The following is a 72,089-nucleotide window of genomic DNA, read 5'->3' as shown; positions in this document are numbered from 1 at the left end:
AGTCTGGGTCACAGGGTGCATGATCTTATACTCACGAACCATGCTACACTTGTGGTGGCATGGGTCATATAGCTAGGGAGTGTCCGCAGGGACAGGCATCCAGTGATCAGAGCAGGTCTTTTTCAGAGCTGACAGTTGGTGACATGGGTAGATCCCATAGAGTTTTTGCAGCGGTTGACAACCGCCAGGCTGAGCATCAAGCCACAGTTATTGAGGCTACAAGTATTATACAGGGCCATATGGTTGCAGTTTTATTTGATTTCGGGGCTACTGACTCTTTTATATCTCCATTTGTGGTAGAGCGTTGCGGGCTAGTGGCAGTTAGACAAGATGTTAGTTGGGAGGTAGAGTTAGCCTCAGGAGCCAGAGTGTCAGTTAGTTCCATGGTGCAAAGTTGTCAGATGTAGATTGGAGACATGTCCACTAGGACTGATCTATGCATTACCCCTCTAGGTTCTTATGATATTGTTCTTGGCATGGATTGGCTTTATGCCCACAACGCCAAGATGGATTGTCAACAGAAGAGGGTGGAATGTGTGGATGATGATGGTATCTCTAGGGAGATCTTCGGAGTGAAGAGGCCAGTGTCTCTTCGTATGATTTCTGCTATGCAGCTTAGATGGTGCATACGAAAGGGTTGTTAGTTGTTTGCTATCACTATTAGTGACAGAGAGGAAGATTTAGAAAGGGAACCATCCCTTGATGATTTTCCAATCCTTCAGGAGTTTGCAGATGTGTTTCCTTCAGAGCTTCCTGGTATGCCACCACCTCGAGCAGTGGATTTTCATATAGACCTAGTGCCAGGAGCTGAGCCAGTTTCAAGAGCACCATACAGGATGACTACTCATGAGCTTAGTGAGCTAAAGGCTCAGTTGGAGGAACTCTTGGAGAAGGGGCATATTCGACCTAGTGTGTCACCTTGGGGTGCACCGGTGATCTTCGTCAAGAAGAAAGATGGATCACTTAGGTTGTGTATCGATTATCGGCAATTGAATAAAGTGACCATCAAGAACCGATATCCTCTTCCCAGAATCAATGATCTCTTTGATCAGTTGTAGGGTGCCCGAGTATTTTCAAAGATTGACCTAAAGTTGGGTTACCATCAGTTGAGGATTGTGGATAGTGATATCCCCAAAACAACTTTTTGTACTAGGTATGGCCACTACGAGTTCACTGTGGCACCTTTTGGCCTTACAAATGCTCCAACTGTATTCATGAGCCTCATGAATGGAGTATTCTAAAATTTTTTGGATAAGTTTGTGGTTGTGTTTCTTGATGACATTCTGATTTATTCTCATGATGAGAGGGAGCATGAAGAGCACTTGAGACAGGTATTGCAGAGGCTGAGAGAGAATCAGTTGTTTGGTAGCTTGTCGAAGTGTGCATTTTTCAGACCCAAGATACATTATTTGGGTCATGTCATATCAGGTGATGGTGTCTCAGTAGACCCATCAAAGATCAGGGCTATCATGGATTGGCCAGCACCCACCAGTGTTACTGAAGTGAGGAGCTTTATGGGGCTAGCAGGTTATTACCGACGCTTCATTTCAGGATTCTCTAGATTGGCACACCCCATCACTTCTCTTTAGAGGAAGGGGAAGAAGTATGAGTGGACGAAGAAGTGTGGTAGAGCTTTTGAAGAGCTCAAGAGAGCCCTCACGAGTGCACCGATTCTTGCAGTACCAGATCCTGTTGCAGATTTTGTGGTGTGCATCGATGCATCTTTAGATGGTTTAGGAGCAGTCCTTATGCAGGAAGGACGACCTATTTCCTTTGAGTCTAGGAAGTTGAAGACTCATGAACTCAATTATCCTACTCATGACCTAGAACTAGCGACAGTGGTTCATGCCTTGGTGAGATGGCGACATTTTCTTCTGGGTCATAGATTTGAGGTTCATTCCAATCACCAGAGCTTGCAGTACATATTTTCTCAGCCGAACCTTAATGCTAGGCAAAGAAGGTGGATGGAGTTTCTATGTGAGTATGATTTTTATGTACATTACATCAAGGGAAAGGAGAATGTGGTTGCAGATGCCTTAAGTAGAAGGCGCCATGAGCTTTCATCTGTAACTACTTGCATTGACTTGAGAGAGCGGATTTTGTAGCACTTACCAGCTGATGAGCTTTATGCAGAAGTTAGTCAGTTAGTACATTCTCAGAGACATTTGGAAGGGAAGTTTGTAGAGTATTCCTTGGAGTTCGATGGACTTTTATGACATAGGGGACGTATGTATGTACCTTCCATTGGGGGTTTGCGCGAGCTCATTGTACTTGAGGCTCACAGAGCACCTTATGCAGCGCACCCCAGTGTTAAGAAGTTACATGTAGATTTGAGGTAATTGTATCATTGGACAGGCATGAGAGTGTAGATTGCTAGCATAGTTGCAAGATGCCTCGAGTACCAGAGGGTGAAGGCGGAGCACCGTCATCCTGGCGGACTTCTCTAACCACATGAGATTGCAGTGTGGAAATGGGACACTATATCTATGGATTTTATTGTTGGTCTTCCTATGTCATCTCATTGCCATGATGCCATTTTGGTGATAGTTGACTCATTGACCAAGGTTGCCCATTTCTCACCCGTGCGTACTACTTTCACAGCACGAGATATAGCTCAGGTGTTCTTGCAGGACATTGTTAGACTTCATGGTATTCCTCGTAAGATCATCTCTGATAGAGACTCCTTGTTTACTTCTTCATTTTGGAGAGATTTGCAGTCGGCTTTGGGCACCAGGCTTAATTTTAGTACAGTGTACCATCCTCAGACCGATGGCCAGACCGAGCGAGTGAATCAGGTTTTGGAGGACATGCTACGTATGTACGTGATGGATCATCAGGTCAAATGGGAGGAATACCTACATCTTGTCGAGTTTGCCTACAACAATGGGCATCATTCTTCCATAGGTATGCCACCTTATGAGGCTTTGTACGGGAGACCGTGCAGGACACCCTTGAGTTGGGATAGGATCGAGGATCGAGTACCTATTGGTCCCCAGTTAGTAAAGGAGATGGAGCAATAGGTAACCTTGATTAGACAGTGCCTAAGAGAGGCACAGGATAGGCAGAAGAAGTATGTAGATGGGAAGAGGACAGATCGAGAGTATCAAGTTGGAGATAGAGTGTTCCTGAGGGTGCGACCACACAAGAGTCCGATTCATTTTGGAAAGGGCTCTAAGTTGGCACCCCAGTTTGTTGGGCCATTCGAGATCCTTGAGAGGATAGGACCTGTTGCATACCGTTTAGCTTTGCCACCTAGCCTGCCACGCATCCACGATGTGTTTCATATTTCAGTACTTAGAGGATACATTTATGATGAGTCTCATATTATAGATTGGGATGCTTTACAGGTGGAGTCAGATGGACAGCTAGCATTGGAGCCTATCTGCATTATTGCCCGATGGACCCTAGCACTTCGAGGCCGAGAGCTGGACTAGGTTAGGGTCCAATGGGATTGTTACAATGAGGTCACGGCTTCATGGGAGGATGCAGCACAGATGCGATCTCAGTACCCGTACCTTTTTTATGAACTCTAGGAGGAAGTTCATGCCTAGTGGGGAAGGATGTGAGGCCTCACCCCGACCCATCGTAGCATAGCGATGCATTACTATTATTTTTTTGATATTCATGACTCGAGATGTCGAGACATTATCTGATGCTTAGAACATATTTTATTATTTCATGTTGTGTGATGTTATTTTTAGATATATTTGATGATTGTCATTTAATGTTTCATGTATATGTATGTTGATGAAATCAGTAAATGTAGGATTGAGACTTTGATTTATGATATTTTAAATGGCTAAGAATTATGTAGGATGAAGAAACCTTTATTGATGTATGTTTTAATTTATGTAAATTTTTGATACGTATACATTTATGTACATGTGATTTTACGGGACTACTGATGTGTGCAATGAGTGTGCAGATATTTAGCCGAGAAATCGACGGAGGAACAGAACTGATCTCTATGTGCTAAATTTGAAAACCTTTTTGTTCGTAATTCACATATTTGTATTGTGAGATGTATGTATGCATCTTCTTTGTTCAGTGAATGTTAATTTTCGTAATTATGTTCTTTCAGTGTCGCTTGACACTCGTAAAATGTTTATGTGCTTCGGTGTGCTGTTTAGGGTTAATTGTTTAACCTTTGGACCAAGTTGGTTTAAGTTAGTGTCAGTTTTCTATTAGGTTCTTAATTAGGGTTAGTCATCCCTAATCCGGATTAGTGCTTAATTTGAAAGTTAGAGTAGTTAGATGGACCTATTTTATTCCTACATTTTATTTATCTCTAAACCTCTTTCCTAAGGCTTAAATCATGAAATTATTATACCCAAAGGGTATGGGTATGGGTTAGGGGTCTTTTCCAACCCCTAAGCCCCTTTTATTGACTTTTGAGGTCACTCAAAAAGTCCCTTTTTTCCTTTGTGCGAAAATTGACCATGGTTATCTTGAGTTACCTCACCTCATCTCCACTTAGGGTTTAACTATAGTGTAGGTTGAATTAGGAGTTTCTAGAGTTGCTAGTGGGTGGAAATAGTTATTGCTCCTTTTGGGTGGTTGAGTTGGAGGCTTATTTAGAGGCCTTCCTTGGACTAGTTGGTTGTTACCCAATCTCTAGATTTAGAGAGGAATTCTTGAAGGTTGAAGGAAGGAAAGGGGATACTCTACTCAAATTTGTTCATTGCCATTACCTCTTTGTGAAGGTAGGAAATTCTCATCTCCCTTATTCAGTTTTTATGTTTTGTTTCATGCTCATGCTACCTTGTTGTTATTTCACTGTTTGTATGGTTGTGGGTATGTTGGGAAAATTTGAAAATTATGTTATTTTGGTTGTTTTCCTTTCATGTTTATGTTTGCAATTTTGAGTTTTTTCTTGCATGGGTGTTTTGGTATTACTCACCCTTGGAGAGGGCAGAAGTGACCAATTTAGGGAGAGGTCTGTTTAGTTGGACTCCAACCAGTGTAGAGTCTCTTCTCAAGATGAGAAGAGGGATAAAGGGTAGGGTGTTATGGGCCCCTACCCGTCAGCACAAACTTGGTATGAATATGGCATGTTTAAATGGAAGAACAGAAGTTCTTGGTTATTAGCCCCGATTGGGCATCTGAATTGGTGTTGTGCTTGACTTCTCCTATTGGAAGAATCCACCTTTCCCTAGTCTTGATTCATTGTGAATCCTATTGTGTAAACCATGTATGATTATGCATGTTTGATTTTCTTTTGGTTCTGCTTGGTTGTCACCCGATCAGATATTGGTTTCCTCCATGGTTCTTGAAATGAGATTCAAAAAACATTACAAATTCCTTGATTTTGTTCATGAGGAAAAATTTGATTTAATTGTTGAAATTTGGGATTGAGATCCTATTGTAGATTGTATTTTAAACCTTATTGTAAATGGCAACGAAGCCGGGTTTTCTTCTTGATTCTTTCCCGGCTGAGCCCTTGAATCAAGTTTGCTAATAAAATTGGTGTTGAGTATAATTTGTTTGTCATGTGATTTATTTGTGATTTAAATTTAGATGGATGAATCTCAAAATAGGATGGAATTGAGGATGTTCAATTTGGTAAAATTTTAAGTTTACCCCTATGTTGAAAATGAAAATTATGTCATGGATGTAGATTTAAATTGATTGAGAAAATTTTCAAGTTCTTTACATGTTCCTTATATGTTCATAATGATAATCAAGTTCAGGAAGGAAAACAACATCTAGGGTTGACACATTGCAATTCAAAATTCATAGGAGACCATACTAAATATGGTATTATTATACCTCAGACTATTGTACCCATGTTTTAATTCTATTCAAAAATTTAGAATATATATATATATATATATATATATATATATATATATATATATATATATATATACTTGCCTTGTAATTCTATACTTCAGAAATTTTCAAAAAAAAAAAATGTTCCAAGAAGAGTAATAGAAACTCTCTGCCCTTTGTATGGAGTAGAGATTTAATGGATTTAACAACAGAGAATATTCCAAGATGATTCTTTTTATTTAAAATTTAGAATTAAACAAAATAGAATATATTACATTTGAATAAATTAATACAAAAAAATATATATACTAAATATCCTAACTACGTAATAAACTTTATTGTCTTTACTACATTAATCCTTCCCCCTTGCACGTCAACTCTGAAAAGCATTTTAATAAAGTTTTAGTTAAAAAAGTTTTTGCAATCATCATTTAACATGGGGGGGGGTGACGTTACCCTGGCCACCCCCATGTCCCATCCCCCTTATGATTTTGGAGCGCTTACCTTTTTGTTTTGGGCCTTTATCATTTTGGCAAGACTTATTAAGTCTGCCTTCCTTGTTGGTCGATTCACCTTTTGGTGAAGTCTACGCAGGCGTTTGGGGCAGAGCGCTGTCCCAAGGATAGCGCTTGGGAAGCACATGTCCTTTGGGAAGCGCTGCCCAAGGTTGAGGTGGCAAGGGAAGATGTGATGTGAGTCACATGTGGATTAAGGGCTTTTGAGAGTAGGGTGTAGGTGGCTTAGGGTAGGTTAGGTTAGTATTTAGGTTAGGTTAAAATTTAAGTTTATTTTTATCTATTTTATTTTTTTATTATAGATTAGTATGTTTAAATAAGTTAGTATGGATGTTAGTTTAGATTAAGTTGAATTAGTTAGTTTAGTTAATTATTTAGTTGTTTAGTTATGTCTGTTTACATTTCAATATTTATATATATATTTTTAAGTAGTATTAATTTATTAGTATATTTTAGTAATAGTTATTAAAGTTAGATTAAAATGTAATTAAGTTTAGAATTATGATTAGTTGGTTATATTAAATTTAATTAGTTTTGTTCTTAGATTAATTTAGTTGTTTTTATATTAATGTTAATTTATTTAGTGTTGTAATATTTTTAGTTTTGATTTAGATATATGTAAAACTGAATATGGTATTTAATTTAAGTTAAATTTTGGTTGGATTTAAGTTAAATCTTAGATTTTAGAGATGTTCGTATTAAATTGAATCTTGTTAATTGGGGTTGTTAATAAATTGATTTATTAAATTAACTTTGTAAAAGATAGTTAGTATTAGATGTAAATATTAATGGGTTTAATTTAGATGGTTAGTCCCATGTATCATATTTTAGTAGACTAATTAACAATCTGTTTAAATTAATGATCGATATCAATCTTATCACAAAAGTTTTAATATCTTAACAATGTAATCGTCTTCATGTTATAATCTTAAGACATAATGTAGAGAACCTTTACTTAAATTGTTATCACAATCATTTCAAACTTAGGGCATGTTTAATTATTAATTCCAAAAAAAAAAAAATTTAGTGCGTGTTTTTGCCTTTGAGATTTGGGCATGACATCAGCCTATGAATGGATCTGATGTTCTGAGAGCTAGCCTTTGCCATAATATCTAGATGCTGCACTCGAGGAGGGGGGAAGATATCAGGGGGGGGACAAAAGTGCCAAGTTTCTTCCGCTGGGAAGAGGGTCTATCCTGAGGAGCTCCTAGTCCTAAGCCCATGTTGGGCTTCATGCTCCAATAGTTCACTTTAAGTTTCAACATAAATTCTGCATATAATTTTCTAAGGAAATAAAATGGTATGCCTAAATTGCCATGTGGAGGGATATCAAAGACCATCCACCAACGATCCCAAAAATTTGCACGTATGGCGTCATTTGTGCACCATTTAATCGATAGTTTGGTTTTTTTTGGGTCAACTGGTATACCCATTTTTGGGTTAGCAAAAAGGCTAGCCAAATCGTCTTTGGTTATGTTGAGGGCTGCGACCTCATCATAATCCAAACCATCATCAAACATCTGGTGCATTTCATCATGCCAACAAAGAGCGGCATTTTGTTGGTTCGTAAGGGTTTCAATGTTATCCACTATGGTGTTTAACGTGGATAACATAGGAGCCAGTGTAGGTACATTATTATATGTTCTATGCAAACCTCTCAACTTGGTGAGATTTTCATTTATCAAATCCTCGATTCAAGGAGGGTTTTTAGGAGGTAGAGGATCATTTGGTGGACGGTTTTGTGGGGATACTAGATCGTTTGGTGGTGGGTTACAAGGAATATTATTCCTTGCCTCAGTGTCATCATTTTGATCAGCCATTCCTATTGAATTGCAAAACGTAATATATATTAAAAAAAAATCTAAATTTTAACCATTTTTGTCAAAAAAACCCTAGATTCAACTAAAACAAACAAAATCATCCTAAAATCTATTAAATTTAGGTTAAAAATGAGTTGGGAAAAAAAAAACATACCTAAATATCTGATATCCGATCGACAATGGTAATACTGGCCCCAAATTCGCGTAAAATGAGGGCCCGCGGGTTTGTGATTTTATTTAATCCAATGCACAGGTATCGAATATCCGATATAACATCGACTATCCGATATGGCCCAATAACATATAATGAGTATAATATATATAATATAAGATATAACATATAATATATATTACATTATATTACATTTTATATATTTTTATATTATATTTTATATATATTATATTAATTTACTATATATTATAATATAAAATATTATATTATATAATAATATTATATTATATAATATTATATTATTATAATTTATAATATATTATACTTTTTTATCATATATTATATTATAAGATATTACTTTTTATTATTATATTATATCTTTTATATATATATATATATTATATTACATTACTATATATTATAATATATTAAATATTATATTATATTATTATAATATAATACATTATAATATTATTATTATAGTATAATATTATACGATTATAATATAATAATAATAATAATATTATTATTTAATATGATATATTATTTAATAATAATATTTAATATGGTATTATTATTATTTAATATAATATTATTATTATATCTTATTATTATTTAATAATAATATTATATTAAATAATAATAATATCATGTAGAAAAAATTTATATTAAATAATAATAATAATAATATTAAATAATATATCATACTATTATATGATAATAATAATAATTATTATAATAATATTAAATAATAATAATAATAATAGTGGTATAATATTATTACTCTAATTATCAGATATCTGGTCACATGTCGGATATTTGATTTAAAATCGGATATCCGATGTCATATCGGATATCCGATAAGGCTCAGGCTTACCTTCCAGGTTTGGTTCCTGGATAGGTGAAAAAAAGTCAGAGTGGATTTTGAAGCGCTTTTAGGCATCTTCAAACTCTTTTTTTTTCACATCGCCACTTTTTGGCACACCATGATCCTGCACATACCCTATATGTAGTCTCTTGTATAGTCTTCTTCACCTATTCTTGGATCTCTTTCATGGCTTGAGTGAAGTCTTCAACTTGACCACTTCTATATTCCATAGCTCCAAGGTCTCTAAGTTCACACACACCCCTTAGATGTGCCCCATAAACAATCTCAAATGGGCTCCTCCATATTGTTATGTTCACATTATCATTATATGCATACTTTGCTTGAGGAATAATCATATCCAATGTCAGACCATACTCTTTAGTTAGGCACCTTAACAAGTTACCCAACACCCTGTTGACCACCTTAGTTTGGCCATCAGTTTGAGGATGGTAAGCTAAACCAAAAGATAGGTTAGTTTCCAACCTACTCCATTAGGATTTCCAAAAATGACTCATAAAATTGACATCCCTATCTGACACAATGCTTAGGGGTAGTCCATGAATCCTCACTATCTCCTTAAAAAATAGGTGTGTTATATGGCTAGCATCATGGATAGTCTTACAAGGTCTGAAGTGACCCATCTTGCTAAGTTTGTCCACCACCACATAGATGCTATCATATCCCTATTTTGTCTTAGGTAACCACACAATGAAGTCCATGTTGATACACTCTCATGGTCTATTGGGGACTGGTAAAGGTTGGTACAAACTTGCATTACTAGCTCATCCTTTTGCCTTCATGCACACTACACATTGTTCAACATATCTTGTCACATCTCTTGACATCTTTGGCCAATAGTAGAATCTTTGAACTTACTCTAGGGTTTTGTTGATGCCAAAATGACCACTTAGGCTTCCATTATGCTTTTCTTGGATAAGGTTCTCCCTCATGGAACCTTTAGGAACACACAATTGGTTTCCTTTGAACAATAGTCCACTTTGCAAGGTATAATCAACAAGAGAGCTATGAAAATGATTTTGAAACTTAGTGCATGCCTTATAAGCTTCAGAAAAGTCTTCATCACCATTGTAGAGGTCCTCAAAACTCTCTACACCAATGCTATGGAGTTGAACTTCTTGAATGGCCAGCATCCTCCTGCTTAGTGCATCTGCAACCTTATTCATCTACCCCTTCTTGTGCTTGATGGTGAATGTGAATGCTTGAAGATATTTCATCCACTTCAAATGTTTGTTGCTTAACTTTTCTTGGGTATTGATATAGCGAAGGGCTTGGTTGTCAGTAAATACCACAAAATCCTTTGGTACAAGGAAATGCTTCCATTTCCTAAGAGACTAAACTAATGTATACACCTCCAAGTCACAAGAAGAATACTTCTTCTTAGCTTAATTTAGCTTCTCACTGAAGAAGCCTACTAGCCTACCTTCTTGAGTCAACACACCCCCTATTGCCATCCCACTTGCATCACCTAGGGTAAACAATTTATTAAAACTAGGTAGTTTAAGGATAGGTTGTGTAGCTACTTATTCACTCAATTTTTCAAATTCATTTCTTGCTTTAGAAGTCCACCTAAACTTGGTATTCACTCCATCCTTAATGGTGTCTAGAAATGGTGCACAAATACCACTAGAATTCCTATTAAATTTCCTATAGAATTGAGCTAACCCATGGAAACTTCTTACCTTTGTTTTTGTGGTAGGTGGTGGCCAATTTTAGATAGCTACAACCTTGTCTTGGTCCATCTTCAAAGACCCTTTGGATACTACAAATCCTAGGTATATAAGATCTTGCTTCATAAATTCACATTTTTCCAAATTGATTGCCAACTTCTCCTCATGCAACTTCCTTAGCACCATCTCCACATGTTCAAGGTGTTCTTACCTTGTTTTACTTAAGATGATTATATCATCAAGATATACCACCTCAAACGTTCCAGTGTAATCCTTCAACAATTCATTCATGAGTCTCATGAATGTGCTAGGAGCACTTGATAGCACAAATGACATCACAAGCCACTCATACAATCCATTTGTGGTTTTAGAAGATGTCTTCCACTCATCACCTTCCTTTATCCTTATCTAATGGTAACCACTTTTGAGGTTTGACTTTGTGAAATATTGAGTTCCTCCAAGATAATCCATCAGGTCTTCAGTTCTAGGTATGGAAAACCTTTGTTTTGTTGATGGCCTTTGAATCTATACAAAGCCTCCATTTTCCTCCTTTCTTGAATGCCAAAACCACTACTACTACACAAGAATTGATGCTCTTCTTTATCAAACCCTAATCTAGAAGTTCTTGCACTTGCCTAGCTACCTCTTTGTTCTAATCTAGGCTAAGCTTATAGGGTGCCTTATTTGGCAATGAAGAACTAGGTACAAAGTCAATCTGATGACTTATCACTCTTCTAGGAGGTAAATTTGTAGGTGTCCCATCACTAATAGTGTCCTTATACTTCATAAGAATATCTTTGGATTTCAATGGGTAGTGGCTCTTGTTTATTTTTCTCTTCATCCTTTGTCTTAAGAAGAATAACATATCCTACATTATCTTCATGCTTATGGGCATTGATGAACTCTTTTCCACTACTTAACAACACACCATGAGTTTTGGACTATGATTCATCCTCCTCCAATAAGGAATGGATCTTGAAAGTTCTTCCATCTTTCTTGAAAGAAATGGAATTCTCATTCCCATCATAGATAACACATCTATCATATTTCCAAGGTCTTCCCAATAGTAGATGACATTCATCCATAGGAAATATCTCACAAATCAATTTTCCTTGTAGCTTGCAATTGAAAACTCAACCCAAATTTTCTCATTCACCAACACACTCTGCCCTTTGTTGAAAAATGTCACCTTTTATGGGTTAACATGAGGTACCTTTACCAATGTGAGCTTATCCACCACTTCCTTTGATATGATTTTATCTAAGGAGCATGAATTCACAATCACTTTGCACACCTTGCCCAAAATATTGTACCTAATTCTGAACAAGGCTCTTCTATGCTTGGGTTCATCCTTGGCTAGTTGTCTAATCAACACTCTCTTGAACATTAAGTTCTCTCCTCTCTTTGACTCAATATGATCTACCTTAGATACCTTAGAGCTTATTGTGTCCTCATGAGTATAGGCGACTCTCTTATCACCACTTGGAGAAGTAGGCTTATCAAGACATCTATACGTAGGGTGGCCCAATTGACCACAAGTATAACACTTCATACTTGTAGAATATGAGTTACTCCTACCTACACCTCTTCCTCTATTGGAGCCTCCTTGAGTTCCTCTTCCTCTTGTATAACCTCCCCTTGAAGTAGTTTCACTACGTTGCTCAGAAAACTTAGACTCCCCTTGGTATCCACCTCTATGCCCTCTTTGGTCTCTTTTTTTGCCTCTACCTTTGAAACTTGAGTCTCCCTTTTTCCTGTTCTTTTCTTCCACCTTGAGAGCCAATTGATGAGATGTTTGAATATTTTTAGGGGTTCATAGGCTTAGATCCTCTTGGATGATCCATTTAAGCCCACTCAAGTATCTTGCTACCTTAACAAGTTCCTCTTCCTGAATCTTGGAACTTAGGCACAATTTTTTAAACTCCCTTGTGTAAGAGGCCACATCCAAGTCTTTTTTCTTCAAACTTTTCTTATTTCTATGTAATTATACCTCATAATATTTTGGTAGATAGTTCTCTTTCACTTTGATCACCATGGCATCTCAGTTATCTATAGGCTTTTTACCCTTGCTGACCCTTTCATCCTACATGTATTTCCACCATGTCAATGCTGATCCTATAAGTCTAGATTTGGAAACCTTCACTTTTTGTGCCTCTGTAATACCTTCACATTTGAAGTGATTCTCCATCCCTTGAATCCATTCTATCACTGTATCAATGCCCATCTTTCAACTAAACAATGGAATTCCTTCTAGGGATTTTCCTCCTAGTGCCTTGATAGCCTTCAAGAATGGTTCCTCATCCATTGGAGGGTCTGGCTCAGGTATAATGTCTTCCTTAGAAATATTTTCTTTTCCCTTATCATTATTTCCACCTTCTTTATATTTATTCTTAGCTACCTCAACAATTTATTCTAGTTTGGTCTTCATTTCTTCTAGGGATTCTTCAAGGGTTCTAATTTTCTCTTTTTTCTCATCCATCTCCTTGGCTAACTTTGCGCTAGTCACCGCGTTTGTTTCACATATTGATTCCTCTTCAGTTTGTAACATCTATCCACAATACCAAATCTTTTGAGGGCTCTTATACCACTATAATGTAAGCACAAGTCTTGCTCCTTAACCCTAACTTCTCCTAGGGTCTCCTCTAGGCTTATATTCTAGCCTTTAGGGTTCTTGCACTAATGCTAACTTGGGAGGATCACACTCCCAATCCCTTCCTCTTTCAACTTGTCCACACCAATTTAAACTTAACTTCATCTAATCAACACTCCTTAGATGCTTTACTAGCTTATCTACACTAAACACCCACACATGGTTACAATCTACTCAACATGGAGATAGAGGATTTTCCCTAGGGTTTTGAGGCCATTCCAATTCTCATCCACCAAAAATCAACTAAAATCTCTATTGATTTCAAGAAATTGCTCCAAATTAGGCCTAGTATGGCTATAAGGAATTAGGTCTCCAAACTCACCTTGTGGCACATAACTTAGAAAAAGGCTTAACAAGGTGACAAAATAACTTCACATCCTGATACCCTTTTGGAAGACCTTTGAGATTCACCTAATATCACTTCCCCAACCTATCCATATAGGGGGTTACTATTTTTAAGCCTAAAACCAAGGGTTTTCAAAATTGTTGACATGATTTACAAGGGTTTGATCAAATCTTTATCTAATCATGTCACTAGGACTTCTCCTTGGGCTCAAGGATTTTTCACCTTCATAGCCTTCTCTCCATCCACTTGGATTGAAGCAACCAATGCATTCAAGCCCATTTAATGTTGTTTTCATCACTATGATCCCTAAGCATGCTTAGTTGGCTTGCCTAGGGAATCACTGTAAAAAGGTAAAACAAGATTTCTAGGACCCAAGCTCTTGCATGCCTATAGTAAAACGAGTAACATCGCACATTACAACATATTGTACTGATGCTATGGTAGAAAAGTGAGCTATGACCCCATCTTCACAAACTGCCTGGTTCAGGCCAGCAACAATGCACAAACCAAAATATTTACAAAAGGGAAATGAAATGAATCAACAACCTATCTAATCACTCATAGAACTAGTTAAAAAAATCTACCAACTTATGCCCAAGGTATATTATGGAATTCAATCCAGCAAATACTCTCAAGAAGCAAAAAGTCTCGCACTATGGTAAATAACTCATAAAAATGCTTGCTCATTAACCAAAATTATTTTACAATGCCATCCAACCCTTGTTTTGGGTCAAGGGAGGCCTTATATAGGTACATTACACCTTATCCAACCACTTGGAGGTGGTTATCCAATCTTCTCATCGAAATTGCACTTTTTGCACAAAAATTGTCATGACAACTTTGCAATTTTTGCAAAATTATCATGCAACATGACAACTTTTGTCCTAGTTAGACCTAACTTGGTCCAAACCCATTGAAACTCTATCAAGTTCTTGGATATGTCACTTATGACATGAAACCTTGAACCCACCCCTTAGTTGACTAATCTAGCCCTCTAAATGCACAATTTCCATCCTTGGCAATAATGACATCAATTTGTACATCACCAAGCAAATTTGGACAACCAAGTAGTAATGAGGACCCAATGATACCTCCTAATGTAAAAGAAACACTCTAGGACTCACTAGCCCCTTTATTACACTAGTGGCTTGGCTAAGGCCACTACAAGCCAAAACTCAACTAGGAACCCTAGGTTACCAATTAGCCTTACCTAGGTGCTCTTACACCATTGATGAACACTAACATCACATGTTTGAACTTCTCACTCCATGTAGTTGAGGAAATGAACAAGTTGGATGAAAAATTGAAATTGGTAAGTTAGCTTGTAGGGGCATTTGGTGAATGAAGAAGAAAAACTCCTTGGTGTAACTAGGTAGTGAGTAGTTGGAGGATAAGATAGAGATCCTCTAGAGGTTAGGGTATTCAAGTGAACCCTAATAGGCTAAGAGAAAGCCTAAGCAAGTCTTGGAGAAGATAAGGACTAAGAAAAAAACTACCTAGACATACATTAGATTGGTATCAAAGCCTAAATATTTGGGCTTGTGGTTAGATATTTCAGACTGAAGAGTCAGTTGGAGAAACAATCATGGTGAGCAATGCAGAGTTGGCCAAAGAAATGTGTGAGTAAAAGGAGAGAAATAGAATCCTTGAAGAAGCCCTAGAACAAATGAAAACAAAATTAGAAGAATTTTTTGAGGCAACTAAGAAGAAAGACCAAGAAGGTGAAAGCAATAGTAAGGGTAAAGAGAAGATTAATGAAGAAGATCTTATCTGTGAACTAGACCCTTCAATAGATGAAGAGCCATTCCTAAAGGCCATCAAGTAATTAGGTGGAAAATCCCTAGAAGGGATTGTTGATACAAAAGTTTTGCAGCCTTGCCGGAAGTTTTGATCTAAAGGTAACCTTGTGTAACATGGAAACAATCTCAAAAGTGTGGGACTTTGCAATTAGAGACTAAATCTTTGGAGAACGTTGGCTTCCTTACTATTAGAGTGCACCTAACTATTTCTTGAGAGGAAAAGGGAGAAGGAGATGCATACCTATCCTAACCTATAGGGGGTGATACACCAAATACTATTTTTGATCTACTTCTTTCCAATAACTACACTAAAATCCAATAGACTTCACAAGATATACCACTATTTGCATTCCTTCAATCTTAACACCATAAATAATACAAAAAATAACATAATCATGCAAGGAATTCAACAGATTCACTTAGTAGATTAGTTAATTGATATGAACATAATCATATGATATTGTAATTGCTAGAATACATCCAGGAAAATGAGGCATAATAGATTACACAGACTTAACTGTTTGAGAATGGATATGACAGCAATGATTTGGGTAAACCCACAATAATGGGTTCCACTTTAGTGGGACGAACAAAAATGGAAAAAAATTGCAAAATTTGAAATCAAATATAGCATTCGTTCGTGCGAACATACTTAATATACTCGCAGTGAACATATTTTTTAATATATTCACTGTGAATATATTTTTAAATATGTTACGGGTGTTTCCAACGAACATACATAATTTATATGTTCACTGCGAACATATAAAATTGGACTTTCAGCATGTTAAAACGTTATTTTTTACCCACTTTTTTCTTTGTTATGGCATTTACTATTGAATCAAGGGTTGGAGCGAACGTGTGCTTTCCATCAACATTGCCTTGTCATTTTCCTTGAGATTCTCATCTTTAGGTATGTCTATATATTATTATTTTAATGTTTTAATGTTTTTAATGTTTTTAAAGCATTTTTTTAAGTTTTCAAAGCATTAATGTTTTTAATGTTTTTAATGTTTTCAAAGCATATTTTAATGTTAATTTAATATTTTTATTGTTTATTTATGTTAAACTTAATTATATGAATTAAAAAAATATTAGAAAAATATTATATAAAAAACATTAGAAAACAAATTTAGAAAACATTAGAAAAACATTATAAAGCACATTAAAAAACAAATTTGGAAAACATTAGAAAAAAATTAGAAAACCATTAGAAAATTTATAATAATAACAAATTTAGAAAAAACATTAGAAATTTTATAATAATTTAAATTTTAGAAAACAAATTTAGAAAAATATTAGAAAATTTATAATAATATAAAATTTAGAAAAACATTAGAAAAAACATTAAATTTTTTAATAAAAATTATAATAATATAACATTAGCAAAAAAATTTAGAAAAATATTAGAAAAAACATTACATTTAAATATTAGAAAATATTTTTTTTTAAAAATAGTTTATAATTTAATATTAGAAAACTACGAGAAAATAAATTAGGATTTAAACATTAGAATATATTTTTAAAATGTTAGAAAAAACATTAGAAAAATATTAAAAAATATTAAAAAAATAATAGTATAGAAAATAAAATTTAGAAAAATATTTTCAATATCCATATAAATTTATTAATGTTAATGCACATGTTATTGATTTTTTAATACATCTTAATCTTTTATGTTTACATATATGTTTTATTCATGTTTCTATATATGTTATTCATCTTAATGCCTTATTCATGTTTTCAATATTCATGTTTATGTATATGTTATTCATCTTTATGCCTTAATCTAAACTGTGTAATTAACTATATTTAATGACATGCATCTTAAGGGGAGATCCTAAATTATACATAAGAATGTAGATTAAAATATACATATTTTATTTCATAGATATATGTATATATGTTCATGTTAAATGTAGATGTATGTATGTTTTCAATATTCATGTTTATGTATATGTCAAATTCATTTCAATGTCTTAATCTAAGTGTAATTAAATGACATGTCTTAAAGGTCCAGATCCTAAATTATACATATAAGAATGTAGATTAAAATGTATTTTGCATTTTGAACATAGATGTATGTATATTTGTTCATGGTTAAAAGTAGACATGTACATGTTTTCCATATTCACATTTTTATATGTAAATATGTTAACTATTGACCTTAATTTGTCTTAATTAATTATAATTAACTATATTGATCTTAATTTGTCTTAATTAACTATAATTAACGATATTTAATGTCTTAATTAACTATAATATTTAATGACATGTCTTAATTAGTTCTATATTTAATCTAACTATAATTAACTATAAAATTAACTATATTTAACCTACTAGATTGAATTAAGCCCTCACATTGAAATTGAAACCTCCTAAGGATACAAATATACAACTTCCGATGACCCTACATCAAAGAGGCCTAAGGATCCAGTATCCTCTTGAATCTCACATGCAAAATGCTTACATAAGCAAGTATGTGGACTAAACCAAATAGAGTAGCTTATCATTGGACTTACTACCCACAAGATTGGATTCTCATGCCCTCCTTTTCCTAAAATCAACCTCCACCAAATCATCTTCCACCGCATGTACAACCCTCAGTGTCTATAAATGTAAATCATTCAATTTTAAGTGAGATAGGTACTTATAACATCTCCCTTGTCACTGTTCTGAATTTTAAGCAACTATATGTAAGACCCCACAACACACCATGAACAAATAAGCTTTCTTCTCTACTATGAATATGTTATTATTTTTAATGCCTTAATCTAAGTATATACTTAACTATATTCAATGACATGTCTTAAGGGGAGATCCTAAATTATATACATATATAATCTGAATGTAGATTAATTTGCATAGGTAATCTAATATAACATACATACATGTACATAAGAACATATAAAGAATGTATGACCTAAAGTTCATACATGTTACAACATTTAATTAATAAAAGTTAATTATAAGAACATGTAAAGATTATATATATGTATAAATACATAACGACATTAACCTGATCATAAGATTTAACATAAATAATGTCTACACATAACCCTAAAGCTATCTATAACCAGGCTAAAAGATAACTCTAACCATGTAAGGTCCTTTAACCCTAACTCAAACTTTAACCCTAATTTCTAACCCTAAATTGAAAGTTGTACCCCTAATTTCTAATGCTAACCCTAATTTAAAACTCCTACATATTTGTACACTTTCTTAAGACCAATTATATATACATGTCCACACTAATTTAGCTTGAAAACAAAGAGAGATACCTAGATCTACTTCTATTAAATATGCTAACAACTTAGAGAACCTAAAGATATTATACACTTGAAGTTCATTCACAACATTGTCTATCCATTTTAACTCTTTTGTATCTACCTAGAACTTAGTCATCACCATCATACCTATGGCTCTGAATGATCTAATTGTTTAAAGTTACCAATGTTATGTTGCCCCTAGAAAAATAATAGTCAAAATGGAGTATGCACATAAGTTGTATTTGATATACTTGGTCATTCATGCCAAAGACCATAATTCACAATTCCCTACTATAAAATTTTCTTCAATCCTCAACTAGATTCAATAAGTTCATGCTTTGATACCTTGAATTATGAGAGATTTTATCTCTAGTTGCTTAGGAAATCTAGCTAATTTAACACATTTTTAATTAATAATAAGTAAATATATTATCACTTTCTTATTACATGTTTGAAAGTTTATTTTGAATAAATTATTGTTAAATGAAATATAGAAAATCTAAGTTTACTTATTATTTAAGTTTATTATATTTAAGTTTATTATTAATTAAAAATATATTAAATTAGCTAGATTTTCTATATTTTCCTTATAGAAATAACACATTATCATAATATATAATAAAGTATTTTAAGTGTACCTGGTAGACCTAGCTAATTTTTAATTAATAATAAGTATATATATATATATATATATATATATATATATATATATATATATATATATATATATATATATATATATATATATATATATATATATATATATATATATATATATATATAGCTCATTTAACATATTTTCATGTTTGAAAGTTTATTTTGAATAAATTAAATTGTTAAATGAAATATAGAAAATCTTTTCAAAACATGTCATAATATTGATAAACTTAGAAGACATTCTCGTGAGAAATGGATTCATGTGAATCACTACTCTTGAAACATGGGTCAATGAGATTGACTCATAAACTATATGATTAATTCCTTATAGAAATAACACAATGTCATAATATATAATTTAATGTATTTTAATAGAAAACTTGAATTGGTCTCATATGTATAAAACTCAATGTTTTGAATTGCACTTCTTAGAAAATTATAAAAACATATTACTTAAATATCTAATAAGATGAACTCTTTTTATTTCTTATACAATTTTAGTAATCAAACTACAAAATAGGAAAACTATATATATTAGAATTTAACTACTCCAAATATTTGATGTAGGGGATAAAGTATGATCTAATATCCTTACATCATGTTCTTATTTTATATATATTTTAATTGATGGTTTATGGACCAATGTGTTCAAATTTATAATTAATTACACACTTTGTTTAGACTAAATTTAGAAGGATTCATGACCAACCTTTGTTACACCACATGTGATCTGTCTCAACAAAATGAATTTACTTAGATTGTCACATGAAATCGGGCAATATTTTGTATTGTTTAAACTTTTAAATTTTGCATATTAGCAAGTTTTGATTATCCCTAAATAACACTAACTCTAACTCTAACTCTAACTCTCATGTACATGTATATGCATTCAATTATATATTTAAATTTTATCAGATCATATGTACATGTTACAGATTATCTAGACACGTGTGATGTACATTCAATTACATGTATAATTTTTAATTAAAAATATAAAAAGTCTGTACAATAGACTTAGCTCTTGATACATTTAGATATAGATATGGCTTCACATGATCAGCTTGTTGCAGCTCCTGGTGTGGGACCTGATGCAGTTCTTGCTGCAGCTCCTGCTGCAGCACTGATGCGATTCTCACTGCGGCACTTGATGCAGTTCATGTTTCGGCTCATTGTGTTGCTTGTGGTGGGGCTTGTGTTGCAACTTGTGGTGGGGCTCATGCTACACCTCGTGGTAGGGCTTATCATGCGGCTCATGTTCTGGCTCCTGGTGCAACTCCTATTGTGGCTTCAGGTGGTATAGGTCCTGGCGTGGCTCCTAGTGCAACTCTTATTCCAGGTCAAGCTACACCTAAACTCCTGGTGGAGGTCCTGTTGCACCACCTCCATGCATCGATATCAATGCTTTATTTGCATTTTTAGAGCAGGAGGTTGCTAGACTACAACAGTCTATATTATCCTCTAATGATGGTCTTTATAGAGATATATGTTCTACTATATGTAGGAGTTTACAGGATCTGACAGCTAGATTTAGAGCTCACCATTCATTTACTCCTAACATTCTAGCTTCCATATCTAGGGAGCTTAGGGTTGAGATTTTAGGAGATGCATCTTTTGATGACATCAAGAGGGTGGCCCCAAAGATGTCATCAAAAGAGATTAGGGGTAGGGTGAGAGGCTACCGAGTCACACGATGCATAGATCCTATTATTGCTAGCATGATCTATCCTTAGTTTTTAGCTGCACATGGTCATTATCCTAATAACAACTAGATACCTCTTTATTTTGCACAACAGTTGTATGCCGAGTTCCGTGTGGGGCTCAATGTCAACTACTTGGAAATTCTAGATTATTGCAGACAAGGGCATGGTTAGATTGTAGATTGCGACCAGTATGGTAGTGTACATCGTCTGCCACCTCCAAATGTCAAAAAATTTGTTGGATAGAGATTGCCTCTCATGACTCCAGCACATGCACCTATTGCAGATAGAGTTGTCATTACTTCCTAGAGGGGAGCAATTGACGCTATTGGACACATTGCATTTGCAGCTACTAGTATCACATTTGATTCTATTGGTCATTATATTCATGGTTGACATCCTCGTCCACCTAGTCGACCATCTTCAAAGGCATCTAGTAGCACTTTAGGCACCTCCTTTGATGATACATATAGAGTTGCTGGGCTACCACTACCAGGTGATATTCATGCTCTTTCAGGACATCAGAAACATATGGATTTGGCACTGTATTTTTTGGAGGATATGTTTCAGATTATCAATTACATTTTTGATACACAGGGGATGCCAGTTCACTTAGTGATGGATGTTGTTAGATAGCATTAGAGCCCCGTAGTTCCACAGACACAGACCGCCACACTAGTGACAAATGATACACCTGTGCATAGCTCACAACATTTAGCACCAGGCTCATGGCACTCAATAGATGACTTGGGCATATGAGTTGGAGATGTTAGGATCACAGCTCAGGGTATTGATGATTTTGGTGAGCAGTTGCAAGGCCTGTCTAAGATTAATACTAGTTCGAGCATGGGTATTTCATCGTACATGGAGATGTTATTCCAACCTGATAGCCATGATTCTACACCATTACCCAACTAGTTACATAGTCCACTTCACTCATCATTGCTAGCAATTGGACATGGTGCTAACGATGGTTTAGTAGGTGTCGAAGTTTCAGGAGGTGCATCGACAGATGATACGATGGAGTCTGCAGATCATCCTCCACCACTGAAGACTCAGGTATATATATATAATTTTTATTTTTAAATTTAAATATATACATGAAAAAAAGAAGAAGAATTTATTTAAAAATTCAATTCAAATAGATATTTAATTTAATCTTTAACTATAATAAATCATGTAGGCATAGGTCGTTGAGCACATGGTTACATCTAGTGTTGGTTTAGGGCATCATGCACGTGAGAGAGATGATTCTATTGAGGCACCTAGTAGTGCTCATGTTCAAAAAATAGTTTATTTAAATTTAATTTTATGTTTCAAACTATATGTATGTATATATATATATATATATATATATATATATAATTTGAATGTACACATGTATATATATGTTTAGATCTAGAACTCTAATGTACATGTGTGTGTGTGTGTGTGTATTTGTAGGGCTCGGTTGATGCGCCTCGGTGAGAGGATGTACAAGAGACAAGTCGATTAGAGGGTCATTATTTTCGTATGGGTCTCAAGGGGTCCCTCTAGTACTACAGTAGATCTTTATATTTTTTTTTATGCATTTATATATTGGAGATAGTTTACATACACATATATGTGTATTTTAGTTGACATGACACATGTATACATATGTTTCACTATTTATTTGATTATTTAGTACTTTAGTAGTTAGATAGTCACATGTATATATAGTTGACATGACACATGTATACATATGTTTCACTATTTATTTGATTATTTAGTACTTCAGTAGTTAGATAGTCACATGTATATATGACTTTTTATATTTTGCTATGTACATGTATTTATTCGAGATTTATAGTTGCATATGTATGCAAATGTTTCAGTTGTAGAGATATATTAGATGTAGACGTTTATTCTTGAGACATGTATATATGTGTACATGTGTTTTTTGTTTTGTTTGTATTATATTGCTATAGAATGTTCATGTTCTTGAGATGTGTACATGTGTACATATACATGTGTTATTTTTTTTGTATTATAGTAGACCATGTATAATTTTTAGATTATAGCTTTTAAACTTTAGATTTTATTGTCATCATTATAAAATAATCAAATTAACTTCTCTAAATACCTACTTCAATAGTTAAATAGTCAAAGAAGTTCCAAATTGATCTGTATCAAACCTAATTAAAAAATTTCAAAAATAATAATAATTTATAGGGTGATTGAATTGAATTAATACAGGTGCTTAAAACTACTAAATTAACATAATGATTTAGACTAAATCAATTTAAAACATTATATTTATTTGTAATCATTATATGAAATAAATAATTAGTAGGACTAAAGATACGTTTAAATTTGGTAAATCAATTAATAGGAATAAAGATACAAATTTGTTAAATATATTAGTAGGAAGTTAGAAAGATACATGTATTTCTTAAATTATCAATTACTCACCCACTAAAGATAAATATTAGTTTTATGTGGATAAAAATATGTTAATTAGGTAAGTCAATACATTATTTTAGAAAACTTTTACAAAATATAATATTTAAAAACATATTAATTTAAACTAATTTAATAAACTAATGATTTAACTAGATGAACTTATTAATCTAATTTAATAAACATTAAAATATATAGTTTTTCAATAAACTAATGATTTAACTAGATGAACTTATTAATCTTACAATTTTAAAAGCACATTTAATTCACTTATGAAATTAATTTATTATTAAATTATATAGTTTTTTAATAAACTAATGATAATTAAGAACTTATGATTGTACAATTAAAATCACATTTAATTCAAGATGAAATTCAATAGTTTGAAAAGAAGTTGATATTTAAGAATTCTAACATATTAAATTATCTATGATACATGTATCTATAGATAATCATTGTGTAAGTGTGAACTAACTTAGCCTACTTATATATCAAGTTGTTAAATTATTAAATTCATCCATGGTACAATTATTATTATTAATTTATATAGTTTTTTAATAAACTAATGATAACTAAGAGTATGATCATATAATTAAAAACATATTTAATTCAAGATGAAATTCAATAGTTTGAAAAGAAGTTGATATTCAAATTATTTTAAAATAAATCTCAAATGTCAGTTCAACCATGATGTACACTTATAACATGTAATATCTTCTCATGATCTTCATTGTCTAGTCTCCACTTGCAATGTGCATGCTTAACTTTGACTGGATGTAGACAAAGCCTGGTAGCAACAACCAGGTGGCTGTATTGTAAAATCTTGTTGTTAGGTTGATAATCGACAAAGTGTATTCCATGTTAGACTATTTTGTCTTGCTTCAAATATGTTCCCTCTATCACAACAGAACCTGTGCCACAAATTTAAGTATTTTAAAATTTGATAAATATAAAGTTACCTATATATATATATATGTACATATGTATATGTATATATATGTATATATACATATATACATACATATATATGTATGTATATATGTATATATACATATATATGTACATATGTACATATGTATATATCTATATCTATATCTATATCTATATAAAGTTAAGTATGGGGAACAACATTCCATCACTTTCTTTAGGGTCATATAACTTTGTCCTCTTTGTAGTACATCGTAATAAATAATAATTGACACCTTCATAATTTCTAGGCTCGGCAATCACTGCAAAGATATCTCCTACATAACAAGTATACATGTATATGTGTACAGTACATATATAAGACAATTCAAATTGATAATTAAATAACATTTGTTCAAATTAATTTTTATGATACTTACCCACTTTTACCAATCCAAGATATGATTATAATCATCAGAAATCAATGGAATATCATCAAATTTTTTATCATCTTTATCGAATGTATCAGTAACATCAAGTGGTACCGAAATCCATGCACCTGTATATCCACATGCTTGATTGATGCATTCTTCATAATCTTCATCAATGCAACTGTCACAAAAACATGAATATTCTCTTGTCTTCAATGCCTAATTGCAATTATCTATACTCATGACTAAATGTAAGGAATGTGTGTTCTCTATCCTCTTGCAACCACGCATGTTTTTTCTATTAACATCTAAAAGTTCATTAAATTGAAAATATGGACAAATTAAATTAGACTTCAACGAATTGAAAAATAGAATTTAACAATAAAATTTTATAACTTGATTGCATAAAAATTAAACAGATGTACACACCCATACCTGTTATCTCCCAAAAGACTCTATATGGTACCTGTCAACTCATTGTTGATGATGTCCCAACCTCATGTAATGCAAAATGTGTCTTACACCATCCAACAACATCATGTGCATAATTTATATGAACTCCCTAATAATTCATTTGATACTTTCGCAGAGCATGTTTGATGCAAGCTCCAACACCATCATGTTCACCTTTTCCATGACCACTCTCAAAGAAATTCCTTATGTGTTTTATATTCTCATTGTGATGATATCTACATAATGCATAAAATGGTCTAGATGATTTGAATTGTGTGGCACATCCATTAGACCAGACATACTATTTATCAACATTTATGTTTCTTTCTTTCAAATAAGAAAAGAAGATATTGAAGCAATGTTCGACATAGTGAATGTCATGTTCTTTATCATCACTTACATAGAAATGATATTCCTATTTAATTACTCATGCTTGAACTGTACTTTGAACACCATCCAAATCTAACTGTGCATGTCTATAACAAACACGTACCATAAAAATGACAGACCAAAAAATGACTTGGCTTTCGAAAACTTGTTTGCCAGTGAACGTCAAATGTCTGATTGACTTGGATAAAATCCAAGGAAGTACAGAGGAAATCAAGTTTTAATTATGAATATGAAAGGGTTAAGAAATAAGGGTACTTTTCATAAAAGAAGCATGGGAATTCATAAATGCAATTATCCTTTATTGATTAATTTCCACGCTTTGTGGGTTGTTTATTGCAATCGTTTCAGGGGCAACAATAGGGTTATTTTTCTCTGTTTTGTGCTTACTCTTGGTGGTCCATTCCAGTCATAGAGAGAAAAGAACATGAGTAAAGTGGGTGAGTAGTGTGTGGAGATGGTGGGCGAGAGATGCAGAAAGGAGCCAGTGGGGGACTTTGAGAAATGGAGAAGTAGGCCAAAAGTGTGGCAAAAGCTTGAATTGGGTGGGGTTACCAAGTATATCATGAAGCTGCATGGTTTTGATCAAGAGGTGACCAACAGTATGGTGGGGTCCTGGAAGAACGGCAAGGTTAAGGTGAATGGCATCTACTTCCAGATAATGAAGGAGGTGATTGCGGCTATCACTGAGATCCCTATCGAGGGTTTCAAATTCTTCAGGGATAAGAAGCTCTTTGCCAATGCGGTCAGGGACTTTGTGGAGAGTGAGAAGGAATTGAAGGCATTGAAAAAGATTGACACCTACTATGTCCCCGAATCCATGAAGAAGCGGTGGAGGTATGTTCTGAAAGCTATTATTGAGTACATTACTTTGGACCCAAGGTTTGATAGAGCCCGAACCCACCACTTTGTCATTCTGAATCATTTCTAGAAGAAAACTAGAATTTCTTTTCCTTTTTATTTGTTAACCTCTTTGAGTAAGGCGATGGATAGCTTCAAAAAGAAGCCCATAGCTAACCTGACTCTACATGAGGGCTGCTGCTACTTATCCACGAGCACTTCAAAGCTCAGACTATATGCATCCCCCCCCCCCCCCCCCCCCTCAGACTGAGAATGTGGAGTCTGGAAGTTCCATTTACTCCTCTGACTCAGATGAAATTCAGAGCCTTAGCTCTAAGAAAGGTGAGATCTCTTCTTCCGGGAAAGTAGCGACTTACCATGCTAAAAAATCCCCCTCCCCCATAACCCCAGGCAAAAAAATCCCTAGGGATCTCGGGCAGAAGTAGGCTGAGAAGGCTAAGGGGGGAGAAAGTGATGACAAGGAGGAACCAGAGTCTGAGGAGGTGGTTAAGGAGACGCAGGAGGAAACAAAGGAGGAAAGTGGAAGGAAGAAATGCAAGAGGGAGAGTCTGGAGGATGTGTGCTCTCAATTTGAGGAGGCATTTGTGTTGCCCCTTTCTCCTGTCCATCTCCAACCTGAGGAGCAGAAAGAGGAGAAAGTTGGGCTTGCGGAAGGGGAAGTGTAGACCAATGATAGGAGGAAAGCGTGGGTCAACTTCAATGTCAAGACTGCCAAGATGGGCATCTTCAGGGAGGCCATGAATCCCCAAATCCTTGTGGATAATCAGAAGAGCAGCGACTGGAAGAACTAATTGATCTGGCGATTGTGGCTATTTCGGACAGAGCCAGGGAGACAGGGATGAACCTCTTAAATAATGCTTACAATAGTATGATTGATAATTTTAGATCAATCAAATGGCTTTTCCACGAGCTTGAGGAGGTTAAAGATTAGGTGAAACATATTGAGGCAACAAGGAAAGGGATGGATACCAACAGGAGGATGGATTCGGCTGACAGACTCAGTTTGGAAAAACAAAGGATACACAATCTGGAAAACTACAATCACAACCTTGCAAATCAAATGTTTTCCTTTTTAAGCTCTATCAACAACAATATCATCTCTCTCATGGGCTGGATCAAAGACAAAGAAATGCACGAACATGAGGGTGGAAAGGATAGGGTTAAGGCCAGAACGGAGGATGACTCTACAAAGGAAAACTCCACTCCTGATCAGGACTAGGGGAATCAAAGGGCGCAACAGATGGAAACAGAAGAGAATCAACTAGCCTTTGAGGCTGCTCAGGTGATGCATGAATTAGAGCGAAAGAATGAGGAATAACTCTCACCTGTTCTTTTGTTTATCATTGTCTTTTGTCTTTTTGTTCTGGCTTTAGGCCATGGCTTTGCTTGTTTATTTTTCTTGGTCTTTTCTCAAAACTTTTTCCTTTGGCTGGGCTTAATGCTTATTATCAACCTTTGAACTTACACTTTTTTGGCTGGGCTTTCACGCTTATTATCAGCTTTTTTTGTACTAACTATTGGGTTTCAGGTTCCTTGTAAAACCTGTTTATCTAATAAAAAAAAACATGTACCATAATAGTGACCTACTTAGAAAAGTAATAATTTGATTGAATTGCTTTTTGATGAACAAAGGAATAGTTCTCTGCAAAATCAACAATTGATACAATCATTCCAAGTGGGAAATTATCTCTCAAAGTTTGAAACTGTTGTGCTTGCCACTTTGCAAAAAATGCATGACAAATATAAGGTTGAATCAAATTCTTAAATCTATCCATAAATGTTAGAACATGTAACTCCTCTTTAACATATTCTAACCTTTTTGTCTATTTTCCCAACTTTGTTTCATTCTTGACATACTTGTAACTTTTGCAATTCAATTTTTTTGTTACATCAATATTTTCAATTTTCAAAGGAAATAGAGCCAATTCACCACATGTTTCACATAATCCTTTGATGCAATTTATTTGACTAGTTGGATCATCTATTTTGTCACATAGAATGGATGATATAAACTCACTTCTCCTACTAGGAGTAGCAGCATGAAAACCATATGTGTCTTCTACAAACTTTCAAAATACCTGATAGTGGAGATCAAACTCAATATGATGATGACAATAACATGTTTCAAACACTTTGTTTGACCTCACAAAGTATGGCTTCAATTTTTTAAACAACGTTTGCCCAACTTTTACATTAGAATGTTCACTGCAAAATGACACATATAACTCATGCTATGTTGTGTCCAACCAATGTTTTGTATGATGTTCATATTGACCAGATGCAATCCTATGCCTGATAACATCTCTACTATTTGATGAAGGATGAATGTTATCAATCCAAAATGATATGACTACATTTTTTAATGACTCTTCAATCCTATCAGAATGAGGTGCTCTACACATGATTGTCCAATTGCCCTCCATAGTACTGTCATCCACAATTAGTCTTCTCTTAACATATTTTCTCATTGCTTTCCTACTAAAACCCATTTTAGATGAAATTGAAAATATTTGTCTATTTTGGGTCATATTCTTATTTACAACAAACATCAACATCACTTTTCTTGCCACACACTTATCTTTAGTTTGAGAGTATTTTTCTATGTTTCTCAAACCTTGTTTAATATTTTCAATTAGATTAGTTTGCATGCTAGAAAATCTTCTATTCTTTAATGTTGTATCTACACCTAACAATTTCAATGCCTCTTGCAACTTCTTTTGTGTAAGCAAAAGTGAAAGTAACTGAGCTTGTTCAAGTGTTTCAGTGTTATCAAATTGAGTCATAATTTCTCTTATCTTCTTATTCATTGACCTTTTCTTACACAAACTTAATGGTTGAGCAGTAGCTACAAGTCTTCTCAATTTATCCACATCCATTTTAAGTAAATGATCTATTTTTTTTTGGAGATATAGCATTCTTTATAGATTGGGCAATATTTAGGAGTTCATCCATACTAGTTCTTGCACCTGATCCTAACCCTTCTCTGACTTCTGTTACTAGAATTTCTATAGGAAGCGATCTTGAGCCTTCTCCAACATTCATTTTTTGAGATTCTACAGGGAAATATTTTGACCCTTCTCCAACTTTTGTTATTTGAACCTCTATAGGGAGTGATCTTGAACCTTCTTCAACATTCATTGTTTGAGATTCTATAGGGAGTGTTCCTGACCTCTCTCCCATCTCCACTTCTTCTACTTCTATCGAGCCTTCTTCAACATTTCCTTCACCTTATTGATTGGCTGCAACAAATTTATAAATAAATCAAATTAGATAAAAAATAAGATTGAAACATAATTAAATTCAAAATCATAAAAAAAAAACTAATATATATAATTACATACCTTTTTTAATTCAATGATAACATGCCATAGTCTTCTGAAGATTTCTTTGTTCTGCTTCATTAGATCTCTTCCTTGTGTTTTGCCTTCCTTTCTTGTTTCCCATTATAAAATCATAAAAAAAAAAAAATTTACTTCTTTCCTCAACATAAATTTCACACAATAACTATATAAAAATGTTGACGTATGAATTGGCAGTATGACTTCACTATTTTTAAGCTGATTTGTCTAAAGCTGACGTCAGCATTGTTGCTTTTTAATGTTCGTGTGAACATAAAAAATTATATATGTTCGCACAAATATATCCATTTCAATTTTTGGCTACCAAAATTTTTTAGGCCGGATGTTCGCAGCGAATATACAAAATTACATTTTTTGGGCCTTTTTTTCTTTTAATTTTTTTTTTTGCTCTTTTGACACCCATAATTGTAGATAAATGATCTCTTACTATAAAATAAAAAAATGCCAAAATGTGTTGCTTGGAGAAAGCTTTCCAACAACTATAATTGTAATACATATTTTAATCATCAAGACTTTCAAATATGAGTTCAATTCATCATAGGTTCATTACCGATTGAACATCAACTGACTTCAACACTTCAGAAAAATTAGTAAATTAGGTCAATTTTTTTTTGAAAAACATCTAGGAGAAAACTTATTGAGTTAGGTTTCTATTAAAAAAAAAAAGATTTATGATAAATTGACTTCAAGTTATTTGTGTCAAAACGAATGTATATCTGAATTACAATTGGTGTCACTTCAAAACTTCATAAACTATACAATTTTCAACCAAATCGAATCAAACCAAATGCATCCTCTAGATATTGATGTTACAAATCCAACACTAAAAGAATTACCTCATTATCTTTTCTAGAAAAAAAGTTATGTGTGCCAAACTGACTGTCACTCTTTAAAAATATTGAATTTTATTATGTACCACTTTTCAGAGGAGAAGAAAAAATTGACATAAATAAATTTTTTTAGATTAAAAAATATGGTTACAAAGTAGGAATAGATTACTAAAAATCCCTAGTTTATGTCATCTTGAAATTATTTATAGTTTTAGAGATATAGTCACTCGAACATGAGGTTTGTTTCAAAAATATTGATTTCAGTGTCAGAATTGGTCAAAAAGTGGAACCCATTATTGTGGAATCACCCATTTCTATTGAATAAGAGGCAAGAACATTTATAGAAAATATCTGCAGAAGACCAAAAAAGAGAGATCCTTTGAACAACAACAAAACATGCCTTTATAGGGTGTAGGCATAACCCATATACAACCTTGAATTTAAACTCACACAACAAAAGCAAGGAAAAAAGTGCACTCAATTGCAAGAGATGAAATCAAAGCAAAATCAGTCATAATATGCATTTAAGAAGCATGAAGTGCGATGGTGTTGAGGACACCCAAAAATGGTTGCAGACGAATGAATCATTTTCCTTTAATCTTTCCAACTGTTGCATGGATTGAAATCACAACATGCTAGATCAGCCACATCATCAAGTCAACTAAATTCAAATATTCAATCTACCACATGGCCTCATACCCTTGAAATTCTTTGCCACCTCACTCAACATTCTAACCATCTCATTGACCTATGCTTACACCCATTCCTAGCTTCACAATTTATCTTCTCTATTAACTGTTTGGCTATGTGAAACTACAACCTTTGTGTCTTATCTCCTATCATCGCTTCAAAGCTCTTTACCACTTTAGCCCTCTGACCATTGTGACTCTATAAACATCATGAAATTAGCCTTCCCACACCCTCACCGTAGTTTGGACTTAACAACTTTCTAACCACGTGATGATGTGAAGCCATCCATTTCTATCCTTGTCGCCCCTTTGCAACCTTAATTTTAGGTTGACATAAAATGTGTGTGGCACTGCAACTGCCATGAACTTAACTGTCAGCATTACCAATTGCACTGTCATGACTTAAAACTTGACTGCAACACAGACACCTATGATAGTGTGAAGACCACATAAATTTGATTGTTTGATACCCCTCACAATTTAGCAACCATTTATCTTAACTATAGATAAGACCTAGCGAGGTTGTGAAAACAACCCTTTACCATTGATCACTCCATCGTGACTGCTCACTATCCTTTTCAACTAACCATTGTGAAATGATGACTATCATTTTGATAGACTACCTTCACACCATCACAACTTAAGTTTATAACCTCAGTTTTAACTTGTGATGGTGTGAACAATGGCTTGCATAGTTTTTCTGCCTTAGCCCTAGTTTTCTCTAAACCTCCTACAATAGTGCAATTGATGGATTTTGCAACCTCAACACCTTGACTCTGGGTAATCTTTGACCTCTTGTGATGATGTGAAAGCACATAAATGTATTGTTGTGATTAAATTTGTGCTGTCACAACTAGAATCCACTTAAGCCTGAAGTTGCCTATGAATGTGATTGATTGTAAATTTGATCATGCCTTTGCGACCCATCTAATGATTAAGTCATGAATTAGAGTGATAGAGTGAAAAGGGGGGTTTTACATCATCGTGACTTGAAATGCCTCATTCAATATGAAAATCTTATAAGACTTAGGGATATAAAAGAAATAATTTTTTTACGTATCCCCTATGCTTGCATGGCAATAAATGAATAAACCAACAAACATAGACTTGGTTATCACTATGGATGTTAATGAGACTGACAACATTGGTATTTTAGGAATGAGGGCGGGGGGGGGATAAAATGGTGAACATTTCTAGCGACTCAGAGGGGATGCTTTCTTGCTAAGCATGGACCAGTGGCCTTAAGTAATCCATTGGGTTGGAGTCACACAATGACACCTGTTCTACAACATTGAAACCCCTGCAACTGCAAAACATGGAAAATTTTCTATCTCAAAGAGAAATAGCCTATGGTTGTGCACTTATTAAAAATAGGAAAACTACTCTATTATATATATAAACTTCAACCTTCTCTAGAAGCAAGGTTTAAGATGAATTCCATTAAATGGAATTGGTAGAATAATGCCATCAGGCTTGGATAACTAAAAAGCATTGGTCTCCTTACAACTAGAGATAATATATGGGCCACTCTACATAGAATCAAACTTGGAGTGCTTGCCTGGTTTATCTCTATCTACATCCCACTTGAGAGCAAGGTCTCCTTCTTTGAAAACTTTGGTTGTAGCCTTTTTGTCAAAACTTCTTTTGACTTGTTACTTATGTGCCTCAAGTGTATGTATAGCTTGTTGTCTCTTCTCTTCTAATTTAATCAGTTCTGCCAGCTTGACTGTGATAGCATCATTCTTAGCTAGCTCGAACTAATGAGCCAATTCAAGAGAGGGGAACTCAAGTGAAATAGGAAGCCTTGCTCCCCATCCATATACTAACATGAAGGGTGAGTTCCCAATTGCTCTCTTAGGTGTGATCCTGTCAGTCCAAAGTGTTGTTCTTAGCTTTGAATGCCAATACTTTTGATTGTCCTCAATTGTTCTCTTGATGATCCTAATCAGGTTTTTGTTGTAGGATTTAGCCAAGCCATTTCCTTGGGGGTAGTAATTTGAGGAAGTGCACAAATATATTCCATGTTCAATAGCCCAATAGCATATATGAGTTCCAATAAAAGACTTGGCATTGTCTAATATGATAGTTAAAGGAATGCTAAATGTAGTCACTATTCCATCAAGGAACTCAACCATTGAAGCCTCTGTTGCATCTCTCAAAGCTACTTCTTCTATCCATATTGTGAAGTAATCTATGGCTGCCAAGATCCATTTGTTACTAGAACTAGAGGGTCAATTTATTGAACCAATGAAATATAAACCCTATTAAGAAAAAGGTTGGTCTACTTGAATATGATGGAGAGGAAGGGAAACCAATCTTTGCTTTCCTAAGAAGAATGCACATTTCTCACACTTCCTCACCCACCTATGAGAATCATTGAACAAGGTCAGCCAATAATAACCAACCCTCATTATTTTCATCACTATAATCCTAGCTAAGAAATGACCACCAATAGGGCCATCATGAAATTCTTTTAATAACCTATTGATCTGATCAATTTAGATACACCTCAATAGAACTCCATTAGAATCCTTTTTAAACAATATTCCATCCGCTAAGACATAAGGGATAAACTGTAATATGAATTGTCTTCTCTTAGCTTTGTTGAGGCCTTGGGGATATCTTCCTTCTATCAAGAAGGTAGTCATTTCATACAACCAATCATTCTAATTTTCATTCTCTATTGATTGCTCACCTTGTATCAAGAGGGCAACCTCTTCATGTGTCTAAAAAGATGAGGCCATTTTGTCACACAAGCCCTTGCCTCTCACAAAGCTTGGTAATCTTGATATCAATGTCATATTCCATGACTTTGGTAATTAATCCATCTCTCTTCTCATTGATATCCTTGTTCAGAAGGAACTCCTTCACACTTACATGTGGGACAAGAGCTGAACCTTGTTATGAGACAGAAGATGTCTGAACTTTTTGAGAGCCCTTACAATAGCAAGGACTTGCTTCTCTACATAGCTATATTTTCTCTCATAATCTTTAAGCTCTTCACTAAAGAAAGCAATGGGCTGCTCCAAATTATCTTGATTCAACTGTGTTAGAACAACTAATATACTTGACTCTCCTCCAAGAGAGTAAAGGATGCAATCTCTATCAAAATTGGGGTTGATAAGAGTGGAAGCTGATGCAATTGACTTCTTGATCTCCTCAAAATTGGCCTTCCCCTCCTTAGTCTACATGAATGTTATATTCTTCTTCAAGATGGTTGTGAGAGGTTTCACCATGGAAGCAAGATCAGGGATGAACCTTCTCATGAAGTTGATCCTACCAAGAAAAATCTACAATCCTTTCTTGTGGCTAGGAAGTGGGAGAGAGAGAGAGAATTGCTTCTACCCTTTCCAGATCTATTGCTCGTGTCCCAAGAGATTTCTTTGATAAGTGGAAAACAGACACTTTTTTGGGTTTAGAGACACACCATATTCTCTGCATCTAATGAATACTTGCCTCAAATGATCAAAGTGATCTATTGCATGTTTTGAAAAGATAGTTATATCATCAAGATACACCAACACAAAATTCTCCAGCATGCCTTTGAAGGCCATCTGCATTGCCTTTCAAAATGTAGCACCTGAATTGGTTAGTCCAAATGACATTTTACAATAGGCATAGGCACCAAATTTAGTAGTGAAGGTTGCTTTATATCAATCTGACTCTTGGACTAACAATTGATTATAGCCTGAAAAACCATCTAAGAAAGAAAATCTCTCTGAGCCACTAACCTTGGACAAAATTTGTTCCATAGAAGGAAGGGGATGGTGATCTCTAAGAGAAGCCTTATTAAGGTCCCTAAAATCTACACATAGTCTAATTTCTCCATTCTTCTTCTTAACAGGAACAAGATTAGCTACCCATGAATAGTGTTTAATATGGAAAATAATATTAGCTTCTATGAACTTAGACAATTCTTTTCTCATTAATGGTTCAATCCTAGGGTTAACTGGCCTTTATTTTTGTCTAATAGGCTTTACATCATGGCTGAAATCTATAGTATGTTGGAATAAGCTGGGATCAAAACCCTTTAAGTCTTCACATGTCCAAGAAATAACATCACTGAATTCTTGACATAATTTAATGGAAAATTCTTGTTCAATCTCAGTGCATATCTTTCCCAAGTTAAGAGTCCTTCCATCAGCAATGGTGACAGGCAGGTAGTTATCTCTCCCTGCAGTTAGGTTTGAGCCCTTGCTTCTTGCTTGATCATCAAAGTTGAATATGCCCTCTAAAGTGAGTAGACCTTTTGGCAATTTATTGGAGTTAAGATTCATAATCTAATCCCCATACCTTGCAGTTTAGATTGATTTTTAGCAAAGAATTCTACTTCATTTTTTAGGAAATTAACAATTTGTAAATCAGAATCAAATACTTGCCAATTTGTGCAATTATCAAGGACAACAAGCCTTAGAACAAGTTTGATCTGTTGTTCCTTTACATCAACAACATGTTCTGGTATATCATAATGAACATCAATTATTGTAAGCCTATTACCATGCTTCTTTTTATTCTTGGGAACACTCTGAATGTTGAATGCTTAGAAGCCTTCAAGTAAATCCCAAACCCTATTTTTGTATGACTTGAGAAGGTTATTCTTGATGACATTTTGATTTCTAATTTGATTTACAACCAACTCATTGTCTCCAAATACTTTCAAGAGCTTAATGGCTCTCCTTTGTGCAAGTTGGAGACCTTGTATTAGGGCTTCATACTCTGCCACATTGTTAGTACAACTGAATTGGAGTCTATAAGAAAAGTAATATTTCTCCAAATTAGGGGAAATAAAAATTACACTAGCACCTAAAACATTTTTGTTCCTTGAGCCATCAAAGAACGTATTCCACGATCCATTTGTATCTTCTTTTGTTTTCATGAGATTGGGAATAGGAGCACCCTCCTCAAATATACAATAACCTCCAAGACTTGTCTCCTCAGCTTCTTCTATTGTGTCAGGTTGGAAAGCATTACACCATTCATCTAAAAGATAGTCAAGAACCCCTGTTAATAGTGTAGCATGTTCACATGACTTATGCATTCCTCATCTTCCTCTTAGATTGTGCAATTCATATTTATTGGGCTAGGAGTAGAAGTTTATATATGGTTAAGGGCCAATGAATCAGACTTTATGAAAGCCTTTGTTCCATATCTTGTCCTAACGAACATGTAGGACCATTCAAATGTAATATAACCATCAATTTGTGTAGTAAAGTCCCTAGATAGGAAAATAACAAAAGGTGGAGAGAGCTCAATGACTGATGTTTTGTGTGACAATACAACCAAGACATGCATGTAATGCCATCCTCATATTTTTAAACACTCCTACTATTATAACAGAGATACCATCCAACTAAAGAACCCCTTTAACCATTGGTTCATACTAAATACCAAGGCTATCAGCCGCACACTTTGGCATAATTGAGATGCTAGCTCTCGAGTCTATCATGTGGTTGTGAACTAACTTATCTCCTATAATCAAAGAGAGATGAAAAGGGGAAGGCTTACTCTTCTTACTTGTCTCTTCTTCCCTCTTAGGTTACAAAAAGCTCATTGCTCCTTCCATGGTGGCTGGTCTATCTTGCACCTTGACAGTCATTAATTCTTGTTGTAGCAATTCCAATTGAGATGGCATTGCAAGAACATCCCACATAGGAACATTGATATTAGTCTTCATTTGGTCTACAATGTTAAGAGGAGTGTATACTGACTTGGCTAGAACCTTGGTGACCACAGGCTCTAGTATATGAATGGGAGCAACATGTGGCTCTTTAGTTTTCTTATTGTTCTAATTTTGCAATAGAGTAGCAACATTCTATTGTACATTTGCACTTGTGGCCTATGGAGTAGTCTTTGAAGTTGCAATCTGATTTGATGAAGAGGGTGGAGCTTCTTCTACACTACTCCTTTTTCTTCTAGTGTTATGAGCTATTCCATCATCACCACCATGATTTACATGCTAGTAATCTTTAGGTTGGTAATTCATGAAAGTACACTCCCCTTGCTATTGGGATTAAAAACCAATGATGGGCTGATTAGCATCATATTGGTGCCCCATTATTTTCTCTTGTGTATTCAAGGCTTGAGAAGGTTCCACTCTATGGCATATTCATTGCTCATATGAAAAATTACAAACCAAACAATATTCTTGTTCTTGAGCCAAGTTATTTTGGTCAACTATAGTCCTTATTGAATTTGCACTTGTATTTGCATAGGCAACATTACCCATAAGTTTATTTTGGTTAAATGGGCCCTGACCACAATTTGGCTATCTATTGAATGGAGGATTCTGATAGTTGTTTTGGAAAGCTCTTCTACCTTGAGCTTGTTGTTTCTTTAGAGTCACCAATTCATTGTTCATTTTTTTGCATCACTGTATTTTGATTCTAAAATCTTTTATCTATATCAGTATTATGGTCCTTGATTTTATCCATATTTTGCATCATGATCTTAATTTCATCCATCCCATTTAAAGATGTGGAGTTTGAAAGGCCAACAACATTAGGTTGACATGTAGTTGTAGTTGGGATGGGAGTCATTGTAGGTTGATGTGTAGGCATATCAAGAAATAGTGGCATTAGAGGCCTTGGAGCTAGTTTTCTTCCTTGAATCTGTGTGTTCTCTACCTCTATAGAAATTTCATAAGTAGTTAGCAAGTTATCCCCTCCCATGGTTTGTAGTGTGGTAGAAATATCACTATTAAAAGCTCTAAGGTAATCCAAGAAAGCATTACCAGGGGTAGGCTTTACTACAGTAGGGATTCTATCCCATATTTTTTGGAATCTATAATTGAAATCCATCATGAACTCATGAGGTTCCCTTTGATTGTTGTTAGTTGTTCTAAGATTGATAGATGATCACTCTTATCTTCGAAGTGTTTGCATAATCTTTCTTCTAACTTATCCCAGTTATTAATGGAATTATGTGGCAATCCTCTATACCATTGTAAGGCTTTTCCTTTTAAAGATGAAGCTAGAAGTCTAACAAAAATATCATCTTCTGTAATACAATGTATATTATAGCTATTTGAGACTTCTTGAATATGTTCTATTGGGGAGATAAAGGTTTCACCAGTAAAATCTGGAAGACTTTTGAGAGCAGCTGCTAGGATATCATGTCTTTGGGCTAGAATGAGAGGACTCCCACCATTGAAGGTGGCAAAAAATTGATTTCTAGGGAGGACCATGTGAAATAGTGATCAATTTAGATGGGAAGATGGGTATCCTAGGCTATGACCTATCAACTAGAGGAGTAGAAAGAGATCTAACAGGTGTACGTGTTACTTCTGAACTCCTAACTAATGATAGAGAGAGTCTATTTATTTTTCTTCTAGCATTTGAAAATGAATATTCAATATATTGAAAAGTACCTCTAGAAGATGCCCTTGTTTGAGCTTTGGGCATGAATCACAACAATTATGGTATAGAAACCAATATGTAGAGATGGAGTCACCATGTGCTTGAATGTGAGCCTCTTAAAGGTCTAGAGTGCTAAGAGGAGCACCTATCTCCTCATCATAAGTTGAAGTTCTTTTCTTTGACACTAGTGAACTAGTAGACTTAAGAAATGCTTTGATATATATCCCACCAAGCGTACCAAAAACTACTGACATGAAATTTTGCACCCTTGTCTAAAGTTTTGATCTAAAGGAAACCTCATGTAACATGGAAACAATATCAAAAGTGTGGGACTTTGCAATCAAATATTGAATCTCTGGAGAAGGCCTACTTCCTTACTATCAGGGTGCACCTAACTATTTCTTGAGAGGAAAAGGGAGAAGTAGATGCATAAAAAATCAAACTACCCATTCTAACCTAGAGGGGGTGCTATACCAAGTAGTACCTTTGATCTACTTCTTTCCAATAGTTGCACTAAAATCCAATAGACTTCACAAGATATACCATTATCTACATTCCATCAATCTTAACACCATGGACAAGCCAAAAAATAACATAATCATGCAAGGAATTCAATAGATTCACTTAGCAAATTAGTTAATTGATATGAACATAATCATATGATATTGTAATTGCTAGAATACATCCAGGAAAATGAGGCATAATAGATTACACAAACTTAATTGGGTGAGAATGGATATGACAACTGTGATTTCCATTAAATAAGAGGCAAGAACATTTACAAAGAGTATCTACAGAAGACTAGAAAAGAGATATCCTTTGAACAACAACAAAACTTGCCTTTATATAGTGCAAGCATAACCTAGATACAATCTCAAGTTTAAACTCACACGAAAATGATTGTGGATTATAGATGAGAGTAATGATTGAGAATCAGTAGAAAAACTGATCATGAAGTGCAACAACCCACATAAATGATAGAAAAAGAAAGGAAAAGAGTGCAGTCAACCACAAGAGATCAAATCAAAGCAAAATCAATCATGATATGCATTTAAGAAGTATGGAGTGCGATGGCATTGAGGACACACAAAAATGGTTGTAGACAAATGAATCATTTCGTCTTAATCTTTCCAACAGTTGCAAGGATTGAAATCATGACATGCCAGATCAGCCACATCATCAAGTCAACTAAATTCAAATATTCAATTTGCCACATGGCCTCATACTCTTGACATACTTTGCCACCTCACTCAACATTCTAACCATCTCATTGACCTATGCTTACACCTATTTACAACATCTTAATTTATCTTAACTAATTAACAATTTGGCTTTGTGAAATTGCAACCTTCTTGTCTTATATCCTATTGCTGCTTTGCAGCTCTTTATCACATTAGCCCTCTGACCATTGCGGCCCTGTGAAAATCATGAAATTAGGCTTCTTGCACCCTTGTTGTGGTTTGGACTTAACAACCCTCTAATTGCATGATGATGCAAAGCCATCCATTTCCATCCTTGTCACCCCTTTGTGACCTTAATCTCAGGTTGACATAAAATGCATCTGACATTGTGATTGTCCTGAACTTAACTGTCAGCATTACCATTCACACTATTGTGACTTTAAACTTGATTGTAGTTTAGACACCTATGACATTGTGAAGACCACATAAATTTGACTATTTGATACCCCTCACAATTTCACAACCACTTATCTTAATCGCAGATTATACCCTATGAGGTTGCAAAAACAACCCTTTACTATTGATCACTCCATTGCAACTGTTCACTATTCTTTTCAATTAACAATTGTGAAATGAGGACTATCTTTCTAATGGACTACCTTCGAACCATCACAAATTAAGTTTATAACCTTAGTTTTAACTTGTAGTGGTGTGAACAATGGCTTGTGCAATTTCACTTCCTTATCCTTGGTTCGCTCTGAACCTCTTATGATAGTGTGATTGATGGATTTCATAACCTTGCCACCTTGACTCTAGATAATTTTCTTCCAGCCTTCATGACCCATCTAACATTTAAGTCATGAACTAGAATGACAGAGCAAAAAGGGGGGGTTTTGCATCATCGTGACTTGAAATACCTCATTTGATATGAAAATCTTATAAGAATTACGGATATAAAAGAAATAATATTTTTATATATCCCCTATGCTTGCATGGAAATAAATGAATAAACCAATGAACGTAGACCTGGTTATTATCACCTTAGATGTTCATGCGACTAACAACATTGACATTTTAGGAGGGGGGGGGGGGGCTAAAATGGTTAATAGGGATTCCCTTGTTTAATGGGAAGATGGACACTAAACTTGTAATGGAGTAGATTGAACGGATGGAGAACCACTTTGAGTATGAAGGTGTGACTGAGGCAAATAGGGTTAAGGTAGCCAAATCTAGGCTAAGGGGATCAACCCTAACATAATGGAAGTATCTCCAATAAGAGAGGGATAAAGTGGGAAAGAAGCCCATTGCAAATTGGACAGTCATGGTAGTGGAGGTGAAAGAACAATACCTACCTTAAGACTATGAAATTCAATTACATAAGAAGAGGAAAAGTTTAAAACAAAAAGACATGGATGTGGCAACTTACACTAAAGAGTTTTAGAAGTTGTGTTTGAGGTCAAGAGTACAAGAAGATGAACCTATCAAAGTAGCTAGGTATCTAGGAGGCTTCAAATGGAACATACAAGAAGAGATCAGCCTATGGATTCCTACAACAGTCCATAAATGCTTTCAACTTTCTCTAAAAGTGGAAGAGAAGAACAAGAAGAAGGCAGACACAAACTTTAGAGGCAAATATAAAGGCAAAGATGTAAAAGGATCATATTCTAGGCCACATGGAGAAAACAAGTTGACTAAACAATAAGAAGGAAGTTCAGGAAGAGGAAGTTTTAGTAGAGGTAGAGGCTCTAACACTAGTAGGAGAGGAAGAAGAAAAAACCAAGGTAGAGGTTCTTACTTTGCCACCATGAAGTTCTACCATTATAATTAGTTAGGATAACTTTCATATAGGTGCCCTGAGAAAGGCTCTACTTCCCAAGGGAGTACAAAAAGAGTCAACTATGTGCAAGAAGAATCTAGTAGCAACAACAAACCCTCTGAGGTACCCCTAGAATCAAAAGAAGGGGAAAATCTAATGATAAAGAGAACCTTGATTAAGGGACCCATAAAGAAAGAACCAAGTCAAAGAAGGGCACTTTTTAGAATCAGATGCAAAATTACAGGGAAGGTGTATAGAGTCATCATTAACTTAGGCTCAACATATAACATAATAAGTGAAGAGGCAGGTAGCAATCTAAAGCTAAAAAGAATCCCACGTGCCAACCCATATAAGGTCACATAGCTCAACAAAGGACAACATATTCTTGTGGGAGAGAAGGCATGGGTAGAGTTCACCATAGGGAGATACAAGGATAGAGTGCTATGTGACATTCTTTCTATGGATGCATGCCACCTTCTACTTGGAAGGCCATGGCAATTTAATAATCAAGCCATACATGATGGAACCAAAAATAGCTACTCATTCAAGAAGGATGGTGTGACTTTCAAATTCAATCCTTGATAGAAGAAGGAGAGATGAAGACCTTAGGTCCAACTGTGCTCATGGTTGGTGAAAAAAGGTTCCTAAAAAACATTGGAGGAAGAGATGGAGTTGGGTTCGCATTAGTTTTGAAACCCAAAGATGAAGTTGCTGCCAAGAAAACTAAGATACCAAATGAAGTTCAAGAATTACTCAAACAATATCATGAAATTGTTAGTGATGGACAATATACCACCCTACCTCCTAAGAGACTTGTTAGCCACCAAATAGACTTTATTCCAAGAGCTACCCTTCCCAAAGAAATAGCCTATAAGATGACTCCTCAACAAAATGAGGAAATTTCCAAGAAAATCCAAGAGCTCCTAGACCAAGGCCTAATTAGGAAAAGCATTAGTCCATGTCCAGTCCCTACTGTTTTAGCACCCAAGAAAGCTGAAACTTGGAACTTTGTATTAATTTTAGAGCCATTAATAGAATCACCATTAGGTATAGGTTCCCAATACCTAGAATTGAAGACATAATGGACTGTTTAGGGGGTGAAAAATATTTCACCAAGATAGACCTAAGAGTGACAACTATCCAGATTAATGAAGGGGATGAGTGGAAAACAACCTTTAAAACCACAGAAGGTTCGTATGAGTGGTTTGTGATGCCATTTGGTTTGTTTAATGTTCCATCTACTTTTATGAGGCAAATGAACAAGGTATTGCTAGATTACATTGGTAAGTTTATTGTTGTCTATTTATATGACATATTAATTTTTAGCAAAACTAAAGAAGAGCATGTCAAGAATTTGCAAATTGTTTTTAAGAAATTGCATGAAGAAAAGCTAATGATAAACTTGGAGAAGTGTGACTTCATGAAACATGAGCTAGTTTGTCTTGGCTTTATTTTGTCTCAAGGTAACCTCAAAATGGATCAAGACAATGTGTATGCCATTCTAAGTTGGCCTACTTCCAAGACTGCCACAGATGTAAGAAGTTTCCATGATTTGGCCCAATATTATAGAAAGTTTATTAGGCATTTCAGTGGCATATATGCTCCTATCTTGGATACAATCAAGGGTGGAATGAGGACAAAGTTCCATTGGATCCCATAAGCTGATCATGGTTTTGAAACACTCAAGAAGAAGATAGAAGAACTACCTACTCTAGTGCTTCCTAGCTTTGAGAAACTTTTACAAGTGGAGTGTGACACCATTAGTGTGGCTATTGGGGCTGTTCTAAGCCAAGAAGGAAGAATAGTGATTTTTCATAGTGAGAAGCTCAATGATGCAAAGAGGAAGTAATCCTCATATGACTTAGAGTTGTATGTTGTAGTCCAAGCTCTAAGGAAGTGGATGCACTATTTTCTCCCTATAGAATTTGTGGTGTATTTAGACAACTAAGCCCTTAATTTTGTTAACTCCCAAGATAATATTTGTAGCAAGCACATGAAATGGATAGAATACCTACAAGCCTACACCTTTACCATTAGGCATAAGAAGGGACTACAGAATAAGGTAGCTAATGCATTGATTAGCAGACTCCTTAAAGTCCAAGAGATTCAACTACAAAGCATAGGCATTGAAAGCTTCAAAGACATATATGTTAATGATGAAGACTTTTCCCAAATCTAAAAGGTATGCAAGGAGTTCAAAAATAATTTTCATGGTGAGTTTTTTGATTAAACATTACATAATGATTTATTATTTAAAGGGAGTCAAAATTGTGTTCCTAGAGGATCCATGAGGGAAAATTTGATTCAAGAAAATCATAATGGGGCACTTAGTGGACATTTTGGAGTCAACAAGACTCAAGAGTTAGTTACTAGGTTCTATTGTTGGCCTAAGATGAATAGAGATATTAGACAGTATGTTGAAAGTTGTATAGTATGTCAAAAGGAAAAGGGCACAGTCTTTATCAACCACTTCCAATTCCTAGTAGACCATGGGAGTGCATAAGTATGGATTTTGTAGTTGGCTTTCCAAAGACAAGGCAAGGTTATGATAGAATTTATGTGATTGCGGATAGATTTAGTAAGATGACCTATTTCGTAACTTGCAAGACCATACATGATGCTTGTCAAATTGCTCACTTATTTTTTAGAGAGGTGGTTAGGATACATGGCCTACTTATGACTATTTTTTTAGATAGGGACACCAAATTGATGAGTCATTTTTCGAAGACACTGTGGAAAAAGCTTGGAACTAACTTGTCTTTTGGGTCTACCTATCACCGATAGATAGATGACCAAACACAAGTGATTAATAGGAGTCTTGGCAACTTGTTGAGGTGTCTTACAAAGGAGTATGGTTAGACATAGGACCAACTCATTGGGCAAGTCAAATATTCCTATAATGACATAGTGAATAGATCAACTAGTAAGAGTCCTTTTGAAATTGTTTATGGTTTGCATCCTAGAGGAATATTTGAGCTGAGAGAGTTGAAGGATGGAACGCATGGTAGTGGTCATGCTGAGGACTTTTCCTACTCCATGAGGGAAGTCCATGAAAGTGTAAGGAAGACTCTTACTAAAAATGGTAAAAACTTAAGAAAAAGGTGGATGCATAAAAAAGAGACGTCCAGTTTCAAATAGGGGATCTTGTGATGATACATCTGAACACAACAAGGTTGAAAAAGGGGGAACCACATAAGCTAAATATGAGAAGATTGGGTCCTTGTAAAATACTTGCAAAGTATGGTAATAATCCCTATAAAGTTGAGCTCCTTGAAGACATAGGTTTATCACTAGTCTTTAATGTTACATATTTGATTTCATACAAAGGACTTGTTCGCTAATCAGAACCTTCAAGAGGTTACACAAGATCTAGTAGACCTGAATCTAACCCTTGCTCCACCTTTGATAGTAGATAAAATCTTATATTCAAGGGTCTATAAGAAGATTAGGAACAAGGACTACATGGAATATCTAATCAAATGGCTTGGCAAGGATGATATTGATGCTACTTGGATAAAAGAAGTAGACTTCAAGAGGTTGGGCATTAACTTCAACTTGCTCAATCCAAGGATGGATTGACTTCTTTTTGTTTGGGGGAGTATGGTGTAGGAGCACCTAGTCGAAGCTCCTTATTTTTATTTCTAGTTTTGATTTTGGCATGTACTAACTCTAGCCAAGTTAGGAGTGTGAGTTTGGACCTTTCAAGGTCATGGTCGAGTTTGTTTCTAGGTGGAGTTGACTAGGTTCAATCCATTCTAGGAGGTTTTGGTTTACTTGCTTAATGTTGCTTGTGTTAGGGGTTATGGGTCCTAGACTATAAAAGCATGTGGAAGGTATGGTTTTTAATCAATCTTGTCCTCCATGATGTTTTTATACCCATTACATAAACTTGAGATCCACATACATTTTGCAGCAAAAGATGAAAAAGATGTCAAATATTGACAAAGTTGTCAAATAGGGAAAAGTGGTAAAAAAACATGTGGATTGATGCTCTAAAGGATAAATCATGCCTAGACATCATAAATGGACCATGATAGACCTACTTGGAAGGTTCCAAGTGATAGAAGTTTAAAAATTGTAAAAATGCAAAAGTTGTTAGCAACTTTGAAAAGTTACTTGACAATATTTGAGAAAGAAATGAACATGTCGTAGATCTAAGGTTGATAGTTACTATAATTGTCTAAAACCTCTTGGTAAACTTATAAAATCATGAAATACACACATTCCAAGGGTTGGAGATTGTAAGAAGGAAGTTTTGTTACTGAAAGCCACAAATTCTGTCACAATTTTTCACAATTTATATGATTTTGGTTTGCATGATCACAATAATGGATTGAAGATTGAATTTCGGTATTAGATTGTTGAAGTTCATGCTTGTACAATAATTTTTTATTCTGATTTCTGGTTTGTAGAAGTTCATTTGATTAGCTTTTGAAAATCTTTTGTAATCAGACTATGTGTTGTTCTAGTCTTGACAGTTTTTGCAAAAATGGCTCTCCCACGAGTTCCTACATTGAATTCATCATGACCTTAAGGGAAATGGAAGTGGAGCTAATGTACATTATGTATATAAATTTTGGGCCCCTAGAGAGCTAGTTAACCATTTTTAATGTGATGCCCTAGAAAAGTCATAGACACTTGGTTAGGCAATCATAGTATTTTCAAGAAGTTTTTGGAGGTTTGAATGTGATAGAAGCTTCAAAACAAGAGTTTTAGAAGGAGGGGTGAGTGATGTTGCTATATGAAAGAGGAGAAATTTTCAAAGAAATTTTTACTAAGTCTTTGAATAGACCCTAGGCAATGTTGTCTTTCCTAATTTGAAACCCTTGATTATAGGCACAAAAGTTGCTTTCTGGTGTACAGATGGCTTGGGAACCTAAGACACACAAAATCCTTTAGGTTTTCTAAAAGGGTACTTGAGTCCATGATTTTTTTATCACATTTTTAAGAGATATTTTGGGTTATGGTCCAAAAACTCAAGTAGGAGGGCTAATTCAATTAGGGCTATTTTTTATAGTTTTTGGGTAGATGCAATGAACTTGGAGAAATCTTGTGGGTTTTGTGTCCATAAGCCTTGATGAAGACTAACATCACATGTTTGAACCTCTAACTCCATGTAGTTGAGGAAATGAACAAGATGGACCAAGAATTGAAGTTGACAAGTTAGCTTGTAGAGGTATTTGGTGAATGAAGAAGCAAAAATCCTTGGTGCAACTAGGTAGTGAGTGGTTGGAGGATAGGATAGAGATCCTCTAGAGGTTAGGGTATTCAAGTGAACCCTAATAGGCTAAGAGAAATCATGAGCAAGTCCTTGAGAAGATAAGGACTAAGAAAGCAAACTACCTAGACTTACATCATGTAATATAAACATAAATTTATATTTAGATTATAGATTATTTAATATTTATACATTTATACATACATGCATCCATGCATACATACATGTATCCACACATCCATACATACATACATGCATGTATCCATACATCTATACATACATGAACAATATATTTATACATAAATGTTTCATACATGTATCCATACATACATCCATACATGCATCCATCCATCCATACACACATATATACATCCATACATGCAACCGTGCATACATCCATCCATACATACATAAATACATACATATGTACATACATCCATACATACCTCCATTGATACATACATACATCCATACATCCATAAATACATGCATACAGGTAATAGGATATAATTATTATTTTGAGAAATATATATTATTAATAATTGGAATTGATCAATGAAATGTTAGATGTTCTTAAATGTGTATGTATTTATATCTATATATGTATGTATGTATGTACATGTATGTATATATGTATGTATGTATACATTTGTAGTTATGTGGAATTATTTGAATGCTAGTGGAGTTGAGCCAACATCTTATTCATACTTCATCATAGGGCCCCCAAAAATAGTGCAACTCACTTCATTCCTGCCTAATAACCGGTCCATAGCATAATCAAGGAGTTATGATTACATGGGTTATTCATTGTCACCTAAAATTTTTGTAACTCTATTGATTCAATAATATCCAATGATTTAATTGGCTCATTAAGATAATGATACATTCAAATATTTATCATTCATGTACATGTAAATGTAGATTAATGATGATATTATGTATTATGCATTATATTACTATCATATATCTATTTAGTATTTTAATCATTGATAATTGTGAGGTTCTATTATAGGAGGAGCCATGACACAAATCCACTATCTTCAATGAATAAAGAAGTTAGATATTGAGGAAATGCATGATTGATGTCAAGGAATGTGGGCCTTCAATGAACCCTTTCTTGCTTGGCTTGAACCCTTGTAATACACCTTAAAAGGTTCCTTGCAAATGATAACTTGAATGGATTTCTTATGTGTACAAGGATGAAGTGGATTGATAGTGTGCACATAGAATGAATACCATGGATGTAATGGATATCCAATAAGGTGAGCTAGCCCCATTTTAAAATGATTTTGGAATAAAATTTGAAAGAGGGTGACAATATTTGGGTGGGAATAGGTCCAAGATTCAAGGAAAAATACCTAAGGGGGATGACCTTGCCCTTTACCTAGGGTAAGGAATGGCCTCATCCCTTACCTAGGGGATTTTCCACATCGAGATGCCCTCCAAGGTCTCAGAGATGCAGAAAAAATGGTTTGAAATAGATAAAAGCTTAGATAAAATGTAGTAGCTCGAGTGTAAATGCATCCATGTTCTAGGCGATCACTAAAATGGGGTCAAAGGATTTTTTAGGGCTCACAAATTAATGGGTGCTGAATTTTAAGATGGTACAAATAATTGCAATTTGATTGTATGCTTTATAAGAGTAAATTATGCACATATATAATGATGATGTATATGAAAGGATTTGGAGTTATGAGCTTTAACAGAATTTTCTCCATCTCCTTTTCGGTATTTGGGAGCAACAGGATGACCTCAATGGAGTTGAAGATAAAGTTACTCAAGTATGGTGGTTTTTCATCACGAAGCAATGTTAGATCCCTAATCTTTGTTTATGCTTCTTTATATGCATTATTTCCTTTAATAATGCCTTATAGTAATTACTCCAACAACTTATGTGGGACCATTTCATTTGACATTTATGAATAATAAAATTATCTTTTAAAAATGCAATGTCGTATGGTTCTTATTTGTTGTAAACTATTGCATATATCTACGATTCTTTTGTTGCATTTTTGATTTGGCAAAACACTCCTTGATAACTAAGGTGAACCACTAAAACTATCTGGGAAACCTAACCAACTCTAGTTAATTGAGTTGGAAAATCAAAATGGATACCATAACCTACTAAAACCCACAATATTCTAAGATGTGTGACCAATGCCCCACAAGGATTTCCTCACACAAGACCCCTAATATTACTCATATGCTTGAAATCCAATATGGTTGTTGTCATTGATCTAAAGGAATCCCAAATTGCCATCAAACATAATTTAATGTTAATAAAAAACAAATATCAAGGTTTCAAAGAACAATTTTGGCTCCTAGTGAAGAACTTCCTTTTTCCAACTGGATCAAAGACAACCAAACTCCACTTTGCAGAAAATTTAAACAAGAGAGAAAAAAATCCTCCTTCTGATTCCAAAGAACAACCCATTGAAAGATGAATGCAAAGAAAAAAGTTGGCTATGAATATTAAATGACAATAAATAAAAACTTGCTAGAAAAATTCTCTTGTATAGAAAGTGCCACCACAATAATGTAAATAAAAAGAAATTACATTGTTTACATACAAGTCATAGTGGACAATATTTAAATGAAAAGCCAAACAAGAAAAATATTACCAAGTCATTCCCCAAGAATTTCACATTTTTCACAATTGGAAAAAATTAGAACAAAATGAGTCGCAAAAACAATTTATCTTTAGATTTATGACATGGATAATTTAATTGTGGCGTCTTTAGTTAAATGAATATTAAAAACAATCTAGAAATTGTACTCATAATTTGGATGTATCATTTTTTTCATAATAAAAGTTTTTATAAAAAAGACAACCGAAAAAATAGAAGGAACCAATCACAAATAAAGGTAAAATGTCGTATGAGATTCTATTATAAAATGTTACGCATTGCAAATTATTTTTAAAAAGTTTTTACTTTCAAATTTACATTCACAAATTAATTGAGAAGAGCTTAACCCAAAACATTAGTTACCTACCTACATGAGCATGGACATTATTTGTAATTGACCAAAACTTTTGTAATAGAGGACACAACTTGTACATAATTTTCTAACAAACTATGGAGTAAACTAGAGGGCTACCTATACATCACAATTCCTCATAAAGGTTAGAAGATGCTCTTTTTGGATCGAGAGAAGTGTTGTTAAAAGACTTATACCAATGAAGAGATAAAAAGACTTGTGCTTGAATGTTTTTAAGTTGCCATGTGGACAAATAAAATCAGAGAAAAACAAACAACTATGTGAAAGAGCTCAATCCCATGTGGGTCATGAGGATAAAGATTACTTACGAGTGACCATCAAAGGTAAAGCTAAGTTGTTAGTGGCACAATTGAGAACTAGATCCCATCATCTGCAATGTGAGATAGGTAGATGGACAATGCTCAAGGAGGTTTGAGAAGAAAGAAGGTGCATTTTCTGAAGTAAAAGGGTGTATTGAAATAGAATGGCAATTGATTTTCGAGTTTGCTGACTATTAGGAAGACAACTTGAAGGAGGGTTGTCTACATCCTTTTTTTAATAAAGCAAAACTACACAAAGCCACTAGTTTTCTAGTGCAAACTAATAAAAAAAGGGCTAATATAAAAAAGAACATAAAAATGATAATAGATCTTTATTTTGTGGTACCATAGTTTGTTTGGCATTGTGAACATCATTGAAATTACTTCATTTATTTAAATACATAAGATTTCCACAATCCATATTAATGCTATTTTTCTTTATGGGGCCAATTATGTACATTTTTTTAACACCAACATTTTAGATCACACTACATGATCCATCATTAGGATCTTATGATGGATCATGTAGTTTGAACCAAACATTGGTGCTAAAATATTGTTACACATGTAACAATTTATCTAGAGATGGGTGGTGATGATGGATCATATAATATAATCCAAAATATTGGTATTGAAAAATTGTTACACAATTGAACCCATAAAGAAACATAGCATTCATTCATTTATTGAAGAATTGAAAATTACACTAAAAAAAGGGAAAAGAGTAAAAGCATTGAAGATTCCAGTACAAAGTGTGCTTCCACTCCTTTCGGCATCCACATCGAGATTCAATCTTCTTCTCCATTTTTTATGCAAAGACATAATCTACACCGCCATTGTCTAAACAACAAACAAAGACCTATAGGGGAGATGACCCACTAGTTGAGCACCCTAACTTCATGCTTCTCAAAATCCTATGTGAAAATTTCAAATCACTCTCATTTTTTGATAGTAGCTTACTTGGCAAGTCCACTGCTTATAACTAAGTTTTCAAAGCCACATCATCAAATATGATGCCACATCAGCATGCTTTTTGCCAAGGTGTCTAAAACAACACAGAAAAAAGTGAGACCAATCATAGTGCATTGGAAACCCCCATACTTGTGCAATTGATGTGGCATCACACTATTGGTTTTTTTTTTGGGGAAAAGAGACATTTTTCATTTAATTATAGGTAGTCACCATTAGGAATAACAACTATTAGTACAATCTTGTCAAAAATGTTAGATAATAAATCAACAAATATAGTTGTTAAGTTAACAACTCTTATCACAACCATATAAAAGGAGAACTATTTTTTTTTCCAAAACTCTGTAAATCTTAGGTTTTAGTTTTCTATTTAGCCAAGACCATCTACGCGTTGGGAAAGCCTTCAAAAATAAATAAAAACTAAATCCCAAACTCTACTTTTGTTAATCTTAGTTAAGCCAAAGTAAAACTAAATCCCAAACTCTACTTTTGTTAATCTTAGTTAAGCCAAAGTGGGCGATGCTTCCCGAGTGCCCACTTTTCCTCCAGTGGCCGAAAGTCTTCGAAAGAGGGTGAAGCACCCAGAGTAAAAGGGACTTCAGTTTATCAAGAAAGTTGAAAATTATGGTTCTTGTCTTTTAGGTTGCTTTTGGGAACAAATATATCTGGTTAGCTCCTCCGTTGTTTCTCCTGTCCACACGGACACATTTATTTTTGTTAATCAAACACGCAGACACAATTTCACTAGTTTTTGTTACGGCCTCTCTCTGCACTTTACCTCAACAATAAGGCTTCCTTTGCTTGCCTGTCTTTTATTCTTTCTCTCATTCCAATTGAAATGGCATCCACTTCTAACCCATGCAACTCCTCACAGTTTGAAGAATATACACCATCTACATCTGCCTCTGGCAGTTCTTATGATGTATTTATTAATCATCGCGGTTCTGATGTCAAAAAAACCCTAGCCACCACTCTTTACAAAATGCTCACTTACGGCATGGGACTCAGGGTTTTCCTGGATTCTGAAGAGCTTCAACTGGGGGATTCTTTGCCGACAGAACTGAAAGAAGCAATGAAGAGTGTTTCGCTTCATATTGCTATTTTTTCAGAGAAATATGCAGAATCTCGTTGGTGTTTAGATGAGCTGTCATTTATGTTTAGAACGGGCACTAGGATTATTCCCATCTTCTACCATATTGACATCGCAGCTGTGCGGCATGCAAAAGGTGTCTATGCTGAAGCATTTGAGTCGCATAAAAATAAGGGTAGATACAACTCCGAAAAGCTCAAGGAGTGGAAAGATACACTCTTCAATGTTTCACATAACATTGGTTACGTCATTAACAACAAGGAGTAAGTACCAAGATCTCCACCTTATGCACTTACTTCGTGTTTTACTTACTGTTTTTAAAACCCATATACTTGTTTTATCCTAACAATGTCAACTGCTAAATCGTAATGTTGATTCATTTTCCTTTGTTGTCATTGAATGTGTTTAGAGATGAGGACATGCTGCTGAAGAGTCTTACGTATTGTGTTGTGAAGGAAATTAAAAAACTGTCATTTGTGGTGGCAGAGCATCCTGTTGGTTTAGATGAAATTGTAAAAGATTTTGAATTGACTACACTTCAATCTGATACAAGTCACTATCAGAATGTTCAAATTGTTGGAATATGGGGCATGGGTGGTTCTGGAAAAACCACTCTTGCTAAAAAGTTATATAATAATATGTATCCATATATGGACAAAGCCAGCCTTATATTAGATGTCCGAGATGCTGCTAATAAAAACTTGCTGTGTGAGAAGCAGAAAAAACTTTTGGAGGATCTTGGTTTCAAGAGTTTATCAGTTGAAAATGTAGAAGAAGGAAAAGCAATTCTTTCGAGCCACTTGAGATTTATTCGAGCATTAATTGTTTTAGATGATGTCGATCATGTGGATCAACTGAATGCTTTTTTACCTGGTGGAGGATTCCAAAGTTTAATTGGATCAGGTACATTGATTATTGTCACTACAAGAGAATTAGAAGTTCTTAAGCGTTGGAACATTTCCTGCCAGTATAAAATGAAACCACTGAGTGAAGTTTATGCCAAGCAACTATTTTGCTGGCATGCTTTCTTACAGCCATCTCCAACGAATGAATTTCAGGAGCTTGTTGAAAAGGTTTTAAAAACCTGTGGTGGGTTGCCGTTGTCTCTCAAAGTTTTTGGTGCGCAGCTTTATGGAAACTTGAGCAAAGATCTGTCAACTACAAAAGTTCTCTAGGATAGTACCTGAAGATATAAAGAGCAGGCTCAAAATAAGTTATGATGTCTTAGATGATGAAGAGCAACAGATATTTTTAGATATTGCATGTTATTTTATCGAAGAAAGAAATGATTTGGCAATTGAAGTATGGAATGGATCAGGGTGGAGTGGTTTTTACAGTTTGGAGAGACTCAGGAATAAATGTCTTGTTGAAATAGATGAGAGAAATTACATCAGAATGCATGACCATTTAAGAGATTTGGGAAGAGAAATTGCCAATAGACAATCACCCTATCGTCTTTGATCTCCAGAGCAAAATATTAAAGTTCAGGTGAGTTTAACAAATAAAAAGTAATTTTTATGTCACTGAATGGAGAAGAAATCTTCTTATCTGCATGGAAAAGAAATTTAATTTTTTTTATATATCTGATCTTTGTATAGAAACTCTATTATTCGCGTAGTTATTTATAATTTTATGATTTATCTGGATTGAGAATGGAAAAGAAATTGGAGGAACAATGACCACCTCATGTTGAATATTGAAGAAGTGTCTCTGGCTTATGATGAAGAACAATTTTTTCACTTTTACAGTCTCACTCATCAATGGCAAAGGAATCCTTTGTGTCTCTGTTTGTGTGGTTGATTCAGAATGGAATAGGCATTGGAGGCATAATGGCCAGTTTAGCTCGAGTATGCAATAACTGTCTCTGGTTTAAAGTTTATAATGAAGAACGGGTAAGATTTTTGGTTTGTCTCACTCATCAATTGCAATGGAATCATCTTTGTTTCTGTGTGTGGGGTTTCCTCAAAGGAAATTGTACTATTCTCATGGATATTTATAATTTTATTTTTTTCTTGATGATCAGAATGGAATAGGCATTCGAGGAATAATGACCACTTCTGCTGAGGAGTTTGGTGATTGCTCATCACACGGGAAACTCATGGTTAGCACAAACAGAGGAATTTGGGCTCTGGCGCCTTCAACATTTGGACTAAAAATTATTGTGGCTCGGGGTTGTAATTTAAATCGTGTAATTAGCGAAGCATCAGAAGGTTTGGTCTGGCTTCGTTGGTTTGATATGGAGCAGAGAAATCTTCAGTCACTAAGTCCACTAAAAAATTTGAGGGCTTTAGAACTCCATGAAAATTGGAGGTTGCAGAATCATCGATTACTAGAACTTTGGGTGGCTGAGTGTGATGTAAGTATCTACCAACTATTTTAAAATTATATTTCAACATTTTCTCAACCGTCAGTGAATGTTTAGCTCATCTCGTCGAACATATGTTGCAGGCTCCTTTACAGTTAAGAGAGTTGCAAATTTCTTATTGCCTACAATTCCAGGGGTTCCCAAAGTCAATAGGCCGCCTCAGGCAATTGAAGAAAATAGTACTGAATTCGACAGAGTGTTTGGAAAGTCTTCCAGAAGAATTCTGCCTACTCCAATCACTGGAGCACCTGGAATTCAACCAATGTAGTGGGTTGTTATCACTACCTAACAGTATGGGCAATTTGAGAAATCTGCGGCTTCTAAGATTTCTCAGTTGCAGGAAATTGGGGAGATTACCGGATTCTTGTAAAGAGTTAACTCTACTGCAACATCTGAACTTATGCAACTGTCCTGATGTCACCTTTAAATCAGACATTATGGAAAATATGTTAAAGCTAGAGTATTTGAACTTGACATACTGCAACCAATTGGAAGACTTGCCTCGCCACATTATAAACCAGGTGTCCTTGAGAGAGCTCTATTTAGAAGATATGATGAACTTAGGGGTGGTGCCCATGCAGATTGGTCATCTGAGAAAGTTGCAAAAATTGTGTATCGGGGGTCATTTATTGACAAGCTTGCCGGCCTCTCTTGGAGATCTGTCTTCTTTAGCTACACTCGAAATTACTAATAGCAGCAGACTGGAATATTTACCAGACTCTCTTGGGCGTCTTTCTCTCTTAGAGAAATTAGAGATGGTCTATTTAGGAGTGGAATCTTTGCCAGAATCAATCAGTCAATTGATTAATCTTGAAACCCTGTGGATTTATAGTTGTCCAGTCCGCAAACTGGATCTTGGAGCGGCGTCTTTTAGTTCTTCGTTGTGTAAGCTAAAGACGATAGATCTATCAGACAATGATGAATTATTCAAGATCTCCATCTCAAAAGGCTGTTGTGCTGGCCTTGAGACTCTCACACTTGAAAACAATAGCAATCTGACGGAGATAGAAGGCCTACCAAGTTCGCTCAGAAAACTGGTTATAAGCAAATGCCCTGAATTGTCTGCGCTTCCCAATTTTGCACAATTAACTTCTCTCCGAGAATTTGAAATGAGAGGTTGCTTTAAAGTTCAGAAAATTGAAGGCTTACATCATTGCAGAGAATTGGAGAAATTGAAAGCATTTACATGGTGGGACATGCCGGGTATACAAAATCTGGAGTGCATGGAAAGATTGAGAACGGTGCATCATACAGCCATGAGGAGATCAGTTGTTGAAGGTTGCATTCAAAGCGTGCAGGTAATTCAAGTCCCTATAAATATAGTTTTCTTAACTTTTATAATGTTATTGTGCGCATGAATATTGATGAGCAATTTATTTGCAGAAGTGGCCTGGTGAAATAATAGTTTGTACGCGAGCTGTCCTAAATGCAGCCTCACTTGTGAACTCCTCGGCCTTTCCTACTTTGTCTGTCCTTGACTCCTGCTCTAACGTGCAAACTGAAGGGAAACGGGGGCCTATATTGATGGTAAAGCAGCCCACCATTGGCAATGCCTTTATTGTTTGTTTTGTTATAAGGACTCCAGGTATGGCACAACTGGCTACAGCTGGGAAAGGTTTGATTCGTCACACATCGGAGGCGGAGGTGCAGGAAGGGGAATGGGTATGGATAGGTGTCTTTACACAACGATCTGAATGGTACACATCTAAGAGCTACAAGGCTTATTTTTCTATGGGGAATGGCATGGTGGAGAAAGGAATCGTTGCGATTGGAGAAGAAGATAGAGTTATGTTTGCTTTGCGCGGCTTACTGGGGCTGATGGAAATATGAATTTGCTGGTATGATTTTGAAACCAAAGGATTGCTAGTGCCACATATGATATTGTATTGTCGCAAAAGATTTTGTGGGATTTTGAGTGGCTATGTTGCTCTATATTTTTTTGAATAATAGTAATTAGCCGATAAACTTTCAACTGGGCGAAAGCACACCGGCAATTCCTCACGCTGGTGCTTGTGCCGGACGAAAAATCTGGTTTGTGGCCCCGGTTTCCCGCCCCGCCTCCGGCATCTGCATTACACTAACCTGCTTATAGGAGGTGAAATGATAGAGCAAGCAACGCTGGACAGAGAGCTGCTTTTCTGTCAGAGGGAGCGGCCAGGAGTCTTCCGTTCGTGAGTCGGATTTCTCCGCACCGCCTGCGGAATTACCAAGGCCTTTAATGCGGAAGAATCTCGGTGATTCATTGAAAAACACGGCCTGGTCGTTAGGGCTGTGGGAGTTCTCGTGGAAGACGCTGCTTGCCTTCGAGATGAGCGTCGATGGCGATGTTGTTGGAGTGTTGGAGCCTAGGGTTTTGATCAATGAAAGGAGCGGGGGAAAGTTCTGCTTATCGGAGCTTAAGCGTTATGGAGATTTAGTTCTGCGGTATATGAGTAATTTTGGCTAAGAAGGCCCCTTTTTGCCCAGTTATGAGCCAGTTCAGTCCGTGCCCTTGTTGTACGGGATCTTGAGATTGGATAATGTGGTGGGCAATGTGGAAGTGTTGGAAGACGCTATTTTGTATGTTGCAAAATTTATGGGATTTCATAGCTTTGCAGAATTTACAGCCGAGAATGTTGGTACTGCTGAAAGCGGGCTCAATTCCATGGTGTTGGCCAGCAATAATGAGATGGTGTTGCTGCCGATGAAGGAGCCTGTGTGGACTAAGAAGAAGTCTCAGATTCAGACTCACTTGGAGCACAAGGAGGGCCTCGGCCTTCAGCATCTTGCTCTTTTATGCATTGATATATTCTCTACCCTCAAGGAGATGCGCCAGAGGAGTGAGCTTGGAGGGTTTGACTTTATGCCCAAGCCTCCGCCTACTTATTATAAGAACTCGAGGAACAGGGTTGCTGATGTGTTGACAGAGAAACAGACGGAGGACTGCGAGGAATTGGGGATTTTGGTTGATAGGGATGATCAAGGTGCGCTCCTGCAGATTTTTACAAAACAAAATTGCCTTAAAGTTGCTGCAATATCTTTGTTGCTGCCAATTTTCTATTGTTTGTTGCAATCCATGTTGATTTAGATTGTAGATATGGCTGCTAATTCTATATCCATTTCTAATTTAAAAGCCTTGATTTTGAAAGAGATTGTATTGAGCAAAGATGGAGATCGTCAACGTATCCGAGTATGAGGCTGTGGCAAAGGAGAAGTTGCCTAAAATGGTATTTGATTATTATGCCTCTCGTGCTGAAGATCAGTGGACTCTGAAACAGAAGCGCCATGCTTTTGAAAGAGTCACGACTACTTTATAGTTATTATCCCTCGATTCATGTTTTGTTTTGTATTAATCTCTTATCTAGTATATCCACTTTAATCTACTGTTAAAATTCCTATTGATTTCAGGAATTTTTAAATTTCTTTTACAAAAGGTTTGAACATATTGCAATTTATTAGTTTTTTCCTCGAGCTCTTTAACGATCTGTATTCCATTGAGTGTGCTATGTTTCCCTTAATGATCATTTTATATCATACAATATGAATTTGGTCTTTTTGTTTGACTTTTTATATTTGGGTGCGTTCTAAGGTTTGAAAAGTCACAATTATAACCTAGCTTTCATGGAAATATATCAAAAAATGGTTTTCGACTTTTAGAAAAAAGATCACATATATTTGTTTTTAGAAAAATATTGCTATAGTTATTTTGGAAGAACTAGAAGGGTTAGACAACATAATATCTTGTTCCCACAACTATTTCAGTGGAGGAAGTTGAGGCAAAACAATAGTTAATGTAATGAGAATTAACGTTTGGCACGACAATTTTTTATGGTAATGAAGGCACAAAACTTGTTATCTGTATCCCAACTATTTAACCACAAGAAACTTTCTAAGGAAACCATGATGAAAACTCTTAATTTAATGTAATATATTAGGTTTCACCTACGGATATTAATTGATGTAACAAACCATGCAGAGAATGGCTCATTTTGAATGTATGGATTCTGTTGGCTCATTCTGAAGGTATCGATTCTGATATCTCTAAGTTAAAGATAATCTTAACATGAATATTAAGCATTTTTTCAAAGTCTATTTTAAGTTTCTCAGCACATGTTATAAAATTTTAAGGCTTTCTTAGAATCTTACCCATATCTCTTTGTATTTTGATGCTCTTTATAAGCACCCCTTATTTGCTTTTCTTATGCTCTCAATTTATGCTCTTAGTTTGCCAGATGAATTTCTTTATGTAACATAAGAAGACAACTACCAACTAAGTGGTGTAATTCAGGTTTGGTTTATCCTCGCAAGAATTGGTTCAAATCAACTTCACAATTACCCAAATAAATAACCCGAACAGACAATGCCCTCAAATCTATTGGCTATACACTTGCACCGTACCGTGGTGCAAGCACTAGTTTATGATATGGTAGATGTTAAAACAAGTGTTAAGACGTGGGTTTAGTGTATTTTTGACAATATCTTGAGTTATTTCTTTAGAAAATACATAGTTTTTGAATTATGAAAACAAAAGAAATGAATGAAAGAATGATTTTTTTCACTATGTATAGCAATCTTTGCAATTTGAAATCTTACATATTTTTGGTAACAATTGACATTCTGTACTAAGCCTAAACTAGCCTTGATTACTCAACTAAAGATAATTGTTCCTCTAATTATGAATTTGAAATCTCTCTCTCTCTCTCTCTCTCTCTCTCTCTCTCTCTCTCTCTCTCTCTCTCTCTACACACACACACACACACACACAGAGAATGAAATATGATGCCAAAATAAATATCAATAGTTTGTGCAAAAATCTATTTATTCAAATAAGTATCTATTTCAAACAAAGTGATTAATATCATCTACTTATTCAAAATGCTAAACTAATAAATTTATTCAACCCTAAAAACAATAAAATAAAAACCATATTATCAGAAATAAAATACACAAATGAATACATGCAAATTGACAAATACTCCAAGTTTATGTTGCTTCTCTTTGATCATATGAAGTGTGCACTCAGCTGTGATTTTGACAGACTTAGATTCCAAACTCTAAGAAATATGATAATAATATAAGATTTCAAATGATAACAAGATGGTAGAAAACTGATAGAGGTTCGATGTGAAAGTTGGTGATGAAATTGTGACATAGGAGGGTTGTTTATATAGATTTTCTAGAAACCCATTAACGGTTGAGATCAATTTGAGAAAATCATGATCAATAGACAAGGATGAAGGAGACTAGAAGAATAATTGGAAAGTTTCCAATTTTAAACCAAAAAAGGTAGAGGATAAATTTGAGATATTTTCAATTTTTGGAGAGAGAGTTTCCAAAAATTGAAAATGGAAACATTAAAATGTATACTAATTTTGGGTTTTCAGAAAAAAGTTTTTTTCAATTTATGAAGAATTTCTAATTTCCAGAAATCATTATTCCTCATAAAATTTGATTTTTTTTAGACTTTATAAGATTCAATTAAATTAGAAAGATGAAATTAATTGAATTAAATGGAAAATAATCAGAAATTGATCGAAATTGAAAGTGAGATGATATTAAATTTAGAATATAATTTAATGAAGATAAATACATGAGCTAACTTAAATAATTATTTATATTACGGAAAGTTAGAAATTGAGTTTAATTAACTGATAATAATCAATTAATTAAAGGTTTATCAATTAAATAATTTTAATTATTTAACTAATATTAGGGAAGATTAAATGATGCAAAGATTTGATTATAGAGGAATACAAATTATTAATTAATGATTTAAGAACCCTTAATTAGTAGAAGAATAATTAGTGCATTAAATGTAAACTCGCAAGTCTGTCCATTTTTGGGTGTCTACATTTGCCCCTCTTTGATATAATGTGATTATGAGCATTGTATCAAAGAATTTCATATTAGGTTTTGCCTTAGCTTACCCCAGTAATAACAAGTGGACTGTATACCCCATCGAGAGATTATTTGTGTCAAAAAGGGATGAATGATCTCCTGATAGAATATGAGAAATGTTAGATGAAATGATGAAAGAGAAGAATACTTAGTAAAAAGTGAAGACTTTGTTAGACAATGATGATTGTTTGATTGATAGGGATTGCTCAATAAGAATCATGTCTAGTTTTAGGAAGGACTCATGCCTTGTATAAGACTAACAAGTGTTTGGTTTCAGGGAAGATACACGTTGTATAAGACAAGCAACAACATTTGGTTTTAGGAAAGATATATTATGTAAAGATATATGATCATTTATTGATTGATTGACTAGTAGAAAGAATTGAATTTTATTGACAAATGATGGATTGAAGGATTTGATTGATAGAAGAAATGTTCATAAGAAGCATGGATGAGCTAGAAGAATGATTTAGGAGATATAACTTAGAAGAATTGATGTTTTGCTATCAAGTTGGATGATGTATTGAGTCGTTGCTAGATATTTTTCACAGGTTTTCATCATTGTGCTTTATTGAAAAGAAAGAGATATAAGGGCACCCATATATTGACCATCTAGATATCACTACTATCTCTCATTAACAAGAAGAAAACAAACAAGGATTATTTCAATATCATTCTAGGTTGTGTCAAATCATGGGTGTGTGCGGTTGCTAGATGCATGACAATTCTTATCACATTCACCCTACATCATCCTTGGCCTAGAATATTTTTGAAACACTCCACAAACAACAAATAAAGAAAAACAATATTATGAACCATCATAACCTCTCTCCCCACTAGTGGTATCCTTGAGGAGCATAGGAACATAATCATGATAGATAAATCAATAATGGACTGACATAAAGGACTTTGTCAACAACTTTACTGATCATTGATTGGATTGATTTGATGTTGATTTTATTGAGTGATGTGTCTCATAAGTCCAACGTTGATTTTTAAAGCCCATTGTTTGATTTGGTTTGTTGTTTAATCATCACACTTTTTTCTTGTTGTGATGGAGATATTTTATTACAAAAAAATGATGTATTTTGATTTTTTTTGGAATTTTTTTGAGGATTGTATATGATTTTTGTTTGAAGAACTTTTTCAACTCATTTTTAAAATGTTTTTAAAAAAAAAATCATAATATTTTACAAGTGTTTTTGAAGATTTTTTCAGGACATATTTTGAGTATTTTTTTAATCGATAAACGACCGAGGCCTTTTTATTAAAAAATTAAATAAAATAGCATTACAATGGTTCTTTGTTCAAATGGACACTAGTAGGAAAGAACATAGAAGAAAACCTCTAATCTTGCCTGAGATTTTCATCCTATACAAATTACACTTTAAAAGGGCATACCCCAGTTCATTTACAAAATGATTGATACATTACAATTTAGTAATTACAAATTTTCAAGATTTTTAAGAGAATTCCTTAGTTCCTTAGGAGAAAAGCCGAGATGATCAATTTTGCCTTCCTTTACTTGCTAATTTGTTTCTAAAACTTAAATGACATATTAGTAATATCAGACAAAAAAACAAAATGTAATTGCTTAGTTCCATTGATTTCTAGATTTCTAATCCTGATTTAATGACTATTGTCTTATTTTATTTTAAGTTTCCATGTTTGATTTGAATATTGTTCATATTACCTATTTAAGATTAAGATCTAAAAGAAAAGGTTAGAGATCAAAATCTTTCAAAAAAAAAAAATTGGGGTTATATGTTTTAAACAACTTATAACACTATTAACACAAAAAAGAGAAAAGTATCCAATACGAGATACATGGGTCCACTAAGATAATCCAACCTTTAATTCAAAGAAATGAGAGATCAATCTACTTTTAACAGATAATACCAAAACTAAACCACATTAGTGTTTTGTGTAATGATCATTCAAAAGGCATCTATCTGTGTTTGAATAGGGGAAAGGGAGAAATCCTCAAAAATATATCAAATGGAAATGTCGAAACAACTCTATTTACAATTAACAGATTGTTCCAAACATGACAAAGTGGAAACAAAGATACACATCAACAAAGATTTCCACATTTCATTGTCACCCCATGACAAACTGTTAAAGATTATAAACAAGGTTGTATTATATATAGACGAATATTTACAATTTGAGCAAACTAGTGCAAGATGAAAACAAGCATCTATAAACCAGTACCAAACACTAATAGAACTAAGGATACTATCAACTATAAGTAGAAACCATATAGCCCCCGAGTATTAAGGGGCCTTCAATGTAAAGATACAAAATATGATATCTAATATAAATAATACCAGGATCTAGCTAAATATAACCTAAAAAAGCCCTAGGATCCAAAGACCTAAATCCAAAAAAAGGCACTGAAACATTTGACTAAAACTCCATGGATCAAAGGTCTAAACCTCACCCTTCTTCACATTGACCATTATAATTTCTAGTGCTTCCTTAATATCTGACACTAGACACCCTAGAGGAAACATATAAGATGTCTTCTCTTTGCTAGACTTGAATAAGTTGGGGAGAATAAATTCCACATTTTCTAGATTGTCTATTCCACTTCTAGCTCAATGTATGTGGAGTATAGATTCAGGTAATTCTGAAGCCATTCTATGTTATGCTCCTCCACAATCCCTCTCCAACACAAAAGAAAGTTAATATTGGCTTCCATCTTTGGCCATGCTTGATAAAACATGACATTATCCCTAATTGTTAGAATAGGATGCCTCCAGACATGTGGCTCATATAAAGCTCAGGAAGAGGAATCCTCTATTGATGGTTGATACTAAAAAAACATGCTCTAAGCCCTCTAGTGAAGTAGGATAAAAAAATATTATGACATATGCTTATAATCTCAGTATGACCTATGTTTTCCCTAGCCAAGCAAGCTATAAAAGACCCAATTACCGAGCTATTGGTGTGCCAAGCAAAATCATAATTGGAAAATTACTTGCCTAAGACCCTGCTAACTACTACCTTGGATAAATCATCCATTGGGTTCAATATTCTATTCCACTTTTCAGGCTTGACATTGTCCTAAATGCCATAGTTTTGGTTTTTAAGGCATGGAAAACAACTACAACAGTCTCCATACTAACTGTAAGACATATACCCAAAAAACTATGAAAAAAGCAATAGATAATGAACTAAAGGCAGTGACACTAAATTTATAAAGGCAGTTAGGATCGAAAGATCTAGAAGAGCTTGAAATAACAATGATTAAAATGTATTTATGATTGCGACCTTTCCCCACCAAGATTACCAATAACCTATTATGATATCAACAATGATTATTAATTAAGCTCCTAAGGTTAGTTGATTCAAATGATCATAATTGATTAATAGACAAATATACTAATGATAATGAATAATATTAAGTCATGAGTTTATAGGTTGACATTTTTTGAGTGTTTTGAAGATTTCTTTTAAGACAATTTTTGAATGTTTTTGAATTTTTCAAGACTTTAAGACTGCCCCCAATGTCTAACAAGGCAATGGATTGATAGATGGATTGGTATATGGATGAAGGCCAAAGGTTCCATAGTATTCCTTGGAGTGTACATGCCAAGAGGACATTGAAATAATTTTTGCATTTTTTATGTCCTTTTTTCTATCAAGATCAAAAGAGTGATTTGGATAGGATAATGATAGGTGAAACAATATTAAGAATGGACAAGAAAAGGGATATGGACTAATGGTTGTGATAAGATAAGCAATATGGACCAATGGGATATCGATGGGATAATGGATATGGACCAAAGGGATGTGGATAGGATAATGGATATGGACCAAAAGGATGTGGATAACATGAAGCAAGTGGGACATGTGATGTTTCTATGGATAGTCTAAGCCTTTTCAAGATCAAAGTTGGGAAACAAATGGGATATGCATGCAGATAGGATAAGGGATATGAGGTACATAGGATAATGGAGGAAATGAAAGGGATGTGATATGATAGGAAAGCATGAATGAAATTTTTCCCCAAGTATGGCATGCAAGAAGTTCATAACTTATGCATGATGCCTATTTGTCAGGTTTTCATCATGATGCTTATTGAAAGTGCCTATTTGCTAGGCTTTCACTATTGGACAAATTTTTTTCTCTTGATTTTTTTCTTTGAATATTTTTTTATTTTTTATTTTTGACTTTTATAGGAAGATAATGGACCTATGATAGGTCATAGAGAAAGGAATCAAGAATAATTTACTTGGATAGTGCTCTTGAAAGATATGTAATAATATACTATAGCTTTTGATTGTATGCTCAATGATGTTGGTAGGGTAGTGACAAATGGAAATGAAATGGATGGTTGGATGAAATTGGATAAAGGTTTATATAGAGAATTAGATATGATAGATTGAAGGTTCGAGCATAGGAGTTGGATAAAAGATGGGGTATTGGTAGACTTGTATAGGATTAGATGGAAAGGTTGACAAGGTCAACATTGACACACACCTTGAAGGGTGATGGAGTGATGAAGGAAAAAGATATTTTTTATTTGATGGAGGAATGGACATGCATATTGGATTTGATGAGGAAGTGAATATGAATTTTGATTTTGGGAGATAAGGACCCAAAATGGAGTTGGAAGTGGATGAAAGTTGTTTGGATGTTAAATTGGATGGAGCACTAGGAATCTTGAATGTCAACTTTGATTTTTCTTTAGTATGCAAGTCTTTTACAAGATACTTTGGAATCCACATAGTTCTTGAATTTTATTTTCTTTCAACATATTGCTTCAACAAGGGATTTAGGAACCCAAATTATCTTTGATATTTATTTTTGTTCAATGGGCCCTTTTGATCTTTTGGATTCTTTCTTCTTTGGATAAACATGTCAATTAGATTGGACATGTAGATTCTTTGATGGATGTGGATGTTTGGACTTCTTATTTTTATGCTTTGCATCCAAGTTTCTTCCCAAGGTTTTTGGACTAATGGATTGATAGGAATGACATGGAGGTTTTTGGATGGCTAGAAGATTCTCCAAGATGTATGTCTTTTTTTACTTTAATTTAAAAAAGCATAAGTGGATTGTGAACTAGGGGATGGAGGAATATATGGACCAAAGATGGATCGAAAGAATGAAGGGGGAGGTATATATTTGAATTTGCATTCGGAAGGGAAGCCAACACCTTTAGAATGAAATTCGTAGCTAGGGCCATGATCATTTGAATTTTCTTTGATATGGAAGGGTCTTGATAGACTTTTTACATGAAAGTTTAACCCTTTGTCTTGATAATGCTATTGACTAGTAGGATACTTTCTAGAAGATTAGGGTGGATATAATATGGAAGAAACAATAGGATTTTGAAGTAGACTAGATTGGATGGAAGTAGATAAACCTATTTGACATGTGTGGACTTCATGAACAACTTGCACAAATCTTCTTGGATCATGAAGGGGGTCAAGATGAATAATGGGATTTGGAAATGCAATAAGAGGAGTGATAGGATCATTTGGTTGGATAGGCTATTGTGGAAGGTATGCAAGATTAGGACATGGAGATAACGGAATGGTAGGATCCTACGGAGGATACAGAGGGAATTTGAGATCTTGTGGTGGACAAGAAGGTAAAGGGATACTTTGATCTTGACTTGGAAAGTGATTATTGGACTCCATTTTAAGGGTGATTTTCTCTTGACTATGAATGAAATCATTTGGCATAATGGATAGGATTTCATAATATTGCTTAGGAATAGGAATTGGAATATCCATAAGAATGGGAATGAAACTTTTATCTTTGGATAGATAGGGATCATCATTGATAGGATGGACATGGATGGTAGAATCTTTATGAGAATCCAAAGAAATGGGTTCTTGGTAAAAAATTGGATAGTTGTGGTGATTATTGGGATCTTGATTTCAAGACTTGTACCTTTATTCTTTACAACATCCTCTTGACATGGGGTATGAATTGGAACACATGAGGTGGACTCTTGAAAGGGTTCAATGCTTTAACATGAGGGAGGACTTTGTATGTGATTATTTGAGATGGGTTTGTTTGGAAATGGAGCATATGGTGGCATTGGATCTAGGAAAGTTGAGTTGTAGAAGGGAATTGCATCATGAAAGGGATTAACTTGGAGATCCACTATAAATAGCCCTTGGGAAGTCTCATTATTGGATATATCATTTGCTGGAAATGGAATAGATTGCTCTTGTGACATTTTTGGAGATGGAGGAATGGTGGGAATTATGGAGGCTTCTTGATGTAAAACTTCATTATGACAAGTATATGTGTCATTGTTAGAGATGGGTAGATGGTTTTCATCTTGTTGAACAAGAAGATGATGATTATCAACTAGGTTTTGATGCAAATGATTGAAAGGACTAGATTGGAATTTTTATTGGTTGTTGTTGGTGATACCACATTGATATTTGCATTTTGTAAAGAATTTGATGATTCAACATGTGGTGCAACAAGTTTCTTCTTGGTCATTGTGTATTGATGTCCAAAGGTTGACATATTTTCAATTTTGTTTGTTTTAGAAATCCTTGAGAGTGGATTTAATGAAGGACATAGATGTGTATTAAAACATGTGGTTTGATCAAAGGCATGTTGATTGATTGATTATCAACATAGAGATATATATCCTTCATGGTGTAAGACTTTGGTTGCCTTTGACTTTAAAATGATCTAACTCATTTCATAAGTGTTGCATTTGCTGTATGAGAATGTTAGTTTTCCATTGTTGTTGTGTCATCTCAAGGGAACTTTCTAAATAGACAAAAGGGTCTATGTCATCATAATAGTTAAGATCTTGTTCCTCACTATAGGTGAAAAATGGATTGAAGTAAATGTTATTTAGGTCGTTCCTTGTTTGAGATTACATGAGTGATCTCTGACCAAAAGGGTACATAAGAGACATCTTATATTGATTTGAAGTGTTTGGAGTGTGATTCAAATTTTTGTTATAGTGATTCAATGTTAAAGTGTCTTTTGAACTGAAGTCTGATAAAGAAAGATTTATCTCCATGGTTTAGACTTGTTGATGTTTTGACTTTGATCTCTTGGTGCTAAGGACTTGGGATCCATAATAGTGAACCTTGATATATGATTTGAAGGTTGTTTTATGACACTTACACCATGAAAATTTGAATTTAACAACAAAATATACAAGCACAACACTCACTCCAATCAATAGTTATGAGAGATAAACATTGAATGTATATGTTATAGATTTTTTTGACAAGTCTTGTGCAAGAATAGATAACAAGCAATCCACCTAAGGACAACTTGGTTTGGACATGCCCAAAAAGTTGGTTTCTGTTCAACAAGGATCTAGTTAGGATTTTCATTCAAAGAGCTTGATTTTAACTCTCTTTTGAGAGCTTCTACTAGTAAATTTACACCTTTTTTTTTATGATAGTTGGTCAAGTTTTCGATTGCCAATGGTCGAAACATTTTGTCACTATAATTTTGTCAAATTTTTAATGAAATCAAAGGTTGTCTATTTATTGACAAACAACCCTGTCAAAAATGAGCCCAATCTCTGTCAGGAGGCAACATCATTCCATAACTAGAAAATGTCAAGAATTTGACAATTAGGAGTAGTTATCAATGAGATTTCCATGCCATCAACAACAGGCTTCACTGAAACATTGACAAAATTTTGTCAAAATCCTATGATATTCTGATGATGTTTCCATGAAATTGATGACAACTACCATCAATAGTTCAACTAATGATCATCGAAACTTTGACTAGAGCCTTGGTTTGTTAAAAAAATAAAAATCATAAGAATCCTAGTTTTTTGGTGAATTAGGTTTTATATCCTCCTCCTTGAGATAAATGAACCAAATGTCATGGAAAATCTCCAAGATGCACTAGATCCAATAACCATCATATCTTTGCAAGAGATCGAGATAGAGTTGCAAAAACATGAGAGTCATTAGATTTGGCAGTCTCAGCAAAGAAGGAAGCAGATAGAGTGAAAGGTGGGGACCCCTACTATGTGGCGCAATTCCAGGTATTAGAGCCTTGTAGAAGCATTGTGGAGTGAGGAAATGCTAGAATGGTGACATGTGGTACCATCTTGCATTTTTTGTTGTTTGATAGAATGGACAATGATCTTTTAATCTTTCATTAAATCTTTGTCATTGATCTATGCATGTGCATATTGGGTTAACCTAAGCGCCACAAATGGGACCCTTCACCATGTGGCAGAATTTTGGGTTTTAGAATCTTGAAGAAACACTGGCATATGAGGAAACATTGGAATGGAAATGCATATCACCATCTCTAAATGGTCATATTTGCCAATATGTGGTATAAATTAAATTTTAGTTATAAGCTAAGTACATATATTTGAAAGGTGTCTCTATTCCAGAAAGTTTCTATGAAACCTTTTATCATTTCTCAATTTGGCTTGAAATGGATTTTATTATGGACATGTCTTTATCTTAAGAACATTCTCTAAGACTTGGTGTCCTTCAACATTTCTTCCCAAAATAGGATTTGGGTCATTAATTAAGAACTATCTAATGATTATAAAAATACGGTTTTTATATGTTATATGATGTAATATTAAATTAGGACACGCTAATAAAATATTAAATGTTATTTGAGCTTTTAGGGGTGTTACCCCTATAAACCCCCATGAGGGAGATGCCCCTCAACTTTTCCCTATACTATGATAGGGAGTGCACTAGATTCACCAACATTTTATAGAATTTCAATATGATTGAAAAAAAAATGCCAATAGAATTAAATCTTTCTACTTTGAGAAAAATAAATTGCCAATAAAAATTAAAATTCCCCCCCTTAAATAATGTTAGATTTGCAAAGTTTTGTACTTTTTCACAAAGGGGGATTTCTTAAAGTTATCCCTGTTGATCAACGTGTATATTTGATATGCTAATATAGTGGATACAAATGACATATAGACTAACTTCAAGATTCTGTGTTTATCTTCTTAGCAACAATGGGTGATATTCTTGGGAGGCTTGAATAAAGACAAATATATAGAAAATAAATAAGATTATATGGAAAAAAATGTCAACCAAGAAGGTCTTTGAATAAGTTATAGAATTATTAAAGAACAAATTAGAATCCTTTTATTAGATCAAGCTTTAATGATGATATTAGGAATAATATTGGTAGGAAATTAACCTTATGTCTCTTAATTCTAGTGGGGGCATTACATTGAAGAACAAAACAAGTGCAATTAGTTTGAAGTGAAAAGATTCCACAAACCAAATGGATCCTAGAGGAATGACCAATGAAAAATGTTCCTTTTAATTCGGAAAATAACTCTCCCTAAGATATGCAACCTATTAAAAAAAAAATTTCTAGGTTCTAAATGCAAGATACCAATCACCTCTATATGCTAACCACTAGAGAGGTATATGTTCTAAAAAGAGAGTGGTTGGGGTATGGTTTAGAAATACTATAAATATTTATAGAAATAGAAATTCATGAGCAAGAGGTATAGGTATATAATGTCTCTCATTCAGATCCAAACATGTAAAAAAATAACATTATGTAGGAACCTTAAAAAAACATTGTCATCGATACTTTCCATTTAGATTCAATACAAAAATAGATTCAATCCTTACCTGGAATTACCCTCAAATGATGGAGAGATGCTTTCTTTACCCTACAACCTTAATTTCTCATCTAGTTATGTTGCTTAGTACCCTACAACCAAATATAACAAAATCATGATCAATTAGCATTACAAAAGATGTTGAAAAGTTTCAAGATATGTTCCAGTTTTATTGCATTGGTGAGTATGCTATATGCATATTAGGATCTATAATGTTATAACAATAATTTTAAAAAGACTAAGACAAACATGTTACCAATATGGTTGTGTTAGCCCTAGTTATTGAATCCCCATGATTAATAATTCATCTTTCTCTTCACTTGCCAAAATTTTTCCTTTTGAATTACGCATGGGTCGCCCCCCCTCTCCCAATATATTGCTTTAACTTAGGCATAAAAGTCAAACCTCACTATGAAATCCTTCTGAAAAAGTCTTTTGAAAACCTTTGAAGTTAAAAGTGATTCAACCAAAGGTTTTTTGGACTAACTTTTGTCTTGCAGGTGGGACCTACCAAGTATGTTGTTTTCTTTGTTCTAAACCACATCGAACTTCTTTGAACCTTGGTTCAAACTAGTTTGAAGCAATTTTGACACTCAAGGATGTTATTGGTGTCTGAAAAGATAATTGTCTTGAAGATGTGGGAGATGATGTCCTGATGATGATGTAAGAATCCCCTCTAAATCATTATCACTTGCTACCAGTGACAAGTTGGAAGCATAAGTGGATAGGGCCAAATCTTTTACTTGAAGGCTAAATCATGTTTTCAAGAGAATAATAATGATTGTAAGGACATGATTTCCTCAAGAAAGAATTTAATGAGGAAGAATCATGACTCCTTGAAGCATGTGTACTAGCCTACAATAATATCACCATAAAAACCTCACCATTCAATGGTACTTCCCCTGGTATGCTAGATTCTCTTTAAAACCAAGTCTAAAACTCTCTTTTTTTTATCCTACTATGTGGTAAATCAAGATTTGAGTAACGAGAAAAGAAAAGAAGTATTATGGTTACTTAGTGGCTCATAGGTGAGAGTTGAGAAATATTTCCTTTCTACTTTTGTAATGTCATTTTTCTTTCAAGGAAAAGGCTTGGAAAGTTTTCTTTTTAGTTAAAAATGAAGTCCATCATGTAGTATTTTCAAAAATACCTCTAGTCTTGAATGCCAAAAACCTAGAATTTCTGATACTAATTCGATGGGAGTCAAAGTTGAGATATCACAAGAAAGACTCTTAGAACAAGATGAGGCTAAAGAATGTCTAGATGTCCTAACAAGTGGTTTCCTTGAAACATCTACCTTCTGTCTTGCATTGGTAAGCCCAAGATTACTCCAATTTTATATAGACCATTATGACACAAAAGCTAAGAGCATACTAAATAAAAATGGGGAACCCTTGTTGTTTATTACCAGAAAAACCATCTCGTCTTTCCTCAAATTTCTAGAATGTGCCTTTGCTAGTTTTAGCCCTACCTAGTCCCCAGTTCAATACCATAAAAAAAAACTTCAAAATACTGTAACAAAATGACAAAGAAGTGGATAGAAACATTCTATAGGGGAGGTTCAAGACTGCCTAACGTGCTTACTAAGGATCATATGAAACCCCATATACATGACTTGATGGTTTTGTTCACATAATTAAGGGGTTGACTAATGTTTCGATGTTTCAAGAATGGATGTTTCATTATATAGATATTGTTTTAACTAATAAATAATTTCTAGATTGGGAAGAGTTGATAACTAGTTCA

At 34.5% G+C, this 72,089-nt stretch overlaps 1 protein-coding gene and 1 pseudogene across 2 annotated transcripts; both read left to right on the top strand.

Moving 5' to 3' along the window:
* The first annotated feature begins 51,996 nt into the window (after positions 1-51,996).
* LOC149557855 (TMV resistance protein N-like) lies at positions 51,997-58,342 on the top strand (annotated as a pseudogene). The gene is made up of 6 exons (XR_016364928.1): positions 51,997-52,781; positions 52,928-54,006; positions 54,324-54,410; positions 54,542-54,874; positions 54,967-56,181; positions 56,267-58,342. The product of XR_016364928.1 is annotated as a TMV resistance protein N-like (transcript).
* LOC149557856 (4-hydroxyphenylpyruvate dioxygenase-like) lies at positions 57,459-58,342 on the top strand. Its single transcript, XM_089832323.1, has 2 exons — positions 57,459-57,846; positions 58,012-58,342. Exons 1-2 carry the CDS (start codon positions 57,459-57,461, stop codon positions 58,056-58,058), a joined length of 435 nt encoding a protein of 144 aa, XP_089688449.1. The 3' UTR covers positions 58,059-58,342.
* Positions 58,343-72,089: the final 13,747 nt, after the last annotated feature.

Source organism: Cupressus sempervirens, chromosome 5, assembly GCF_028749045.1.
Source record: "Cupressus sempervirens isolate cs-2001-9-10 chromosome 5, ASM2874904v1, whole genome shotgun sequence".
Taxonomy (NCBI): domain Eukaryota; kingdom Viridiplantae; phylum Streptophyta; class Pinopsida; order Cupressales; family Cupressaceae; genus Cupressus; species Cupressus sempervirens.
Note: the sequence above shows the minus strand (reverse complement) of the source record. Positions and strands in the feature narration are given on the sequence as shown.

Coding starts and splice junctions, on each gene's coding strand:
- LOC149557856 (XM_089832323.1), top strand. CDS start 57,459: ATGGGATTTCATAGCTTTGCAGAATTTACAGCCGAGAATGTTGGTACT. Junction 57,847..58,011: donor GGTTGATAGGGATGATCAAG/GTGCGCTCCTGC, acceptor TGATTTTGAAAG/AGATTGTATTGAGCAAAGAT.